This window comes from Aquarana catesbeiana, linkage group LG11 (genome assembly GCF_042186555.1).
Source record: "Aquarana catesbeiana isolate 2022-GZ linkage group LG11, ASM4218655v1, whole genome shotgun sequence".
Taxonomy (NCBI): domain Eukaryota; kingdom Metazoa; phylum Chordata; class Amphibia; order Anura; family Ranidae; genus Aquarana; species Aquarana catesbeiana.
In genome coordinates, this window is record NC_133334.1 from 135,569,518 (window position 1) to 135,641,606 (window position 72,089).

Consider the following 72,089-nt stretch of genomic DNA (forward strand, 5'->3'; position numbering starts at 1 on the left):
CGTTTCTGCGCCCACCAAGAATGAGTGAGGACTTACAGTGTTGTGGCACTAGCACCACGACCACCAAAGGCCCAATTTTTCTGCCCCTGTTCAACAGGGGCATGTAATTACAATTCTTGATCTAATATTTCACAGCAGGGCCCTGTGAGGGCTTACAGTGTTGTGGCCACAACAACACCTAAGGCCCAAATTTCTGCTGAGTATATAGGGCAGGCCCCTACTTTCAAACATCCAACTTACAAACGACTCCTACTTGCAAACGGAAGGAGACAACAGGAAGTGAGATGAAATCTACCCCTAGAAAGGGAAATTCTCTCCTGTAAGAGTTAATATGGGAAAAACGTTTCTCCTTTCCACTGATGCTTTATCACCAATCCTTGTTTCACAAAAAAAAACAAATTTTCAAAAAACATTTGTCATTGGGACAAAAAATGAGGTGAAATCTTCTGAAGAGGAGCACAGACAGCAAAACAAATGTCACAGGGGTGATAACCCTTCCCTATGTTTTCCAAAAAGCTTAAAATAGATTTTTTGGCTGGAGCTAAACACGTTAAAAATGTACCAGTTCAAAATTACAAACAGATTCTACTTAACAACAAACCTACAGTCCCTGTCTTGTTGGCACCACCTGTATACTGCTGTTCAGAGTATATAGGGCCTGGTGGACCCACGCCTTTCCTTTTTTTAATTTAGGTGCGGGGTTCCCCTTAATATCCATACAAGACCCAAAGGGCCTGGTAATGGACTGGGGGGTACCCATGCTGTTTGTCTCACTGATTTTCATCCATATTGCCAGGACCCGACATTACATTAAAGCCGCAAGCAGTTTTAAATGACTTTTTTCCTTTAAAAAAATGGCATTTTGTGCAGGGAAACACACGCACTGGAAACACGCGCCACTTTACAGGCATACTATAGACACCCCCCCAGGTACGATATTTAAAGGAATATTTCACTTTTTTTTTTTACTTTAAGCATCATTAAAATCACTGCTCCCGAAAAAACAGCTGTTTTTAAAAGTTTTTTTTGCATTGGTACATGTCCCCTGGGGCAGGACCCGGGTCCCCAAACCCTTTTTAGGACAATACCATGCAAATTAGCCTTTAAAATGAGCACTTTTGATTTCGAACGTTTGAGTCCCATAGACGTCAATGGGGTTCTAACGTTCGTGCGAATTTTCGGTCCGTTTGCAGGTTCTGGTGCGAACCGAACCGGGGGGTGTTCGGCTCATCCCTAATGATAAGGATTTATCACAAGCTTTACCAGTAAATCCTCAGATCACCTATAGCGAAGGGAGTAGCATCAAGGATATGCTGGTCCACAGCCATTATGAGGAAAAAAGTCCCAGACCACAAGCTCCCTTGACTTGAGATCTAGATAAGAAACTGCTAAAAACAGAAGCCAAATGGATCTTTTGGTTAGGTTCACATGCCCCACAGGAAATAAATGAAGGTTTTAACGACCTACCTTTGGTGGTAGAATAGTTCTTAATAGCACCTGCAAACTATTTATATAGTGATTTGATAATAGATGTGTGTAAACCTTTAATGGTGTCTCATAGGAATAATTTCTACAATAGAGACATTTAGAAGGTGACATAAGTGGTACAAATAAAGAATGAGTAAGACTGAAAATGGTGAGAGTGAGGGTATGGTATTTTGGTTGGTGGGGAGGGATTTTTTTTCATGTTGTTCTCATGTCTCTTAGTTATCAGCGGCCAGCAGTCAGTATTCTATTGCAGTCAGGACACTTTTTAGTCCCGGAAGAATGGAAGTAATTGATTGAATTTAGGAGCATAGAGTAGGGTGATTTCTATCAGTTGATTAGAACCTGTATGCTTCCTTTTGCACATCCTTTAGTTATTTACTTCAGTATAGACAGAGCCACTAATGCCCTGTACACACAATAGGATTTTCCGACAACAAAATCCATGGGATTTTTTCCAACGGATGTTGGCTCAAACTTGTCTTGCATACACACGGTCACACAAAGTCGGTCAGAAATTGTAATTTAGGGTCAGATTTGTCCGCTGCAATGTCGCAGTCCCGCTAAAAATCACAGCTCATCGCCATTACCAGTAAAAACAATAAAAAATAAATAAAAGTCCTTAAATCTATCTCATAGTTTGTAGATGCAATAACATTTGCGCAAACCAATCAATATACGCCTATTGCATTTTTTTTTAACAAAAATATGTAGAAGACATATTGGCCTAAACTGATGAATAAATTTGTTTTTTTATATATATTTTTTGGATTTGTATTATAGCAGAAAGTAAAACAATATTTTTTTTAAAAAATTGTCACTCATTTTTGTTTTATAGCGCAAAAAGTAAAAACCGCAGAGATGATCAAATACCACCAAAAGATAGCTCTATTTGTGGGGAAAAAAAAGGACATCAATTTTGTTTGGGTACAACGTTGTACGACCGCATAATTTTTGGTTAAAGCGACACAGTGTCGTATCGCAAAAAATGGCCTGGTCATTAAGGGGGCAAATCCTTCCAGGGCTGAAGTGGTTAATAAAATCCTAAACATTTTTAGGCGTCGCCCCTAAGTTTCCTGGTGTGTGGGCAGACGCACCCTGTGAGAGTTGATTGATTAATACCAATAGGAGTGACTTTTTGTTATGTTATAAGAGGCCACTGTTGTTATTTACAAATGATATACAGTGGGGAGGAAAAGTATTCAGACCCCCTTAAATTTTTCACTCTTTGTTATATTGCAGCCATTTGCTAAAATCATTTAAGTTCATTTTTTTTCCTCATTAATGTACACACAGCACCCCATATTGACAGAAAAACACAGAATTGTTGACATTTTTGCAGATGTATTAAAAAAGAAAAACTGAAATATCATACGGTCCTAAGTATTCAGACCCTTTGCTCAGTATTTAGTAGAAGCACCCTTTTGATCTAATACAGCCATGAGTCTTTTTGGGAAAGATGAAACAAGTTGTTCACACCTGGATTTGGGGATCCTCTGCCATTCCTCCTTGCAGATCCTCTCCAGTTCTGTCAGGTTGGATGGTAAACGTTGGTGGACAGCCATTTTTAGGTCTCTCCAGAGATGCTCAATTGGGTTTAAGTCAGGGCTCTGGCTGGGCCTTTCAAGAACAGTCACAGAGTTGTTGTGAAGCCAATACTTCGTTATTTTAGCTGTGTGCTTAGGGTCATTGTCTTGTTGGAAGGTAAACCTTCGGCCCAGTCTGAGGTCCTGAGCACTCTGGAGAAGGTTTTCGTCCAGGACTCCCTTGTACTTGGCCGCATTCATCCTTCCCTCAATTGCAACCAGTCATCCTGTCCCTGCAGCTGAAAAACACCCCCACAGCATGATGCTGCCACCACCATGCTTCACTGTTGGGACTGTATTGGACAGGTGATGAACAGTGCCTGGTTTTCTCCACACATACCACTTAGAATTAAGGCCAAAAAGTTCTATCTTGGTCTCATCAGACTATAGAATCTTATTTCTCACCATCTTAGAGTCCTTCAGGTGTTTTTTTAGCAAACTCCATGCAGGCTTTCATGTGTCTTGGAATGAGGAGAGGGTTCCATCGGGCCACTCCACGGCCGGACTGGCCTACCGGGATACCGGGAGATTTCCCGGTAGGCCGCCTGAGTTGCGGCTGCAGTGCTCCCCTCTCTCCTGCGTGTCACGGAGCTGGCTGGATCTGTGTTCGGCGGCCGCGCTGTAACACGGTCCCGCCCCCCTAGACCGGCTTGTGTGATAGTGGATAGAATCAGTGTTCCGCCTATCACACAAGCCGGTCTAGGGGGGCGGGGCCATGTTACAGCGCGGCCGCCGAACACAGATCCAGCCAGCTCCGTGACACACAGGAGCAGGAGAGAGGGATCCAGTAGATGCCCGCCCGTACAGTCCGCCCTGTATAGGAGGATCGGCAGGGGGGCGCATATAGAGGAAATTAGCTTTCTGTATTCCTCCATGCAGCCGCTGAATACTTGCAGGAGGGAGAGGAGGAGAATCAAGTATTCAGCGGCTGCATGGAGGAATATAGAAAGCTAATTTCCTCTATATGCGCCCCCCCGCCGATCCTCCTATCCAACTTCTTTTACTGGCCCCCCCCCAGTTCTCCTTGTGCTCCCTGGCTCCCCCCCATGCTCTCCTCCCCTCACCACACTCTCCAGCCCCCCCCCCACAGTTCTCTCCACCCGTGTTTTTTCTGCCCCCCCCTGCTCTCCAGCTCTCCCCATCCTACTCTAGCCACCATCCCAGTGCTCTTCACTCCCCCAGTGCTCTCCACCCATGTTCTTTCTCCCCCCCAGTGCTCTTCAGCTCTCCCCATCACTCTCCAGCCCCCACCCCAGTGCTCTCCGCCCCCACAGTGCTCTCCAGCCCCCCATTCTCCGCACCCCTGTTTTCGGTCCCCCCTGGTGCTCTCAAGCTCCACCCATCGCTCTCCAGCCCCCCCCCCGTGCTCTTTGCCCCCCGTGCTCTCCACCCCTGTTTTTTTTTGGCTCCCCCTCCAGTGCTCTCAAGCTTCCCCCCCAGCACTCTCCTCTCCCCACCCCTGTACTCTCCAATCCCCCCTGCATTTTGCCCCCACCCATGTGCTCTCCAACCCCCGCCAGTGCTCTCCAGTCCCCCGTGCTTTCCACCCCTGTTCTTTCTGGCCCCCACTGGTGCTTTCAAGCTCCCCCCATTGCTCTCCACTCCCCCCTGCTCTTTGTACCCCCCAGTGCTCTCCACCCCTGTTTTTCTGCCCCTCCCCCACTGGTGCTTTCAAGCTCCCCCCATTGCTCTCCACTCCCCCCTGCTCTTTGTACCCCCCAGTGCTCTCCACCCCTGTTTTTCTGCCCCTCCCCCACTGGTGCTTTCAAGCTCCCCCCATTGCTCTCCACTCTCCCCTGCTCTTTGTATCCCCCAGTGCTCTCCACCCCTGTTTTTCTGCCCCTCCCCCAGTGCTCTTCGCCACCCCACACTCTTAGCCCCCACAGTGCTCTCCACCTCTGTTCTTTTTGGACCCCCAGTGCTCTCAAGTCCCCACCCCCCCCCAGCGCTCTCCGCTCCCCATCCCTGTGATCTCCACTCCCCCCTGCTCTTTGCCCCCACCCATGTGCTCTCCAACCCCGCCAGTACTCTCTGCTCCCCCTTCTTTCCAGCTCCCACCCAGTGCTCTCCACTTCCCCAGGACCAGAGGACAGGCTGACTGGGGCCAGAAAATGAGGATGGCTAAAGGTGCAGGTGGCCAGGGACCACTCCATCTCACAGCAAACAGATCCTCTGGAAGGAGCACTGTCCCCATCCAAAACGAGAACAGACCCTGCCTGCTGTTGGCCATCATGGATATCCTGCTGGCATGCAAGGTACCGTACCGAGCATCAACAACACACCTTCCCACAGACAGGGACTGCTGACTGGGCCATGGGGCACAGGAGGGGCTGCAATGATGGGCACAGTGAAGCTGCATTCCTGGGCACAGTGAGACTGCATTCACTGGCACAGTGAGACTGCATTTGATGGGCACAGTGAGGCTGCATTGATGGGCACAGTGAAGCTGCATTGATGGGCACAGTAAGGCTGCATTGATGGGCACAGTAAGGCTGCATTGATGGGCACAGTAAGGCTGCATTGATGGGCACAGTGAGGCTGCATTTGATTGGTACTGATGAGGCTGCATTTGATGGGCTCTGGTGAGGCTGCATTTGATGGGCACTGGTGAGGCTGCATTGAGCTCCTGTATCATGTCTGCAGTCTCTGACCATCTCCTGTATCATGTCTGCAGTCTCTGAGGGAGTCTGCAGAGGAGTCAAGAGTGGGAGCACCGCCGGGACGGTGCACCTGAGAGGAGGTCAGTGACAGCACCGCTAGGCCAGTCTGAAGGGGGGGGTCACTGATGTAAGGGGGGAGTGAATACGATAATGTAAGGGGGCACCGATATAAAGCACAGCCTTATATCAGTAACCCACCCCCCCCCTTACCTTAGTGTATTCTTTCTGCGGAAGGTGGTTCCCCCCCCCCCTCCCACGTTCTGAGTTCCTGGGGTCCCCCTTGATGATTGATCACTTACCACTTTTAACTGGAATTTGCTTTTATATATATATATATATATATATATATATATATATATAAAGCCCTATGTGATTTCATATCTGTCTTATCTATATATAATACACTCTTCAAATGTGCATTCTATGGTTTTCCCTTTCATGAACAAGAAATCAATGATGTTATGCTGTTGCGGTGGTATAATAATGCTGTGGGGCTGGTATGAAATTTTTTCCAGGGCTGGATGTTATTCCCAGTCCGGCCCTGGGCCACTCTGCCATAAAGTCCTGACTGGTGAAGGACTGCAGTGATGGTTGACTTTCTACAGCTTTCTCCCATCTCCCAACTGCATCTCTGGAGCTCAGCCACAATGATCTTTGGGTTCTTCTTTACCTCTCTCACCAAGGCTCTTCTCCCCCTATAGCTCAGTTTTGCCGGACGGCCAGCTCTAGGAAGGGTTCTGGTCGTCCCAAACATCTTCCAATTAAGGATTATGGAGGCCACTGTGCTCTTAGAAACCTTAAATGCAGCAGAAGTTTTTTTGTAACCTTGGCCAGCTCTGTGCCTTGCCACAATTCTGTCTCTGAGCTCTTCAGGCAGTTCCTTTGACCTCGTGATTCTCATTTGCTCTGACATGCACTGTGAGCTGTAAGGTCTTATATAGACAGGTGTGTGGCTTTCCTAATCAAGTCCAATCAGTATAATCAAACACAGCTTGACTCAAATGAAGGTGTAGAACCATCTCAAGGATGATCAGAAGAAATGGACAGCACCTGAGTTAAATATATGAGTGTCACAGCAAAGGGTCTGAATACTTAGGACCATGTGATATTTCAGTTTTTCTTTTTTAATAAATCTGCAAATAGTCAACAATTCTGTGTTTTCCTGTCAATATTGGGTGCTGTGTGTATATTAATGAGGAAAAAATTGAAGTTAAAGGATTTTAGCAAATGGCTGCAATATAACAAATTGAAAAATTTAAGGGGGTCAGGGGGTCTGAATACTTTCTGTCCCCACTGTGTGTGTGTGTGTGTGTGTGTGTGTGTGTGTATGTATGTATATATATATATATATATATATATATATATATATAATATATAAAATTGAATTCACTATAATCCTGCATGCTCTTACACTCTTGCTCAATGTTCCTTTGTTACTGGATCCATAGGCGTCAATTAGAAATCTCTGTACAAAGAAGCTGGAGGATCAAAGAAATATATGGACTATATGGGCCTTTGGAAAGGAAGAAGGGAAGATTAAGTTAAAAGGGCACAGAGTCATATTAAAAAGTTAAGCTTGTTACAATAATCCTTGATTTCCAGGAACAAAAATAAGATTTAGATCTGGGAAGTTCAGACTGATAATATGGCCAGAGAAGCAACGATTGTCTATTTTGATCTGCCGAGGGCTGTGCTGGCTTTGGGTGCTGCGCGCTTCTCCCAGTCTCTAGAAGTTTATAGAGTTTAGGGAGGGCCAAGCCAATCCCTGGGGAAGTGTGCCCAGTTGGTGGCTGGAAGAGCTGTTAAATAGTTTGGAGCCCTGAGAAAATTGTCTTTCTTCCTCGTGGGGTAATGGATTAGTGAGCTGAAAGGAGGAGGGGACTGCTTGCCCCTGGTGCCGGTTGCTGAGCTACTTACAAGAGACTGCACCTATGGACTGATCCTGTTCCAGCATTCTGTGAGTAGAGCTTCATATCTATTGCAAGCTACTTTATGGTCCCCATCCATTAACCTATAAACTGTTCCAGTCTAGCCTATCTCTTCTGCAAGCTACTCCATGGTCCCCAGCTGTGAATCGAAAGACAGTTTCAATCTTGCTGCATCTGATTTACAAAATATCTCATGGTCCCCAGTTGTGAGTGAAAAGAAACTGCTGCTGATGAGAATTGTCCTCTATAGAATTGTGTTCAAACATTTTGGAGTATTCCACACCACCCCATAGCCCCTCCCCAGTTTCTTTAAGCAATAAAATACAGACCCCTAGACTGATTAATGAGCCTGAGTGAATTGTTGCTGTGTGCCTGGCTGCTCCTGCACTGTACGGGGAATTAACCCGTTAGTCTGAGTGGCTTCTGTGGGGGGTACCTCTACAATAGAATAATATCTGAAACAGCTGTGATGTACTCACAGTAGAACCCCTGATCAACGAGTGAGCTACTACTGACTATATAAATCACACAACCTAATTACATTCTACTTGTATGGAAATATGCTTTTATAGGTCACATACTAGGTTATTCAAAATAGTACTAATGTTCCTTCACCTGGTATAGACTGTTCCAACCAGGACTGTGCACAGTAAGGAACCACCAATTGTATTTCTTTTGTTTTAATTATGCTGATTTGTTTTTGCATTGAGTCTGTTATTTTTTGCCATCAGTTCTTACCATGATGCAAGGCTGTTCTGCATGTTGTCTGAACAGAACTCATTATCACAGTTGACTTAATTTCACAATTAATTGGCTATCCAGTACTATGAAAAGTCCCATATTAACCCATTTTCTGGATCACTGTAGAGCACTGTGGTGACATATTAACCTTCCCCTCCTGTTTTGGCCATTATTCAAATACTTCACTGAGCCCACTTTATTTACCTTTTAAAGGTCTGTTCAGAAAAACATTTTTTGTGACTTTTACAACCAATTTCATATTTTCAGTCTCTGGAATAACCTTTCACTCATGGTTAAATCTTCATTATATATGAGTTGGCCAGTAGTTCACCCATCATTTGTTCAGTACTCATAGGTTATAGTTAGATACAGTACATCTTGAATGATGCTTACAGTATATAAGCCAAAATAGCAACCTGTCTAGGGCTAACAAAGGGGAAAAAACAAGTGTTTATCAGGCAGTGTTTGTTACATCTACAGTGTTTTTTCTTGATTTGCTGTCTCTGCCAGTTGAATGTGAGAACAAACTATACACTACTCACAAATATATGTCATGTACTACTCTGTACTAATGTTTACCCTAAAAAGAATGCTGTTGCCATTAGGGGTTTAAAGTATAACTTTTTTAGTTTTGAATAGAGTGGTAAAGGATGAGAAGATCTGTTTTATTGCTGTCTGTGGCCCCATTAGAGAGGTTCCTACCCTCTCTGTTTGCCTTGAAGGTAAAAGGGCAAATTTTGGGCTATCACCAGAACAAGAACAGAGAGTACTGTAAATCTTCCACACACCAGAAACTAGTTCAGGTGATCTTGGTGATAATAAGGGATTCTGTCATTTTGGAAGGATTTCCTCTCATGACAGGACAGGAAGTGAAGGGAAATTTCCCCAATGGGATACAGAGGGTAAAACAACTTTCTATTTTTTTTTTCTTATTGGTTAAACTAGATGAACTTGTGCCTTTTTTTTTAACTTGACTAACCATGTAACTCCATCCAAAAAGAAAAATAATAAATTTTGCCTTTACTTCAACTTTTAGTAAAAAATCATACAGGTCACATTGTTCCCTTAAGCCAAGTACACACTATCCATTTTTTTTTTTTGCTGGTTGAACAAAATAAAAACTGTCAGCCCCGGTCAGAGACGCTGTACTAACCATGAAAGGTTAGTTCAGTGATCTCCCCTGCTGAGCTGTTGTGTTCTGACAGGGGGACGCGACGCACCCCACCCCCGACAGAACACTCCGATCAGCACTCTCTGCCATTGGCTGAGGGTGCTGATCGGTAGTCGGTCGAATGCTGGTTTTGCAGCATCCACGTCCGACAGAAGCTGGCCGAACATCCGGCTTCTGTCAGACAGACCGACATACACACGGGCCGAACGGCGGCCGTTTTTTTTTTTTTAACCAGCCGTTGTCTCCCAACATTTGGCCCATGTGTACAGGGCTTAGGCCTGATTCACACCAATGCATTTTTAGTGCTTTTCTGCATTTTGCAGATTTGCACTACACAATGTGTTCCATGGGAAACCATGCTAAATGGACTGTTGTGCAAATCTGAAAAATGCAAAAAGCACTAAAAATGCATAGGTGTGAATCAGTCCTTAACCCTAGGTTCACATATCTGCATTTTTGCATACAGTGCATCTGTGGGGAAGCTCTGCTAGTTTCTATTATCCAATCATGTGCAAGCAAAAAAATGCCGATTTGTATTCTCCTTGCATGTTCCCATCAGAACTAGAGCAACTATACTTGTGGTGCACTTGTAGTGCACAGACTATTTACCTTTAGTAAATCAACCCCATTGTGTTATGACCAATAAATCTCACACACACAAATGCAACATTTAGATTACAGCATATTTTTTTTTCATTTTTTTTTTTTTTAAATCAAATGAAATGATTATATTATTCTATTAAATCAAAGGTTTCCATTCACAAAGGGACCTTTTAGCTTCATTACCCAGAGCAGCATTCAGAGAAGTAAAACCGGAAATACCCGAGTCCCACATTGAGGGAAAATTATTTTCACATTTTTTATGCCAGTTTTCTATGCCAGTGCACCTATATACCGTATGTGTAAATGTGCATGTCTAATGCCTAGAACAAATTTATTCCAAATTTCTAACACTGTACAGGTATAAACACATGTACTTTACGAGCCATTACACCTGTTTTTCTAGGCTTAATATTTCTGCCAGCTTCTGGCAGGAAGATCCAGTGTTTGGATGATTATTTCATAACGCCTGTATGCATGAACCTAGGGGTCCTTTCACACAGTACCAAGGTATGAACACCGGGTCTACCTGGCATAATGTTCCTGTGCAAAAAATGTGAGTATTTTCTACATAGACATGCAATCTTTTACATGTGTATATGCGAATTTAAGCGCGTACAAATTTTAGCTATAATATAGCAATCCACTGTTCAAGGGGAAGGTGTGATTCACATGCCTACTCATGTAAAAAAAAAAAAAAAAAAAAACTGACAGGTAACACAGATTTTTGTGATTTTTTTAGGGCTTATTTACACTTGCTTTGCTGTCTAAGAGCAATTTGCGTCTGCATCGCTCTTGTTAAGGACTACCATGCCACAACCATGCGCATTTTGTGTTGTTGCAGGGTAGTTGCAGCATGGCACTGTTCACTTGAAAAGGAGGTTATAATTCCTGGCACAGCCACAAACCAAAACATTGTGGGAATGGTATGTGCACAGCCCTGGCCACTGGCCTCTTCAGATAAAGTGGGAGCAGCTGAGGGGTGGTTAAACCCCTGGCTCAATCCCTGGGTTTTACTGCCCCCCAACTACAAGTGTAAATGAGCAACTGATCTAAACACGGTACTAGTTTTCTGTGTGTACAGGCTCATTGAAAGCAATGAATGTTGTTCAGGTCAGTAAAAATAAAAAAACTCCTTAACACAAAAACAAGTGTGCTATGCTAGATAACTAAAAAGGTAAGTAGCACTACTACTACTAGCAATTAAAGTGACACTAAAATGGTTTTAAAAAAAATTACATTCTATTCAAGTATGTATTCTTAACCCTTGCTCTCAGTCTCCTCTGAATCTCCAAATTCCTTTTCTTTTATTGCTGTGATCCAACTTGCTGTTAGAGGGTGGCTGCCTTAATTCTCCATGGTCCCATGGTAGGTGAGAGCATAGCCACCCTCTTTTTCTCACTCTTGAGATGAACTAGGCACTTTAGTCTATGGACTATGGGATATGTAGTGTGAATAAAGCAGTGCACATGACCGCAACTAACCCGTACTGCTCGTTTCAAACAAACGGAAGTGTGGGGGAAAGGTAGACTTTTGAGAACTTATGCTGCGTACACATGATCGGTTTTCTCGTCGGAAAAAGATATGACAGCTTTTCCGACAGGATTCCGCTCAAGTTTGCCTTGCATACACACGGTCACGCAAAAGTTCGCTGAAATTACGACCGTCAAGAACGCGGTGACGTACAACACTACAACGAGCCAAGAAAATGACGTTCAGTGCTTCCGAGCACGCGCCAAATTGTTTCAGAGCACGCATAGGGATTTTGCATGTCAGAATTGCCACAGATGAAATCATTTTCGGATAGGAACTTTTCCCAACCGAAAAATTGAATTCCGCCAGCAAAAGACCAATGGAGCATGGAAATATGAGGGGGTTTTGGGCCTTTAAATGAGGCACAATTAAGTGGCTCCATCCTGGTAATTGGTACAATTAAACAGGAAGTTGGGACTTTAAATGAAGCGCTTGGGTAGTGGAGGTAAAGTAAACCATAATTGGAGATGCATTATGAAATGTTTATTGATTATACACAATGGCAAGCAACAAAAAAGTATTCATTTCATATACAGTGAAAAATTCATAACATATATGTATAGGAGATGTACACATAGCATAAGCATGATATAAAATATATACACATATAGCAGTACATGATCTAGTATAAATAGAAAGAAGTAATGAAGCATAATTGCTGACAACAACATGCCTGGTGGCGACACGTGCACCCACATGGTAAATGTACATTTATTAAGTATGAGAACGATTAATATAATTGGAAGGAGTAAACGATATAAATAATTAAGGTTCCATATAAGATGTAGCTGGGGCATCAAAAAGTATTAAAGCTCAATGCGTTTCGTGGGTATTCCCCCACTCATCAGGAGCTGATGGAGTAAAATTTCCTATGAAATATATATAGAAAAAAGTATAATGAACCTTAGTGTCCATATAAAAAGTAACAATTGAACATTAAATCTATGTAGCTGTTGTTGCAAAACACACTCACCAGCTTAGGCAGCAAGTGCAGTGCGCGGAGGTGGGTGCAGGGTGGGCAAGGAGCATAGCCTCTCCACGGGAGCTGAGGCGGCATAAATATATATAGATGCAACATCGTGCAGGAAAAAGAAACAAGATGGAGCAGAATGTGTCCACAGATGGGAATGTATTGGTCGTGGGAACATATACAGTGGCTTGCGAAAGTACTCGGCCCCCTTGAACTTTTCAACCTTTTGCCACATTTCAGGCTTCAAACATAAAGATATAAAATTTTAATTTTTTGTGAAGAATCACCAACAAGTGGGACACAATTGTGAAGTGGAACAAAATCTATTGGATATTTTAAACTTTTTTAGCAATTAAAAAACTGAAAAGTGGTGCGTGCAAAATTATTCGGCCCCTTTACTTTCAGTGCAGCAAACTCACTCCAGAAGTTCAGCGAGGATCTCTGAATGATCCAATGTTGTCCTAAATGACTGATGGTGATAAATAGAATCCACCTGTGTGTAATCAAGTCTCTGTATAAATGCACCTGCTCTGTGATAGTCTCAGGGTTCTGTTGAAAGCGCAGAGAGCATCATGAAAACCAAGGAACACACCAGGCAGGCTCATAATACTGTTGTGGAGAAGTTTAAAGCCGGATTTGGATACAAAAAGATTTCCCAAGCTTTAAACATCCCAAGGAGCACTGTGCAAGCGATCATTTTGAAATAGAAGGAGTATCAGGCCACTGCAAATCTACCAAGACCTGGCTGTCCCTCTAAACTTTCAGCTCAGACAAGGAGAAGACTGATCAGAGATGCAGCCAAGAGGCCCATGATCACTCTGAAAGAACTGCAGAGAACTACAGCTGAGGTGAGAGAGTCTGTCCATAGGACAACAATCAGTCGTACACTGCACAAATCTGGCCTTTATGGAAGAGTGGCAAGAAGAAAGCCATTTCTCAAAGATATCCATAAAAAGTCTCGTCTAAAGTTTGCCACAAGCCACCTGGGAGACACACCAAACATTTGGAAGAAGGTGCTCTGGTCCGATGAAACCAAAATCGAACTTTTTGGCCACAATGCAAAACGATATGTTTGGCGTAAAAGCAACACAGCTCATCACACTCAACACACCATCCCCACTGTCAAACATGGTGGTGGCAGCATCATGGTTTGGGCCTGCTTTTCTTCAGCAGGGACAGGGAAGATGGTTAAAATTGAGGGGAAGATGGATGCAGCCAAATACAGGACCATTCTGGATGAAAACCTGTTGGAGTCTGCAAAAGATCTGAAACTGGGACGGAGATTTATCTTCCAACAAGACAATGATCCCAAACATACAGCAAAATCTACAAAGGAATGGTTCACAAATAAACGTATCCAGGTGTTAGAATGGCCAAGTCAAATTCCAGACCTGAATCCAATCGAGAATCTGTGGAAAGAGCTGAAAACTGCTGTTCACAAACGCTCTCCATCCAACCTCACTGAGCTCGAGCTGTTTTGCAAGGAAGAATGGGCAAGAATTTCAGTCTCTTGATGTGCAAAACTGATAGAGATATACCCCAAGCGACTTGCAGCTGTAATCGCAGCAAAAGGTGGCTCTACAAAGTATTAACGCAAGGGGGCCGAATAATTTTGCATGCCCCACTTTTCATTTTTTTATTAAAAAAGTTTCAAAAATCCAAAAGATTTCGTTCCACTTCACAATTATGTCCCACTTGTTGGTGATTCTTCACAAAAAATAAAAATTTTATATCTTTATGTTTGAAGCCTGAAATGTGGCAAAAGGTTGAAAAGTTCAAGGGGGACGAATACTTTCGCAAGCCACTGTAGATCTGGGAACAGAATAGTATAATCCATTGAGTGTATGTATGGTTTATAGTAGTATTTTATAGATAATTAAGTGATAAATAATGAACCCAGTGAGTTCCAAGACAGGTAGTAATAAAAGTGGATAGAGGTATGTGTGTAAAGGGATCTTGCCTATGAGTAAATGACATAGAAATGAGTGTGAAGGTAACCAGAGTAGGTAGGAATGTGCTAACGAGTAATGCGTGAGGAATTAGAGGTGAGAAGTGACGAGTGGGTATAAAAGAGGGGCAGGATCACCAGGAGAGTAGACACAAAACCCAAGGGAAAAAGAGGAGCAATGTAGAGGGAGAAGGAGGAAAGAGGAGACAAAAAAAAAAAAAAAAACAACAAAAAAAACCTACCCAAATCTGGCATCAAAAGGCACCAACAGCCGAACGCCAAACGTAGGGCTGGTGTGCAGGGACCCCAGAGAGAGACTGGCCGTATGAACAGCCAGCTCTAAGTGGGGAATATAAGTATGCCGCCAACGCCACGTGGGTGACTGGGAGGAGGAGCCGCCGCACCTGAACCAAGTTGACACTTAGCCGTCGGAGCAAGCAGGCTCCCCCCTGGAGACACCAAGATGTACACACTAGACGTCGGTGCGGTGATGCCAGAACTGACGTCACGTGCACGGCGTAGGGTACGTGGCGCCGATGCACAGAGGGGCGTCCGCCCGATCCCCCAATCATAGATAGATGGGGAGAAGGGGAGGACCCACTGGCGCATCGCAGCTCCCGCAGAGAAGAGAGCCCAGCACCACCCAAACACCCAATCACCGCACACAGGGCACAAAGGCTGGCCAGGTGGGGAGTGTGTCTAAAACATCTGTAAACAAAGAACCATGTGGGGCATGGGATCGGTAACCAAGATGCTGTCTATAGAGGTTGATAAACAAATGAATTGGTAACATAAATAATATTATGTCAACAACTGAAAAATGTACACATGTATAAACAGAAAAACAATATCCTATACATAATGATACCCTGTAAATGAGGGAAAACCTCGCACAGGGAGGGTAGGGGAACACTACCAATCCCATATAACCAATTGCTTCCATCCCGGTAATATATGGAAATATGAGGGGGTTTTGGGACTTTAAATGAGGCACAATTAAGTGGCTCCATCCCGGTAATTGGTACAATTAAACAGGAAGTTGGGACTTTAAATGAAGCGCTTGGGTAGTGGAGGTAAAGTAAACCATAATTGGAGATGCATTATGAAATGTTTATTGATTATACACAATGGCAAGCAACAAAAAAGTATTCATTTCATATACAGTGAAAAATTCATAACATATATGTATAGGAGTACACATAGAGCATACACACGGTCGCATTTTCCGACGAAAAAATCTCATCGGTCTTTTGCGGGCCGAAATCCCGACCGTGTGTACGCGGCATAACAGAGGATGATACAAGGAGGCAGAAAAACACAGTATAAACAATTTCATGAATAATAGATTACAGGGTCATTAGGTAGTGGATGTGTATGGATTATTTTTTTTAAAATAAGCATTTCGTTTACTGTCACTTTAATAACACATGTCATTATGCTATATTTTTCCTAAGCAATATATTTTTATTGTTGATTGTATTATGCAGTGTTGGGTAATCACAGAACTTTTCAATGACATGTTAGTATGTGCCCAAAATATTTGTACTTTTTCCAGAATGAGGCATACATTATTTGCATATCATATAAATGTTTAAGTGACTTAAAAATGTATTAGGCCCAAGCATTAAAGGTACAGATACATTCAGCAGAATATACTGTAATGAGTAATGTGCACACTTTTCAGGATTTTTCTGGAAACTGTACTTTCAAGGGCATAGCAACCTGTATTTGGAGAGAAAACCTTATTTTGAATTTGCTTTATGAATGTTTGTGTTTCATTGATATAAGCATACCTTACAATAATATTGGTTTGTCCTGAGCTAAAATTCACACCGCTTTCTGCTGCAGTGGCACCCCCACCCCAGTCTTACCTCCTCATCAACCTAAGCACTCAACTATGACTGCTCAAGGAAACAATTTGTCCCATGCTGACACACAGTGGCCAAACAAGGACATTACGCCTTTCTCTGCCTGAATGATACAATTATGAGTGTGTTCTCTTTTATTTCCCTAATAATTAACAGAGCATTTATACCCGTGGCAAATCAACGTTAATGTTTATTGTTTGAGCAAGTATGATGAATGTTTTGTGGCTGCAAATTCAGATTAACATGCAACCATTATCAAGGGATACAGGAGTTGGTTCAATTACAGAGCAATCTCATTAATACCAAGCTTGTTACAGTAACAGGCAGAGACAAGCCTACAGGCTCAGATTATTAGATATGTATACATATGCTTGGAAAATAATTAGTCGCCAAATAGCTCCTGGAGCTGCAGTACAATGCTTGATTTAATAACTATATTTCCAGCTATTATTAATCCACACGTTGCTTTTGTACACACACTTTCCAGTAATCCAGTTCATTTTACAATTATTAATTTGATGTTTATTTAATTGCCTCTGAATCATCTAAAAATGCAAGGTAGTATATAAATAAATAGGAGGATGTGGTTTGCTTTTGAAGATGGTGAACAGTAAATGTGTTTTGGTAACTTTTTTCTTTTACACAGCCATTATATAGATAATATAAATATACTTATATATATTGAGTATTTTATTAATTTGTATTATTTATACAAATTTGTGTTCTTGACTGAAATGCTCTTTTAAAGGTACTGTTTTTTGTGCTCAAAGTGGCACTGTAGCACAGCTGAGCAGTTGAGCTCTTGCCATAATTTACAAGTATTCATAGTATATTTGCATATTATGACAGATATACGGCCCAGAGAGCTCTCTCCACTCTGTGCCCACTGCATTCACTACTTCTGCAATCTCCTCTGCCGCTTTTGGCTAGGCATGTTCCCTCTTTGGCCATCAGGCCATCACTGATAATAGAATTTCTGCTCATGCACCATAGGCAGTGTCCACCAAAAAAAATTGTTAGGAGAAAAGAAAAGGACTTTTTTGGCAAGCAAAGACTCTTTCCCCCCAATAAACGTTACTTCTCAGTAATGTTCTTTTTAGCATTTAGCTCCACTTTAAATGTGCAATTTCGGTGAATGGTTTGGAAAAACTAGCCCCTGTAGGGAAAGCATTAGTGAATGGAGTACACAGGATGTCAAGGATACCAGCTGTGGCTGAAAAGCTTATTATCTAAACCCACTGTTCTTCTAAAGACAACAAGTTTGATACCTCTGTTAACAGAATATGAGCCTATAAGTGTGAATCCATACCAAGGAAAAGTCCTTTTGCAGACTCCCACTAAAAGACTGCTGGTAATTTTATGACCATTTTCAAATCTTATACAGTAGCAGTAATGTAGGAACCCTGTCTTAGGCTGACCATAGATGAACCAGTTTTTTTGATCAGGCTGATGAAAAAAACCAAACGGATTCCCCCATCCACACAAGCGAGGCGGATGGAGGAACCTTTCCCACTGTGCTATTGTATTCTGACAGCAGGGACTCCTCCACTGTCAGAATACACTGATCAGTGCTGCAGCAAGTTGGCTTTGTCCGTTGATTAAATGAAAATTTCCAACATTCCTGTTCAGGAGAAGATCATTAGATCTTTTCCTGAGTGAGAACAGCCATAGATGGGTCCTTGCTGAACTGGCCATTTTTGGAACCATCTATGGTCAGCTTTAAACTGAAGTGCCCTTATCCAAATGCAATGCTTGTGACTCGTCTCTAGCCTGCCTGAGCTATGTTTGTTATCTGGACTTGTTAAGACTGGCCATACATTATTAAAACATTTTTTCAAGACTTCCCTAGCATCAAAATACAATGATCAGTGCTGCCAGCTACAGCCGGCAGGACTGATCCTTCAGGAAAAAAAACGACAGGCTGGTTGTACAGAAGTTGATTGGTAGAACAACTTCTGTATATCCACCCTGCCCAAATTTGAATCAAAAATTGTCCTGCCCCTGCTGAACTGAACAATTTTCAAACCATATATGGCCACCCTAAGTTTCCCCTATGCCCAAGGGCTTTGTTTGATTGCCCGCTGCTGTTAACTTTTCCCCAGTAGATGAGAATAAGAAGATACAATGTACTGGGTTATGAGTATTTATTCTGCCTCAGCCAATCAAAGAAGAGTTTATGCCAATGATGTGGCCTGGAGAAGAGGGTAAATAGTTGGAGAGATATTCTATTTCCTCACAGGCTTTGCATCAGGAGGATATAGTGATAGAATGTTCTTCCCTCCCAAGCTGTGGCCTGGAGATAATGTAGCTTCAGATTTTCCAGTTTTATGCCTTCCAGATTCCTTGCCTGGAGGATAAAGCTAGAGCCAAGAAAGGGTGTTTTATTTTCCTAGCTGCTCCTTTGTATCAAAAGTGTCCCAAACTGGCCTATCAAGAGTCCTGTGGCAGAGGCTGAAGAAATTGGAAGGTAGCTGTCTACACTGGCCTATAGAATTTACACTAGCCAGTGTTTGAGTTCTAAAGCTGACCTTTGGCAGAGGTCAAAAGATACTGAAACATATTATCCAGTCTAGGTCTGAACGTTCACTTAGATTTCTACTGGACAGAGGGAATTTTTGCTGCTGTTTTGGGTATCCTGTATTCCTAATCGTCTTTACCTAAGACCATTGAGGCAATAAAACTGCAAAATCAGGAAAGAAGTCTGTTTGTTGCTGTCTATGGGTTGGTGTGCATTTGGGTCCAGCCACAGGTCACTATTAGCAAGGCAGGAGAACCCAATAAAAATCAAGCAGCTCTTAAGGGGGTTTGCTACAGTATGATTTGAAAAAAAGGCTATCATAAATATTTGAGAAAGCCAATAGCTTGTGATCTCTAATAGAAAACACCTGAATCGCGCTAATAAATGATCCTAGAATTATTACGTGCTCAGTGATGGATCTAATATATCCCAAAAATAAATAAATTAAATAGAACCAATAAGTATATGACCTTATTAGTAATAAACATCAAATGCACAGGTAAATGACAAATAATAAAAAAGGGAGAGAAAAAAAAAAGAGTCTCTCAATAAGTGATAAATAGTCCACCCGTGCAAAACACAAATTGCAAAGATCCATCCATAAGGGAATCTTCAACGGATATGCAGCAAAAATTGTGATCCACCACCAGTATAGAAGGGGTTATTTCTTACCGGACATAAACGATCCCCCATTACAGAGGATCATAGCAGGCATATCAGCTGTATAGCTCCCGTGCTGGTCTGCTGCAGCTGTAACCTCGGATCGTCTTATGGGACCCGATCAGTGCAGTGGTAAATTTGGCATGTGACACAAAGTGGGAAACTCAAATCGTGTAAAACCTTTTAGCTTTATTTGTATAAAAAGGCAAAGACACACTTACATAAAACATCCGTAAACCAAGCCTAAAGTCCGTTGTGTTGGCCGAACACACACGGACAAACCCGTCCTGCTGGAAGAGAACACACAGTCTGAAGGTGACGTCAGCGCATCGTCCTACTCGTTTCGTGATAAATCACGTCATCCAGGGGCACGAAACGCGCAGGACGACGCGCTGACGTCACCTTCGGATGTTTTATGTAAGTGTGTCTTTGACTTTTTATACAAATAAAGCTAAAAGGTTTTACACGATTGGAGTTTCCCACTTTGTGTTACATGCCAAATTTACCACTGCACTGATCGGGTCCCATAAGACAATCTGAGGTTACAGCTGCAGCAGACCAGCACGGGAGCTATACAGCTGATATGCCTGCTATGATCCTCTGTAATGGGGGATCATTTATGTCCGGTAAGAAGTAACCCCTTCTATACTGGTAGTGGATCACAATTTTTGCTGCATATCAGTTGAAGATTCCCTTATGGATGGATCTTTGCAATTTGTGTTTTGCACGGGTGGACTATTTATCACTTATTGAGAGACTCTTTTTTTTTTTTTTTTCCTCCCTTTTTTATTATTTGTCATTTACCTGTGCATTTGATGTTTATTACTAATAAGGTCATATACTTGGTTCTATTTAATTTATTTATTTTTGGGATATATTAGATCCATCACTGAGCACGTAATAATTCAAGGATCGTTTATTAGCGCGATTCAGGTGTTTTCTATTTTTGATTGGGTGTATGTGTGTCATATATTTTGAATTGCTGCTCTCACGATTATTGATTCACGTTATATTGTGTTCACATTTTTAGCGCAGTTTTCTTTTTTCTTTTTCTTGACTTGTGATCTCTACACTGGTGCAGTTGAGGTTAGATGTACATTTTAAAAAGTCACCAATAAATTTGGCAGTGCTTTAGAGTTCCATTAATGCTAACTAAATAAATGTGAACATTTTCTATAGGACAAGTAAAACGCTAACTTTAAAGGCAGACATTGACTATCATCAATTTAACCACTCTCATCAGTGTGAACCTCAAGGGTATAGTAAAGAGAATACACAGCATGCAAGACTGGGAACTAACAAACAGAATGTTACTGACTGCAGTTTTTTTATTCCACGCAAATTGAGACTTATGTCAGCAACTGTGTAAGAATATAAGCAGCATTGATCTATTGTAATTTTTAGCTATTCATTTAATAATATTAATATTGCTGCAATTATGTTTTTCCTTATAATTTTTATGCATTAACCTCTTAAGATTTCTTTATGCAAATATATGTATTTTTCTATGTAGTGTTCTTTTCTTTTCTTTCTTTCCCTCATTCATCTCAGACTCAGAACCACACACCCTTTTAGCCACGCCCACTATTTAATTTGAGCCCCGTCATTTTTGTGTGTGGGGGGGGGGCCCATACAACATTTTGCTATGGGGCCCTGTGATTTCTAGTTACGCCCTTGTAAGCAGCTCTGCATAAATGTGAGATAATGGCATCTTATATTGCAAGCTTTAAAGCTGTGTGTGTGTGTGTGTGTTTTTTTTTTTAAACCTGCAAGGTAAAGCCATAATGTGCCAGTATGCATTGCATGCTGGTACATTATGTGAAACTCACCTAAAAACAAAGCCCTCCAGTGCCACGCTGTCACCGCTGAGAGGGCTTCTATCTTCACCCAGTCTTCCTTTCGGGTTCGCGGACTCCGGCTGTATGAGTGGCCGGAGCAGAAAGGACGTCACTCCCACGCATGTGCATGGTAGCCGCCGCTTACGGCACAGGACTCTGAAGGAACGGCCCGGGTGGCCGTTCCTTCAGAATGCATGTGCCGGTGACGTCACCGGCTGCATGTACAGTAAATATCTCTTAAACAGTGTATGTTTAGGAGATATTTACAGTACCTATAGGTAAGCCTTATTATAGGCTTACCTATCGGTAAAAGTCAGAGATGGGAGTTTACTCACACTTTAATGAGCAGGGCTCTCTGATTCCTCTTGTACCAAATTGTAGTGTAACTGTTGCACTGAGCATAAGTCCTGTATAATAATAATAATGGGGTTAATTTTATTTATTTATTTTTATTTATTGTTAAATGAACAGCACAGTGCCAAAGTAGTTAGCACTTCCACCTCGCAGCACTAGGGTCGTCGGTTCAAATCCCAACCACAGCACTAACTGAATAGAGTTTAGATGTTCTCCCTGTGCCTGTGTGGGTTTCCTCCCACAGTCCACACGCTGGTAGGTTAATTGGCTCCTATCTAAATTGGCCCTAGTATGTGTTTCCTGACAGACTCCATGGCAGCCTACATAAGGGTTAATCCCACCTCTCATACCTCATAGGACCCCACCCCCATAAATCTTTGCATCTAGACAGAGACTGTGTTCCTTTTTTGTCCTCCTCCTAGGACCAAGGTAGTCTTACCTTACAAAGTTTTTGGTCCAGTCCTGGTGGTTTGCTTGTGAAGATGGCGGTTCAGGCGGTGTCCTTCTTGGAGTCCATTTAGCTTAGCTATTAGCGGGGTGGACATGGGCAGTTAATGTGATGCCTTGAAGATCTTACTAGCCAGCCATTGGCAGGCAAGCGGCAACTTGGCCAATCGTCCCAGCTATTAGCGGGAGGCCCTTTTGTGAGATGCCCTGGTCGTATAGTATGAGCAACTTGGCTCCCAGTTCCAGGTCGGATCGAACGGTGCCGTGGTGGTAATGTATACAAAGTTAATTTTACTTACATGGCACCTGTGTTTGTTCTGTTGTTCGTTTTTGTCCCTCTAGCTCCGTTTTTTCTTTTCTGGCCATGGCGGCTGGGACGCATCTGCGTTCCAGCCTCACCGCCTTTCAGTCCGTCTGCGCGAGCCGCGATCGAGATCGAGGCTTGGTTGCGCATGCACGGTTCGGGAAAGATGGTGGCGGTTGCGCATGTGCACGACGTCCATGGGGTGGCGGCGGGCACAGCGCAGGTGCTCTGGTTGCGTGATAACATCATCCAGAGGCGGCAGATTTAAACTGTCAGATTCAGCTATTCTTTGGGATGCCTTGCAGGCTTTAGCAGCTGCCTCCCCAAGCACATTGCTTTGCTGATTAAGGTAAGGGGTTATGCTGCACTGCTTATCCATGATTTTAAATCACTGCCAATACTTTTGTTTTTTCTTATTTGCCTTGTTGATCACTTTCAGTGTCTTTCTGAGCTTTTTGCCATGGATGTGTCACCGCCCCCGGTGGCCAACCCTTACACTGCAGGTAGGATGGAATTAATTTTCCTCTTCCTGTTTGTTTTGGGTTTACTAGTCAGGTGCATGTTAACTCTTTCTTTCCCTCAGCCCTTCTAGGTCTTAACACCGGCCTTCAGCACGTGAAGTTTATGACGATTCTAGATCGCAAAGTCGTCATTCAACGTCAAGTTCTAGACGTCCTAGATCATCTTCCAGACAGTCCACGTCTAGTCATCATTCTCACCGCCATTCCAGCCGCTCTGAAAAGAAAGCATGCTGAGGATGTAAAGCTCAGGTCCCAGAGGGTAAATCTCTCTGTGAGTTATGCTATTTTCGAGCTGTAAAGGAAAGAGGAGCTGGAGACCAACAGGTGGAAGCTTTGGTCAGAAGAGTGGTTCAAGAATCTCTGAACAGAACGGATTACGTCCGTACAACCAGCCCTCCTGCTGCTCCAGCACCAGTTCCTGGCGTGGTCGACCCTGCGATTCCAGGTCCTTCTCGACGAAGTCTCTTTTTAAGTGGTTCCTCGGACAGCAAACCAGAGGTGGAAGAATCCAGTACAGGATTTGATTTTTCCTTGGTTCCACAGTTGGTTAAAGCGGTTAAAGACGCATTGAGATGGGAAGAGCCAGTAGAAGCACCCTCTAAACAGAGGAAGTACTTCAAGCAACTCAAAAAAGAACGCCCAAACTTCCCCTTCCTGGGGGAACTTGGAGAAATTATTTCAGATGAATGGAGTAAAGTTGAGAGGAAAAACTCGCTAATTCCCAAAATAGCAAAAATGTATCCATTTAAAGGTGGGGAGGTAAAGCATCTGGAATCGGCTCCCCTCATTGATGCGGCTTTAACCACTTCCCAACCGGCGCACGTCGATATACGTCGGCAGAATGGCACCGCTTACAGGTAAATGGACTTACAGGTATGTCCATTTGAATTCCCCACCATGCCATTGCGTGTGCGCCGCCGGCCAGGAGCTCCGAGAGTCGGGTCACGGGTCCCGCAGCGGAGAGGACGAACGGGGAGATGCTGATGTAAACAGCATCTCCCCGTTCTGCCTAGTGACAAGTGTCACTGATCACAGCTCCCTGTCATCGGGAGCAGTGATCAGCGTAGTGACACACACAGCTTATCCCCCTACAGTTAGAATCACTCCCCTAGGACATACTTAACCCCTCACCGCCCCCTAGTGATTGACCCCTTCACTGCCAGTGTCATTTACACAGTAATCAGTGCATTTTTAATCGCACTGATCGCTGTATAAATGACAATGGTCCCAAAAATGTGTCAAAAATGTCCAACATGTCCGCCATAACGTCGCAGTCACAATAAAAATCGCTGATCACCGCCATTACTAGTAAAAAAAAATTATTAATAAAACTGCCATAAAACTATCCCCTATTTTGTAAACGCTATAACTTTTGCGCAAACCAATCAATAAACGCTTATTGCTTTTTTTTTTACCAAAAATATGTAGAAGAATACGATCGGCCTAAACTAAGGAAAAAAAATGTTTTTTTTATATATTTTTCGGGGATATTTATTATAGCAAAATGTAAAAAATAATGCGTTTTTTTCAAAATTGTTGCTCTTATTTTGTTTATAGCGCAAAAAATAAAAATCGCAGAGGTGATCAAATACCACCAAAAGAAAGCTCTATTTGTGGGAAAAAAAGGACGTCAATTTTGTTTGAGAGCCACGTTGCACAACCGCGCAATTGTCAGTTAAAGCGACGCACTGCCAAAGGCAAAAAGTGCTCTGGTCAGGAAGGGGGTAAAATCTTCCGGAGCTGAAGCAGTTAATGAGGTTGGTGAAACATGTTACACTTTCTCTGGAAGACACCATTTCTTTCAAAGATGGTTTAGAGAGGAAGATCGACACTGACCTCAAGCGCATTTATATTACGGCAGGCATGGCTTGTAAACCAGCCCTGGCTCTTGCAGCTTTGTCTAAAGCTATGGAAGCATGGAGGGATGATATGGATGCAGTGTTAGGAAAGATCTCTGAGGAGTTGGTCAAGAACTAACCAGTACACGAGCTGAAGCTGGCGTCAGTCTTTTTGGGAGAAGCATCCCTTGATATTATACGCCTTGTGGCACGTGTCATGCTTTCTTCAGTCACAGCGAAGCGCGCCTTGTGGTTGCACCCATGGGTTGAGGATCCTGCCTCTAAACAGGCATGGTGTAAAATTCCCTTTGAGGGCTCCTCCCTCTTTGGGAATAAGCTTGACTTTACCCATGCTACAGGGGGTAAATCGGGGTTCTTACCCCATGACCGCCGTCTTTTGGGTCAGAGAAGAACTCAACCCAGACAAAATCAGGAGCATGCTAAGGATGCACGTCGCTACAGGCCTGGCCGCGATTTCAGAAAGAACTGGAAGAGAAATCAACCTTCAGGACAGAAATCCTCAAAGTCAGCCTCTTCTGGGGGACAAGAAGCTTCAAAGGCCTTTTGATATAGAGCCTGTCCAGACGGAGCAAGTCTGGGCTTGTTTACTCCGTTTCTAGCATTTCTGGGCAGCCTCGATTCGAGATTACTGGACTGTCAAAACGGTCCCCTCAGGTCATACTTGAGTGTTCAGCAGTCCACTCACACACCGGTTTGTTCCTACAGTCCTACCACACTTGGAAGAGAAGAAACAAGTTCTTCTGTTATATACAGATTCACTGATAGCCCAAGGGGCCGCCATTCAGGTACCAAAAGAAGAAAGATTTCTAGGGGTTTATTCCCCCCTTTTCATGGTCCTCAAAAAGAATGGCTCCTGGAGGCCAGTAATCGACTTGACACACCTGAACTCCTTCATCAAGAAGGAAAAATTCAAGATGGAAACTCTGCTAACAATACGTCAGACAATACAACCAGGCGATTGGCTTGTCTCCATAGACCTGAAAGACGCCTACTTTCATGTGCCGATTGCAAAGGAATTCCAGAAGTATCTCTGATTTGCAGTAGACCAGAGGCATCTCCAATTTACATGTCTCTCATTCTGGCTTACAACATCGCCTCGAGTGTTTTCGAAGCTCTTATTGGCTGTGGTGGCATTAATCAGAGTCAGAGGTATCCGGTTACACCATTATTTGGACGACCTACTCCTGCTTTCACAAGACAGGGAACAGCTGTTGTCACATCGAGATCAGGTCATCTCTACCCTGACAGAGTTCGGTTGGCTGTTGAACAGGGGCAAAAGTCATCTAGACCCGACACAGTCTCTAATATTCCTCAGAGCCCAATTCGACACAGTGAAGAGCACCAACTCCCTGCCTCTGGAGAAAATTACGGTGATACGGGAAAGAATTCATCTTGCAATGTCATCATCTCTTCTCAGAGTCTCACAATGTCTCAAGATAATCGGCACCATGGGAGCCACAGCTCCCATGGTGAAGTGGGCGCAATGGAAGATGCGGCCCTTTCAGAAGGGTTTTCTCCAACAGTGGGATCCAGGTCTCGAGACCATCTTGTACGGATAACCCCTTCCATGCGGGAGAGCCTCCCCTGGTGGCTGCAACGGAAAAATCTCCTTGTGACAGACTCACCCGGGCAAGAGGCTATTGGAGGGGACTGAACGCTAGCCTCTTGCCAACAGATTATGGGCGCTGGCATTTGGGGGAATGGTGCTCTCTGTAAGCTGTATGCCTGGGGACCCTGGGGTTGGTGTTACTTTGGATTCAGCTCCATGTCCCCCCAAAACACACAGACTCTGGGGACCCTCTATTTGCCATAGTAGCAATAGTGACTGAGTCATACTGTTGGGACTCATACTGTGAGAAGATGCTAATGTCATCAACTCCACTCACCTGTCTGATGTCAGCTATAATGTGTTTAATGTAAATGAGTTTAGTCTGGCTTACCACAGGTTCTAAGGGTATTCAACTCATTGTTGTTTGTTCTAATTAACCCTGTATAGATGTTTATGGTAATGTGTGTTGAATAGTCAATGAGCTAGGAGACATAGTCACTTAGTCTGGGTAAAAGGATTAGTTAATTAGCTCATGTTAATTAGGTTAGGTTTTAGTCATTCTGCTGTGTATATATTTGTGTGAGATCTCAAATAAAGAGTCAGTCCATGTTAGCAACAAGCAAGTGTCGCCTTGTTTTGTGCTCAGAGAGGTTGGAATATCTGATATCTGTATCCAGACTACAAGGAAGTGGTATACTGACGGAAGCACTCAAGCGGAATATGGGACGTTTCGTGACACTCCTCAATTGCCATTCCATAGCACCTGTCTCCTGGATCACTGTGACAACGGATGCCAGCAACAGAGGTTGGGGCACTCTCTGTCTGACGGAGGTAGCCCAAGGCAAATGGGATTTCCCATCCCAAGGGGTAGTCTCAAATGTTCTGGAGCTTCGAGCTGCCTTCCGTGCTCTTCAAGCTTTTCTCCACTTGACATCAGGGGCCTCAGTTCTCCTGAGGCTAGACAATACGACCGCAGTGTCATATATCAAGAGACAGGGGGGCACCCGCAGTCTCTCCTTACTGAAGGAAGTAAGTCCGATCATGTCCTGGGTCCAGGCGAACTTGACAAATCTGACGGTTGTTTATCTCCCCGGAATTCATAATGTCCAGGCAGACTTCCTTTCAAGGGTCACCCTGGACAACAATGAATGGTCTCTTCACACCGAAGTTTTCAACTGGGTCCTGTCTCTGGGAATGATGCCGGAGGTAGATCTGTTTGCATCCCCTTGCAACTTCAAACTGAAGAAATATTACACGAGAGGTCGTTGTCCCCATGCTCTGACGGACCAGTGGAGATCCCACAGGGCTTATGCCTTCCCCCTGGTTCCAGTCATTCTCCGATTTCTATCGAGGCTCAGGTGGGAAGTAGCCGAAGTAGTGGCAATTGTTCCATTTTGGCACAACAGGCCATGGTTTCCTCTCCTGGTTCAGCTCAGTTACCGGGATACAGTTCCACTCCCGTCCAGACCAGATCTCCTGTTGCAGGGAACGTCTCTTCACCCATGCCCATCTCATCTCCATCTGATGGCTTGGTGGTTGAGAGGGGAAGGCTGGAAGCGCTAGGATGTCCAAGTACAGCTATTGCTCCATTGTTCAATGCCAGAAGAGCAGCTACCAACAGAATTTACCAAAGAATTTGGTCGAAGTTTGCGGACTACGTTTTTTCCACTAATGGTTCCTGTAATGACCCAAAGATACAGGATATTCTGGGTTTTCTACAAATGGGTCTGGATCTGTCCTTATCGGTTAGTTCCTTACGAGTTCAAGTTTCTGGAATCCCTGCCTTCACAGGCATATCATGGGCCAGACACCCTCTTACTAGGCAGTTCTTCAGGTGAGCAATAAGGCTTAGACTTCAAAGAAAACCGAGATTCTCTAAGTGGGATCTTCCTCTTGTCTTGGATCTTTTCTCAGGAAAAGAAATATGAGATATGGATCAATCATCTATTAAACAACTTTCTCTCAAGGTGGTCTTTCTAGTAGCCATAACATAGGTTAAGAGGGTTTCCGAAATTGGTTCCTTAGGATTCAAAGAACCATTCCTTAGTTTCTTTCCAAATCGAGTAGTCTTGATTCCTATGTTAGGTTCAAATCCCAAAGTAACAACTGTCTTCCATGAAAGTCAGGAGATTGTTCTTCCTACTTTCAGGTCTACTGAGGACTCTAATATTCATCCTCTAGATGTTGGTGAAGTTCTAAAACAATACTTAGAAGCCACAGCTTCTTTTCGCCAGTCTGATCACCTGTTTGTTCTCTTCCATGGTAAAAACAAGGGATTGCGTGCTTCCTCTAGAACCATCGCAGCATGGATTGTTCAGGCCATTCAGTGGGCTTATAAGTCTAAGGGTTTGGCTCCTCCGGAGGCAGTGGCCGCTCATTCTACCAGGAGCGTTTCTACATCATGGGCAGCATCCCGTCATGTATCTCCGGAAGTAATCTGTAAAGCGGCCTCATGGTCATCGATTAACACTTTTATGACGCACTATTGCCTAGAACCGGCTTTGTTGTCCTCGGTTAATTTTGGTTTGCACGTATTATCTGTTGATGGTGCCAATTAAACCTTTTTTTCTTTAACCAGCAATTGCCCGCCCAGGTGTGTATGGCTAGTTATTTCCCATACGTAGGCTGCCATGGAGTCTGTCAGGAAAACGGAAAATTTATATCAAATACTTACCGTAATTTTCCTTTCCTGATGGACTCCATGGCAGCAGGAGTTCCCTCCCATTTGCTGGAGTAGGCTAAGTTATGGAACACGGTCTCTGTCTAGATGCAAAGATTTATGGGAGTGGGGTCCTATGAGGTATGAGAGGTGGGATTAACCCATACGTAGGCTGTCATGGAGTCCATCAGGAAAGGAAAATTACGGTAAGTATTTGATATAAATTTTCTGTTATGTATGAATGTAAGTTAGGGACCTTAGATTGTAAGCTGATGTGAATGTATAATATATATGTAAAGTGCTGTGTAAATTGACGGCGCTGTACAAGTACCTGAAATAAATAAACTGATGTTGTATGCTTTTTATGCTAGACCCTGTAAAGAAAAGGTATTTTTCAGCAAAATGGGTAAAACCAGCATAGTAAATGTGAAAAAGAGGATGCAGCGCTATGATTATATAAAAAAATGAAATTAGTGGTGGTGAAAAAAACTCTCACAAGAGAAAACTAAGGCAGTTACCAAACCAAAAAGACATAAAATAAATTATATCTTTTACATAAATAAAATTATTTATGTAAAAGATATAATTTATTTTATGTCTTTTCGTTTTGGTAACTGCCTTAGTTTTCTCTTGTGAGAGTTTTTTTCACCACCACTAATTTCATTTTTTTTATATAATCATAGCCCTGCATCCTCTATTTATCACATGCACTGGAGTTCTTGTATCTGACTCTTTGATGCTGGCTGCTCTGTTGATTTTGAATTTTCACTTTTTCAAATTTTTTTTATATATAAAAATTAGTTTTCTAGCGCAGCGTTAAGCCTCTGGGGTTTTTTATATATTACAAATGTGAAAAAGAGCCTAGAACTCCATCTGCTAGGTGAAAATATAACTATAATATTTTCAATTTACCAAATTACTGAAATTGAAACCATAGATTGTATTTTTTTACCCCAAAATATAAGAAAGTATATACAAAATATACATTTTCTTTAAAAAAAAAATCATCTTCGATGTATATTGGAATTCACTGAGGAATAGCTTAAAGCAGTTCTTTGCCCTGTTTGTAAAAAAAATAAAAGTCAGCAGCTACAAATAAAAGGTCGCTTAGTTGTCCAGAGGTACAGTGCCATCCTCATCTGAACTATTTCCTTACTGGTCTTCGGGCCCCCAGCAGTGGCATGTTTACTGTGGGCAGCCGGGTCTATTTTCTTGGGGCTTCACAGCCAGCTGCCCCCTGTGCAGGCACAGGCCGCACTGCGCTTTGTGAATGGTCCAGGGAGGGGGAAGAGAATTTTTGGTGAATCTGCTGTGGCAATTCAACGGAAAATGGGAAACTGGTACCTGTCAAAATCAGGTACCCGCCTCCCTCCAAAAAAATATAAAAAATAGAAGTGTGGGGAGGGCATAAAGTGGAACTCTTTTCTACTCTGCAACTGACCACCTCTATTACAAAATCTCCCCCTGTCCTGCCATGACCTGGCCACTTCTGTCTACAACAGTTCACTTTCATCCACACTGGACTCACTTGCTCCTCTTACTACACAAAGTATCAGGCCCAACCATTACAACCTTGACAGACTGAGCTTATAAAATTACCTCCTGCCCGTGCCCACTCCCCTGACTTTTCCATCAAGATCAATAATACAACCATCAGCCCCTCCCTTCATGCCAGGGTAATAGGTGTAATCCTTTTTGACCTATCCTTTCAGCCCTAAACCTAATCACTGTCCAAATCTTGTAGACATCACCTCTGTAAATAAGTCTCTTTTAACCATTGAAACCATCTCTCGCCTTGACTATTGTAACTCCCTCCTTATTGGCCTACCTCTTCACAGACTATCCCTTCTTCAGTCTTGCACGAATGCTGCTGTCAGACTCATCCACCTTACTAACTGTTCAGTGTCCGCCACCCCTCTCTGCCAATCCCTCCACTGGCTTCCCATTGCCCAACGAATAAAATTCAAAACATGAACAATGACATTCAAAGCTGTTTACAACTCTGCCCCAAGCTATATCACCAATATTGTCTCCAAATATCACCCAAAACGTCCTCACCACTCCTTCCAAGATCTCCTGCTCGCTAACTCCCTTGTCTCCTCCTCCCAGGCTCATTTCCAGGACTTCTCCAGAGCCTCTCCCCTCGGCTATCTCCTATTCTGTCCACTTTTAGGCGATCCCTGAAAACAAATCTCTTCAGGGAAGCCAATCCTGCCTTTAGCTAATAACCAATTTAGTTTTAACTGGATTTACATTTAGTTGACTTTGTCACCTGTATTAAAGTGCAATTCCAGCCAAAACTTTAATTTTGTTTTGGATAGAACATAAAAAAGCATTAGAGCTTCCATAAGGTATTAATGCCCTCTGTATCCCTATTGGGAAGATGGACAGGAAGTGATGGAAATCCCTCCAACAGGGATACATAAGAAAACAAAAACACATTTTTAGCACTGTGGGGAAGGGTTGGAACTTCTGACCGTGTTTTCATTGCTGTTTGGCTGTCTGTTACAATTCCATGCACCAATGGACTTTTAAATCTTCTCCACTCTAAATACTGTATATATAAATAAAAGGTATGTTGGCAACAGTTAGGCTTTAGGTGTATGAATACGTAACTGCATACTCTTCTTCAGAATAGTTTTGGTGTTCCTGGGGAGCCTCTGACCCCATGTGTATTGTCCACATACAATATCTTAAGATACCTTTGACTATTTGCTAGTCCTTGCCCCCTGCCAAAGTCAGAGCTAGGGGCTGTTCCTGCCATCCTTTTATTCAACAATTTATAACCAGAGACTTTAATGGACAACAAAGCTATTAGATTGAAAGGTGGATGATGAAGATCGGCATTTGGTAGGAGCAAGGCTCTACAAATATTTAAAGAAACCAAGACCTAAAAAATTTGAACACGACATAGAATTGGCGCCTAAGTAAATTTAAAATTACTTTGCTACCAATTTTGGTGCATCACATCAGCTGCATTGTGTTTTTATATGCTTAATACAAGCAATAGTTTATTTTAAGATCTACAAGGGGACACCACCATAGACAAGGACAGGGGTTTCTATCAGAATATACTAATTTATAGAAACATTAGAATCAATTGGTAGCAGCTGTAGTAAGAAAATCAGCAATATTCATATATCAGCATGCTGATATTATTTTTAAACATAAATAGCGCCTCTACCAAATTGAACACTAACTTGACTTTTCCCAAAAGTCATATACTCAGCAGCACCTTGCAACTTCAAAAGGGGAGCTTTTCATTTATAGGAGTCTAAGGCTAATTTTTATAGTATATATTCACTGTCCTTAAAGAGAAGTTAAATCATAACATTTAGTTTGCTAAAATTGCATTTTTTTATTTTGTTGCTATTTAATTGCCAATTTTTTTTAACCTTTGCATTTCATTGCTGTCGATCTCCCACGGCCTCTTTTCAGCCAATCACTGTCTACATGCATGCATTCTCATTGCGGTTCCCTGATGGTGACTCATGCCTACCTGTGTTCTCTATGGGGGGGGGGGGGGTGGCATTGTGACAGGGTGACAACACAACCCAGGGGCACAATAGTAAGAAAAGAACTGTCACTGTCATCATAAACCAGAAAGTGCTTGAACAAGGAACTTCATGTCATGATCACCAGATATTATTTTAACTAAAGCTGCAGATTTAGGCTTAATTACTTTTGACATTACATTAATGTAAATATGAAATTTTAGTGATTGGGTATACATTTGCTTTAATACGAGGATCTAAGAAAGCAATGTAATGATTTACCATGGTACACTCTTGGCAATCTCATGCCATTTTTGAAATGAAGGTTTCAGAAAAATAAAAATGTTTCTATATCTATAGATATAGAGATAAATCTATATCTATAGATATAGATATATATTTAAAATGTGTATGTGCCTATATTACTTTTTCTTTTTAAGGAGGTTGCTGACACAACACTTTTTACAAAAACATAAGCCCTTGTGTTTTACAATATCCATATGTACATTATGTGCTCAAACAAACATGCATGGCTTGTACCAAATGCTCTGTATGGATATTGTGATGTAAAATCCATATATCTTTCAGCTCTGGGAGTCACACAGCAGTGTAGGCATCACCTAATAAATACAATTTTTGTTGAACTATGCTGACTTGTGAACCTACAGCAGACAGTGTCTCCCACTGCCAATTTGAGTGCAGTACAGACATATAGTGGCTCTTGGGTGTCTCAGGGTTGGTGTTGACATTGGCTATAATCCTGTTGACCTCACAACATGACCCCAATCAGCTTTTATACAACTGTCATGTTCCCTACAGGGCCTCCAGCTGGAGAGAATAAAATAGTGTCAGCAAAATTTGCATGTGGAGGGACTAAGTTAGCAAAAATATGAGCTGCAGTCAGTTTGTATTAATGTCATGTATAATGAAATACCATCTCTTTTATCAATGTAAGAATGGTCATTGCTGATTTCCTATGATGAAACGAATCTTACAGGCACACATACTGGATTGTTATGAAAATAAAAACACTGATAATAGAATTAGAATTAAATTATATCTTTATAACAAATAATGTATATTGGAGCAGTAAACAATACAAACACCTGTATTTTTGTGATGCTGATTTGCCATTGCTTGTGTGACGGGACCAGGGCAGCATTAATGTACGTATGGCCAAATAGTGCTGCCACAGCACAAATAGTTTCCAGGCTGCTAATATTACAAAATAATGTATAAGTCTAATAATTGAAGTACTACATCTAGAGTCCAGAGAGGATTTTATTCCAGACATAAATAAAGTGCAGGAGCCAACACATTTCCATAGTCACACAACTCCCCCTTTTTCAGGGCTTTAACACAGGGCTGGTTGGAGCTACCAAGATAGTTACTGAGGCAGCAGCTCATTGTAGGATTGCCAAATGTTTTATGGCAGTTTAAACTGAGCCTGTGGCTTTCAGGATGGTGCCAGCTATGTAGTGGCAATCAGCTTCCTACAACTGATTTTGTATGAAAATTATGTGCATTTCAGGAAAAGGAGTGATAAGCATGTTAGCAAGTTGGTAAACACCCGTTACTAGTACATTACACTGTTATTCAATAGAAAAATCTGAATCCAAAAAACCTGAATCCAAAAGATCCTTCATAGAAGGCGAGATAGAAGCAGTGTTATTTTTGACATTTTCACGTACCTGGTCCTAAAGCCAAAATGCTGAAGGGCTCTCCTTGCGGTTGAGTGTTCTGTGTCCCTGATGGTGGAAACAGGGAGCACGAAGCCCAGAGAAGAAGGGATTGCTGGCTGTGCCACAGATAAGAGATGCAGGTGTAGAGATCTTTCTGTAGGTGGATACCAGATGAGGTGATCAGTAGGACCCAGTGGAGCTGATGATGGTGTAGACTGCACAGAGAAGGAAACAGGTTGCAGTAGAAAGTACAGCAAGCTGGATACAGCAAGTAGATATCGCAGACTGGAATAGCTGGTAGGTACTGCAGGTAAGTACAGCATGCTGGATACTACAGGTAGGCACAAGGGTATAAGCAGGAAGCATAGTCAGGGACAGATGCCAAGGTCAGTAAGCCAGTGGTCAGCAGACAGAAGAACATTGACGGGGTCAGGCAAGCTGAAGTCATACCCGGGACAGGAGACAAGAGCAGATCCATGGGCAATCTGAGGTCAGAGCTGGGAGAGAGACAAGAGGTATCCAAGGGCAGGCCAGGTCGGAAACAGAAGATCAGAAGCATAAGCACACACACACAAGAACAGGAAGCAGGAAGCTGAAGAACAGTCATCAATGTCCATGTGCTGCAGTCAGTCTTTTAAAGGCTAGAGGGTGTCAGGATCTGACAAGCATGCACACATCTTCGACATGGCGAATGTGCGTTCACAATACATGTGTGCGCATTCATGCGGGCGTGGCCATATTGGAAACTGTGGGCCCTCTAATCCAGCTAGTCTCCTGACAGACGTCTAATTTCGATGTAGTTTTAGTCATAGTCTTTTGACTAAAATGCCATTTTAGTTTTGGTCATATTTTAGTCATCTGTATTGTTTTAGTCATATTTTAGTCAACTAAAATCTCCAATACATTTTAGTAGGCTGAAATCATTTTAGTCTACTTAAAGTAGAACTATAAGCAAAACTTTTTTTTTTTTTTGGACAGAGCAAGGGAGGGTTATAACCCATGTCAGATTTTTTTTCACCATCTGTGTCCCATTGCAGAGATTTCCCTTCACTTCCTGTCCCAACGCTAAACAGGAAGTGAGCAGAAATCCCTGCAAATAAAGGGCATTTCTTGGGGACCCCTAGGTCACCAGATCTAGTGTCCCTATTGGAAGATTTCCCCTCTATTACTTTTCTGGAGATAACCCAAAATTTGGGATTTTCTTTTACTTTTATTTTCAATAGTAAACAGGACAAATATGGAGGGTGAATCTCCTGAATAGGGGCAAAGAGAGCAATAAAAACTGACAAGCATAATTGCTCTTCACTCTATCCAGAAAGAAAAAAAAAATCCCTTTAGTTATACATTAAATCTGAAGCCCCATACACACTATCCGATTTTCTGCTTTTTTTTTTTTTTTGTCTTCAGATTTACCAAAACCATGTAGTGCAAGGGCCTGCCTGATTGCATACAAATTGAAACGCCTAAGGTTTGACCTCATATTATATGGTTTTGGTAAATCTGAAGGAAAAAATCAGCAGAAAATCTGATAGTGTGTATGGGGCTTAAGGGGTTTAGTTAAATTGTTATTCATTATTTAAGCATTCCTCTAGAATGTTATTTATGGTATTAAGGATTGAACATGCAGTACAGACACAGATTTAGCCATTATGATATATAACTAGCGTAACTTTTGATGTCAAATTTCTATTTAGTTTTGGTCATAGTCTTTTGTCTAAAATGCCATTTTAATGTTAGTCGCATTTTAGTCATATGAATTGTTTTTGTTTTAGTCGTATTTTAGTTGACTAAAATAGTGTTAATTTTGTCGTCGAAAATATTTTAGTTGACAAAATTAACACTGGATAGATGACCGTTTATGCACATGCGTGGTGCCACTGCTCTGATCTTTGATGCCCTTTCTGCTTTCCTATGCAGTGATAACAATTTTTTTTTTGCTAAATGTGCATTATTATTATTATTATTATTATTATACAGGATTTATATAGCGCCAACAGTTTACGCAGCGCTTTACAACATTAGGGAGGACAGTACAAGTACAATACAATTCAATACAGGAGGAATCAGAGGGCCCTGCTCGTTAGAGCTTACAATTTAGGAGGGAGGGTCAAGTTATACAAAAGGGTAATAGCTGTGGGGGATGAGCTAATGGAGAAAATAGTGCAGTTGTTAGATGGAGGCAGGATAGGCTTCTCTGAAGAGGAAAGTTTTCAGGGATTGCCTAAATGTGGATAAATTTGGAGACAGTCTGACAGATTGGGGTAGGGAATTCCAGAGGATGGGCGAGGCTCGGGAGAAGACCTGGAGGCGAATATGGGAGGAGGTGATGAGGGAGCTAGAGAGTAGGAGGTCCTGGGAGGAACGGAGAGGGCGATTAGGTTGGTATTTTGAGACTAGGCTAGTGATATAGCTGGGGGCAGAGTTGTGGATGGCTTTGTAACTTATTGTTAGTATTTTGAATTTAATTTGTTGGGCGAGTGGCAGCCAATGGAGGGATTGGCAGAGGGGGGTACCAAATCTACCATTTACAAATAAAGGTAGCATTATAAAATATGAATGCAAATGTAAAACCCTCTTTTTACCTATAAATATTCCCTAATTATTTTAGCTTCTTGCCCCTGCCCTCCCTACTCAAAATGTAAGTTTTAGTACTCTTATGCCATGTACACATGATTGGAATTTTGGTCGGAAAAAGCTCTGATGGTTTTTTTGATGGAATTCCAACGGGATTTCGCTCAAGCTGTCTTGCATACACACGGTCACACCAAATTCCGACCATCAAGAACGCTGTGACGTACAACACGTACAACGGGACTAGAAAAAGGAAGTTCAATACCCAGTGCGCCACCCTTTGGGCTCCTTCTGCTAATCTCGTGTTTATCTTGTGTTAGTAGAAGTTTGGTGAGAGACAATTCGTGCTTTTCAGACTCATGCTTTTTCAGATCGTTCAGTTTGTGCTTGTGGGTTTGTATCTGGTTTTCAGTGAGTGTAATCAGTTCGTATCTGTTTTTCAGTGCGCTCTTGTCCGCTCGTTACTTATTTTCAGCTCGCTCTTCACAGGCCTCGCTGTTCTTCAGTGCGTTCTGTTTAGTTCGTTCTGACCAGCCGACCGTTTTGAAGCCATGTTGCGGGTACATGCTAGTCGTAGAGTTCGTGCTGTGTGGGGGCTTGGTGTTGGGCTTTTAGTTTTGACCCAAGCCCAGTCCATGAACAGGGGACGAGAAGGAGTTCATGGACCAAGAATTGGTTGCTCCAGCGTGACCAATTCTCTCATATGCCTTTGTTGCGGGAGATCCAGATGAATAACCCTGATGATTTCAGGAATTTTCTCCGGATGACGGACCCCATTTTTCACTGTTTGTTGGCTTTGCTGTCCCCTTATATCAGCAGGCAGGACACTTGCATGCGGCAAGCCATCACTCCCGAACAAAGGCTAGTCGCCACGTTGCGGTACTTGGCGACTGGGAGAAGCCTGCAGGACCTCAAGTTCTCGGCAGGCATCTCCCCCCAGGCTCTGGGGATCATTATCCCAGAGACCTGTTCTGCCATCATTCAGGTCCTGCAGAAGGACTTTATTAAGGTAAGATTTCTCCTTTAACATCACATTCTATGTATTTAATGTTTGCTAATGTATTGTATTTCTTTCATCATTCCCTAATTACCATGATTGTAATATGCTGTGAATGTCCCCTTTGTCCTCATGCATGCTGGAATTTTTAAAATTTTGTTTTTTGTACTTCATGCATATTTGCCTTCACTAACCTCCCCAGCATGCTATCCTGGGCCCATATCCACCTAGCCTAGTCACTTAAATTGTATTTTGTCAGCTCCATTGTAGTGCTTTACCCTAAACACCCCCTAAAATGTGTCCAAATGTTATTTGTGTCCTTAAATGCAGGCATAGTGCCAGAGGCTTTTTTGGGGGGCCCAAAATCATTTGGAACCCTCCCTCCCCCACAACCGCTAAATCAACCCATACAAATCCTCTATCTGCTGACTTTGCCAAACCCATACACACTATACCTACCTCTTTTGTGTTCATATTTATGGATGAATTCACCAAAGCATGTAGTGAAATGTCCTGCCTGAATACTTTCAAATGGTACTGTTTAAAGTTTTGTTCTCTTATTATTATCTTGATAGGTAATTTCAGAATGTAAAAATGTGCTTCCATTTGTACAGTGTGTATTTATATATTTGTATTATGACACTTCTTACCTGTCCAGTGGGCTGCCAATAGTGTAAGTAAGGAGGGGCATGCCAAAGTAAAACACATTATGTATGCACTCAGCTCTCAAAGAAGTTGAGAGGGTTACCTGTGCAAAACATCCCCCCCCCCTAAAATTTTTACAAGGGGCCATGTCACGTACCTGATGACGGAGCCCAGAATGCAGGAAGTAGCCCTTTTCGTGTGCCTCTGGCTTGAGAACCCCTGAGAGAGGAAATAGGGATTCAAGAGCACAGGGGGCCACAAGTGCTTGGCAAGTGGCAGATGTAGAGCTGATCCGGACCTCCGGTGCAGCAGAAGTGGGGCAAGCAGGAACACTGGAACAGCTGACTGTGCAGAGAAGTACCGTAGCTGGCAGGAACTCAGGAACAGCAGGCAGCAGTGAGGTGTTCTGTAGTTCCATTGGAGCACTGAAACAGCTGACTGTAGTGAGATGCACTGGAACTCTGGCAGGAACACTGGAACAGCTGACTGTGCAGAGAAGTATCGTAGCTGGCAGGAACTCAGGAACAGCAGGCAGCTGGAAGGTGTTCTATAGTTCAACTGGAGCACTAGCGAGGTCAGACAGGCCGGGTCAGAACTAGCGGGCAGAGCAGGTACCAAACAGAGGCGGAAGAGTAGTCAGGGCACGGAGCAGGCTGAGTAACAGGAATCAGGTAGACAGGAATACTGGTAGCTTAGGGTCACAGGGAATGCTGTAGACTGGACAGCAAGAAAGCATGCTGACAGGCTCCTTTTAAATAAGTCCACTGGTGCCAAACACTGTCACACTGCATGTCTGCGCGCACCCGCGCGCCCCCGCTCGCGCCCGAGTACCGATCGTACGTGCCCGCTCGCACCATCGCGCACCCGCACACACTCACGCATGCATCCGTTTGTGCTAGTGCACACCCGCACGCGTCCACCGGCTCTAACAACAGGAGTTCTGTGAACTGATCCTCCACCCACAACTGTGTTAACAGGACGTCTTTCATGACATTGCCCCCCCCCAAGGGGCAGCCTCCGGATGCCCAACTGTGCCATCTTACTTGGATGGGACCTCTTAAAGGCAAGGATCAACCTTTTCGCATGAATGTTAGACTCCGGCTCCCAAGAGTTCTCCTCGGGCCCGTATCCCGTAAGGCCACATGAAAGACCAGGTGGATCCGGAATGACTCTGGTAACTTTAGTTCGTAGGCCACATTATTAATTTTCCTTAGGACTGGGAAGGGACCCACGAACTTAGGGCCCAATTTCTTGGAAGGACAGGCCAGTCTTAAATTCAACGTGGACAGCCAGACCTGATCTCCGGGCTTAAGGTCAAGCTCCCCCCTTCTCTTCTTGTCGAACACCTCTTTGTTGTAGTTCTGGGTCCTTGCTATAGTCTCCTGCAGGAGTTTGTTATTTGACTCAAAGAAATTTAGGTTCTCTTGGACAGCTGGTACTGGGCACTCCGGGATATTGTTAGACAGGAACAGAGGATGGAAACCATAATTTGCAAAGAATGGAGATTGCTTCGTGGCGGAATGAACAGAATTGTTGTAAGCAAATTCGGCAAGGGGTAGAAGCGGAGCCCAATCGTCCTGGGAAAAAGAAGAAAAGCAGCGCAGATACTGCTCCAGCGTCTGATTTGTTCTTTCCGTCTGGCCATTTGTTTGAGGGTGATAAGCAGAGGAGAAGGAGAGGTCAATTTTCAGAGACCCACAAAGAGCTCTCCAAAACTTGGAAGTAAATTGCACCCCCCGATCTGAAGTGATATTTGCAGGGATGCCATGAAGCCTCACCACTTCCTTGATAAATGTCTTAGCAGTTTCAGCAGCAGTAGGTGTGCCCTTCATTGGTAAGAAATGAGCCATCTTGGACAATCTATCCACTATTACAAAGATTGTAGTGTAACCTTCAGAGGATGGCAGCTCGACAATAAAATCCATGGAGATTATCCTCCATGGCTTCTCCGGAAAAGGTAGTGGTTTCAACAGACCCCAAGCTTTAGACTTGCTGCCCTTGTTTCGAATGCAGGTGGCACATGCTTCCACATAGTCCTTGCAGTCTTTTCTTAACTGAGGCAACCAGAATGTGCACTGAAGAAGTTCAGATGTCTTATGCACGCTGAAATGGCCGGCCAGCGTGTGATCATGACAGGAACTAAGAACCACTGCTCGCATCTCTTGAGGTACAAAGATTCTATCCTTAAACCACAGAAGGTCATCTCTGGCTTGTAGAGTTGTATCAGGTGGAGCAGAAATGTCCCTGGAGTCTTGCTTGTTTGTGACAGTAGATCTCCTTGAAGCAACAGAAAGTTTCCTGAGGACAAGATGGTGTTTGGAGGAGAAGATGCTTCAGATCCGCTGTACATTCGTGACAACACGTCGGGCTTGGTGTTTTTTGACCCGGGACGATAAGTTATATAGAATGAGAATCTGGTAAAGAAAAGTGCCCATCTGGCCTGTCGTGGTTTCAACCTCTTGGCAGTCTTCAAATACTCCAGATTCTTGTGATCTGTATAAACAAGAATTGGATGAGCTGCTCCCTCTAAAAGATATCGCCATTCCTCAAGCGCGGCCTTAATCGCTAACAACTCTCGGTCGCCCACATCATAGTTCCTCTCCGCTTCAGATAGTTTGCGAGAAAAAAAAGCGACTGGGTGCAGAAGAGCCCTAGGCCCCTGTCTCTGGGAAAGCACCACACCAACCGCTATTTCTGAGTCGTCCACCTCCAAAATGTATGGCAAAGTGGAATCAGGTTGTTTCAAAACTGTGGCCGAGACAAACAGATCTTTCAGCGTAGTGAAGGCCGCCTGTGCTTCAGTAGACCAGTGGAATTTAAGGCCCTGCTTGGTTAGCCTTGTAATGGGAGAAATGATGGTGGAGAATCCTTTGATGAATTTTCTGTAGAAATTTGCAAATCCTACAAAACGTTGGATTCCCTTCTTGTCAGAAGGAGCGGGCCAGTCCAGGATGACGGAGACCTTCTGAGGGTCCATTTTAAAGCCCTCTATGGAGATAATTAAACCAAGGAACTGGATACTTTCTTGTTCAAAGACACATTTCTCAGGTTTGGCGTAAAGGCCGTGCAGGCGAAGTCGGGTCAAAACATTTCTGACATGTCCACGATGTTCAGCTAAGGAAGAAGAAAAAATTAGGATGTCATCTAAATAAATAATCACAAACAGATCAAGATAGTCTCTGAAAATGTCCTTCACAAAATGCTGAAATGTAGCAGGAGCATTACAAAGTCCGAAAGGCATGACTACATATTCAACGTGCCCAAACCGGGTACGGAAGGCAGTCTTCCATTCGTCTCCCCTACGAATGCGGACAAGATTGTAGGCACCACGAAGATCTAATTTAGAAAACACTACTGCAGACCCCAGTCTTTGAAAAAGTTCTGGCACTAATGACAAAGGATTACGATTTTTAATCGTGATCTTAAGTGCCCGATAATCCACACAAGGGCGTAGAGAATGGTCTTTCTTCTCCATGAAGAAGATTCCTGCTCCTGCCGGGGATGTGGAGGGTCGGATGAATCCTTTTTCAAGTTTGTCATCAATGTAGGTCTTTAATACTCCTAGTTCTAGTTCTGACAAAGGGAAAATCCTCCCAAAAGGAACCTCTGCCCCTGGAAGGAGCTCGATTGGGCAATCGTATGGCCGATGGGGAGGAAGAGTTTCAATGCCCTTTTGACTGAAAACATCCAAAAAGCTGTGGTAAACTTCAGGTACAATTTGACAGATCTCAGTGTCAGTTCCCGTGCATAGTAGGGAAGAAGGGGTTTTGTTGACTTCTGGTAGACAGTGTTGATGGCAGTAAGAAGATGGAAACTCAATCCTCCCTGAGGTCCAATCGATTTGCGGATTATGGGCCTTAAGCCACGGCATGCCTAATATGATGGGAAATAGAGGAGACTCAATGGCATCCAGACAAAGTAGCTCTTGATGAATGCCGGCAATGGTGGGGTGCAGAGGTACAGTCTCCTGGGTTACTGGCCCTGATCTGAGGGTAGAGCCATCAGCCAAATATACTGAAAGTCCTTTCGCTCTGGGCCGAAGGGGAATGTGATGTCTGGAGGCGAAGGACAAGTCTATGAAGCCGCTGCAAGCCCCGGAATCAATGATAGCGCTGGTTGGTATATTCCCTCCTGGGAGCTGTAAGAGAATTGGAACAGCCAGATGAGAAACATTATTCAGTACAGCAGGGGTAAGAGCAGGGGAAACAGAAAAGCACTTACGAAGCTTTGCCGGGCATGTTCGTACAAAATGTCCAGGTTCCCCGCAATACAGGCACAGGTTACCAGCCCAACGGCGTTGACGCTCTTCAGGAGTGTGTGAAGGGCGTAAGAGGCCCAGCTGCATCGGTTCCTGAGTATCTGAGGCAATGGTGGTTGAAGCTGGAGGAGCAGAGTGGGGAGAACTAGGCACCCGGGGCAGCATCCAAACAGGACGAGAGGGACCAGAGGATCGCTCCGTACGCCGTTCTCTCAGACATCTGTCTATTTGAATAGAAAGGTCTATGAGGCCTTCAAAAGTCTCTGGAATACCCACACTGGCTAGTTCGTCCTTTAAAGATTCCAAAAGGCCCATACGGAACTGATGCCGTAGGGCAGCATTGTTCAAATTCATGTCAGAACTCCAACATCTGAATTCCGACACGTAGTCCTCCACAGATCTGCGGCCTTGCTGTAGGGCGTGCAAAGCTGCCTCTGCAGTAGCGGTTAGCTGTGGGTCCTCATATAATGATGACATGGCCTGAAAGAAGGTGTTCAGGGTATCAAGTGCGGTATCCTTCTTCTCTAGAAGGCGGTGGGCCCAGGACTGGGGTTCGCCTGACAGCAGCGAGATCACGAACCCCACTTTGGTGGCCTCCAGAGAGAAAGTCCTTGGTTGAAGGGAAAAAAAGAGTTCACAGGTGTTACGGAAAGACCTGAATTTACTTCGGTTACTTTCAGGCGTGGGGACCCTGGGTTCAGGCGGTAACATCACCACTGAGGGTGCAGCAGAAGTCCCGGATGCTGGGGGTGTGGATGCTGCTAGAGCTTGGATTCGGCCTTCCAGCTGGGTATAGCCCTCTTGTAGGCTCTTTACTGCCTGGGTAAGTCCAGCAAGATGGCGGCAGAGCTCGTCCATGGGAGAGGCTCCCTGCGTGGGCTCGGATATGGCTGTCCGGTACTGTCACATACCTGATGACGGAGCCCAGAATGCAGGAAGTAGCCTCTCGTGTGCCTCTGGCTCGAGAACCCCTGATAGAGGAAAGAGGGACTCAAGAGCACAGGGGGCCACAAGTGCTTGGCAAGTGGCAGATGTAGAGCTGATCCGGACCTCTGGTGCAGCAGAAGTGGGGCAAGCAGGAACACTGGAACAGCTGACTGTGCAGAGAAGTACCATAGCTGGCAGGAACTCAGGAACAGCAGGCAGCAGGGAGGTAGTCTGTAGTTCCACTCGATCACTGGAACAGCTGACTGTAGTGAGATGCACTGGAACTCTGGCAGGAACTCTGGAACAGCTGACTGTGCAGAGAAGTATCGTAGCTGGCAGGAACTCAGGAACAGCAGGCAGCTGGAAGGTGTTCTGTAGTTCAACTGGAGCACTAGCGAGGTCAGACAGACCGGGTCAGAACTAGCGGGCAGAGCAGGTACCAAACAGAGGCGGAAGAGAAGTCAGGGCACGGACCGGGTTGGTAACAGACAGTCAGCAAACAACCGTAGGAGAAGGCAGGAGAATAGTCAAACTAGCCGGGGTCAGGAACTGGCAGCAAACAGGAGTAGTCAGGAGCAGTAACAGGAATCAGGTAGACAGGAATACTGGTAGCTTAGGGTCAGAGGGAACACTGTAGACCGGACAGCAAGAAAGCATGCTGACAGGCTCCTTTTAAATAAGTCCACTGGCGCCAAACACTGTCACACTGCATGTCTGCGTGCACCTGCGCGCCCGAGTACCGATCGTACGTGCCCGCTCGCACCATCGCGCACCCGCACACAGTTGTTCGTGCTAGCGCGCACCCGCATGCGTCCGTTCGTGCTAGCGCGCACCCGCGCGCGTCCACTGGCTCTAACAACAGGAGTTCTGTGCACTGATCCTCCGCCCAGAACTATGTTAACAGGACATCTTTCAAGACAGGCCATCAGAGGGGGTGAGGAATATGATAAGTGGACCTTATATTTTTGCCTTTAAATACTCCTTAAAATAGACCGGACAGCAAGAAAGCATGCTGACAGGCTCCTTTTAAATAAGTTCACTGGCGCCAAACACTGCCACACTGCACATCTGCGTGCACCTGCGCGCCCAAGTACCGATCGTACGTGCCCGCTCGAACCATCGCGCACCCGCACACAGTCGTTCATGCTAGCGCGCACCCGCATGCGTCCGTTTGTGCTAGCGCGCACCCGCGCGCGTCCACCGCCCCTAACAACAGGAGTTCTGTGCACTGATCCTCCGCCCAGAACTATGTTAACAGGACGTCTTTCAAGACAGGCCATCAGAAGGGGTGAGGAATATGATAAGTGGACCTTATATTTTTGCCTTTAAATACTCCTTAAAATAAATGTTATACTGATGTTGGCCAAGAATGTTTGTGTCTAATCTGCTTGCAATGTTTATGTGCAAAATTACTCATTTTTTTTTCTTGTTTGACTCCACAGTTTCCTTCAACGCTACAGGAATGGCAGACTGTGGCTTCCCAATTTGCCTAGCGGTGGGACTTTCCTAACTGCAGAGGGGCAATTGATGGGAAGCACATCCACATCATCCCACCACCCCATTTGGGGTCATACTGTTATAATTACAAGGGGTTTAACAGTATTGTGTTGATGGCGGTGGTGTCGGCAACATATGTGTTTCTGTATGTGAACGTGAGGAGGAATGGCCGGATGTTGGATGGTGGAGTATTTGCAAGGACCGAGTTCTATCGATGTCTCGAGAGTGGTGGCTTGAGATTGCCACCTCCAGAGGAGAACGTGGAAGGACTGCCATTTGTCTTCGTCGCAGATGAGGCATTCGGTCTGGATGACCACGTGATGAGGCCATTCCCCCAGAGGACTCTCACCTGGGAGAAGAGGGTTTTTAATTACCGGCTGGCCAGAGCCAGAAGAGTTATGGAGAATGCCTTTGGGATACTGGCCAGCCAGTTCCGCCTATTTCAAACAGCCATAAATATGGCGGAGTACAAACTAAATCACATAATTTTATGTTGCTGCATCCTGCATAACTTTTGTGCGAGAAAAATATGTAGCATATTTTACGGGTAGGGGGGCCATTGCTATGCCAGCACATTTTGAACAAATTTTCTCTTTTGTCAGATAAAATCTTGATTTTCATTTACTGCTTGGGTTTATTTTTGCTGTCTTCTAGGTTCTCCTAGTGCACTTGTAGTGCCAAGTGTTTTTTCCATTATTAAATAACACCCCTTGGCACTGTAAACACCAACTTAAAACAAAAACTGGTATTGATCATTGAAAGAAGAAGCCACACATTGTTGAGTATAAAACCTTTTACTCCATGCACAATCACATGTGCGTTTTATAAAACATTTGGCGGTAAAAAAAAACACATCTTTTTTTTTCAAAGTTTTACCTTGAATTTTTTTTTAAAAATACAGAAACAGGCATGTTTCCAAATGTAACATACACAGCTCTGGAACTTACGAAGTTCAACATTACAAAAAAGAAGGCAATATCAGACATTTTATAGTGTGAAAAAGGTCTTGATCTTGTCTTCATCAGATGGGATGAAGTCACCCCTGTAAAAGCCAAATTTAGAAGATGCACACAAATTGTGAGTCAAAATGTGGATTTCCTTTCTGATCCCATACCTAATGTCAACATGTGCTATCTCCCATCATGGGGGATCAATGGACGTGTTTTGGGGGTGCAACCACATCCTCTCACCTACTAGAGTTGGGAGGAAGGGGTTGCACTCACAAAACGCGTACATTGAAATCCCCTGATGGCAGATAGCACATGTTGACACACTGTGTGCATCTTCCAAATTTGGCTTTTAAACTGTATTAAAACTTTACAGAAAATTTTTTGGAAAAAAAAAAAAATCCAGGAATCTTTTTAGGATTTAGATTCTCCCTAGTACATCAATCATGATTTTCAGTCTTTGTTCAATCTCCTTTGTTTTTTCCTTGATAAGGGCCAAATCACGACCGCAAAACATGATTTCCTGAATAAGCAGTTGTGCACTGTCACTGGTGCAAAGACTCGATTTTGGTACCACAACCTCAACATCACCTAAAATAAAAATACACACCATGTATTAAAAATATGCAGGCATACATCTATTACCTGAATCTGTGGTGTTCGACACTGACCTGTTGTGGTGCCAAATTCGAGCACTTCTTCCACCTCTCCTTCCTCCACATCCTGAGGTACCACAATACTCCACAATTCTCCCCTTCTTCCTGAGGTGTGGTGTTGCTGGTGTCCTCCGATGGAGGGAGTCTTTTCTCCCCTATGAGAATGAAACAAAAGGTATACTTAGCACACAGATATTTGTGGACAGAAATATGAATGTGAAACATTGCTTGGAAGTGGTGTACAATTGTCTGTTTGGGCAGAGTTCCAAGCTGAAGACCTGATTAATTCCCTTACCCAAGCTGGAATACTTACCTTTTTTGGACATGTTTCACACATGGAGACACCCCAAGTATCCACTGGAGCACCTGTGTGGGTCACCCTAAAAAATGTGCTCTGGTGCACATTACACTAGTGCTCCAGAGTCCAGATGTGTAAACAGCTGCTGAGTGTCCTCTCCTTACATTCCACTGAATCAAGTTTGCAATTCAATCTTTTTTTAAGGACATCTAGACAACAATGTCCTAAACTTCTTTTTATACAAATTATCATGACCAAATGTAGTTAATCCTGGCAAAAACATTGTATATAGTTGGCAAATGAACGATGTTTACTACGACCGATTACTGTGCCCACGAACATGAAAGTAGCCATTTTAAACGGTACAACAGTAAAGAAAAGCACATGGCGCAGCATGCAAGTAATAATCATAATAGGAACACACGACAAGTACTTACTTTTTAGAAGCACTTTCTTGATCCTTTTGTACTGATCCTGCTCCCTTAATTTGAGGTCCAGCGTTTCCTCAATTGCTCCTTGGATTGTCTTACCCCAAAATTCATGTGCAGACTCTTCACAACTTTATTCATTATCTTGGCCTTTCTCACATTTGGGTTTAGGTACGGTCCATACTTCCCATCATAGTCGGCCCTCTTCAATATGTCCACCATCTCCACCATGTCTTCAAAGGACATATTTGAGGCCTTAAATCTCCTCGGGATCGGGATGTTTCTGGCTTCAGGCTTTCCTCCTCGTTACTGCTATTAAGCACCTGCTGTGTCTCCGCCATGTTCCTCTCCCACTGCGATGAAAGAGACGGGGCAGGGAATATTCTAGAAAGAACGTCAGGGGCGGGCGATGCGGGTGGAGTTTCATGCATGCGCAGTGTACATAAAGCATAACACGCGTGCATCGTACGTACAATCTGTGAGCGGAGGAAGGTGTAGCTGAAGCGCAGTTCGTTATAACGAAGGCACAATTTTAAGTTGGGGCATCAGTGGCCTATACTGCTTATAGATTGAGGCCTATATTGGGTCAAGGTTAGGACAGTTTAGCCTGACATTAGGGTTTGTCTTTTGTGTTGTGTCTTGCAGACAAAATGGATCTATTCAATGACGAGGACTTTATGCTCATATTCATTGATATGTACAGGGAGCTGCCCTGTCTGTGGCAGGTAAACCACCCCTTTTATAACAATAAACCAAAGAGGAAGGCAGCGCTGGATCAAATGGTGGAATTTGTGAAGCCAGTGATCCCCACGGCAGACATCCCCTATTTGAAGTCCCTAATTGGTGACATGAAGAGCACTTTTAATAGGGAGCTCAAGAAGGTCCAGGATTCCCTGAGATCAGGTGCTGCAGCAGATGACTTTTTTGTACCCAGGCTGTGGTACTATGACAGACTGCATTTTTTGGCAGGCCAGAATGAACCCAGGCCAGCACTCATCAATCTTCCTTCTACACTTCCTTCCCCCCCAGCTGAGGCTTCTGACGTCCAACCTAGGCCTTCCAGGCAGCAACATGTGGAGGTGCCCAGCTTGAGCCAGGTATAGCATTCTTCAAAATATTTCTGGTTGTCAAATTAATGATGTTAAATATATGCTCATTTTGATCACTAATTTTCTGATCTCACAAAGTGTTTTACATATCAATAGACAGTAGTGGCCACAAATGATTGAGACAAGAATGAAAAATGCTGGGGTCAGAATGTTAGTCTTTTCTATTTATTAACATTAAATTTGCAACAGTCATGAGATGAAAATTGTGTGTGATTGATGAACCAAAAACTAAAATGATGTCCCTTTTTCATACACAGGAAAGCCTCCGCCAGACTGTAGAAAGTGGCAGCCAGGAGGGGGCCGGGCCCAGTAGCCTGCCAGAATCGCAGGTCCCTCCCCTCCGCCTTTCACCAAAAAGTGTCAGGAAGAGGAGTAATGTGAAGGAGGCAGCAATTGGCCTATTTCTGAAGGCTACTGCAGCCCTCAGAACCCCCCCACAGTGTTCAAGAGGACTTTGCGTACATTACAGCCTGCAAAATGCTGGAAATGGAGGAGGGCCAACGCCTCTTATGTGAGGATGTAATGTTACAAGCCCTAAATAAGGGGTTGAGGGGCCAACTCAAAAGTCAAAGCCACATTTGTGAGTTGAACCATGGTCCTCCTCCTCCTCCACCTCCTGCCACATCTCCAACACCACAACCACAGCCTGGAATGAAGCGTCTAAGGAAGACCAGAGAGTGATGGCCTGGGTGCAGTCTTGTCTGACAAAAGATGCAGGCTGTGGTATGACCACAGCCTGGGGACAGATATGTCATCTGCTGCTGTTCCTGATCTCTTGTAGTCCTGGACCTGATTGTGCTCACTATTATAAGGACTCCTCAGGCCACCAATTTTGACTGTAAAATTATTGATGTCTACCCTGGGGTACAAAGGTTTGGAAAATTTCACCAGTTTCTCCAGCGTTGCTTTCCTCTTTATTTTATTATGATCCAGAATAAATTGATATTTTGTTTTCAGAAATACTTGCCTATGTGTTTTACTTCAAAAAGGACAGTTTGTTTGTGAGCAGGCAGGTGCATTTCAAAAATACAATGTCAAATTAACAAGGGACCACAGGTTTACAAATACAAGATAATAATGGTGTTGTGGAAACGTGACATACAAAAAAAAAATAAATATGGAGATGACTATAAAATAAAAAAATACAACAGGAGATCTTGATTAAAAAAAAATTACTATACAAAAAACATTAAAAACAATATTATGGAGATCTGGCTTTAATGAGATCACAAGAGATCACAAGAAAAAATAAAGAAATATGTTTGTGAGAACTCTGTGTGAATATGAGCGGCAAAACAACTTCACTCTTCTAGCATTATAAAGAAGAAGAGAATGCGCTGCATTGAAAGATTTAAAAATTTGCAGTGTGATGAATGTGCCATCTCCATTACGAATGGTCATTTTACCAGAATGAGCAGCTCCGTCTCGTACTTGATTCTGAGCATGCGTGTTTTTTTGCCGGTCAGAATTGCATACACACAAATGGAATTTCCGATAGAAACTTTTTCCGTCAGAAAAATTGAAAACATGCTCTCAAACTTTTGCTGGCGGAAATTCGGCCAGCAAAAGTCCGATGGAGCATACACACAGTCGCATTTTCCGACCAAAAGCTCTTATCGGTCTTTTGCTGGCCGAATTTCCGATCATGTGTATGCGGCATAAGATGTTCCCACATTTGTACAATGACAATATATCATTTCTACCACGTGATAGCCTTACGAGCCCTTCAGTACCTGAAACATTGGTACCTGGACAGCAGCCAGAACAACCATGGTGTTTGTTATTTAACCACTTCCGGACCGGCTCACAACGATATACGTCGGTACTTTGAAGAGGAATACCGTTGTTATGGCAGCAGCTAGCTGCCATAACCCCGGTATCCTCTTCTTCAGCGGGCGGTCGGCTTTCAGATAAAAGTGACCTCTGTGGCGGATTCGCCGCAAGATCACTTTAATTGGCAGCGGGAGAGGGCACCCCTCCTGCCGCGCTCCAGTGGCCTCCGCCGCTTACCGGAACCGTCGGTAGCACCGGAGGCGATCGGGTTCTTCTCTCTGTTTGGTATGGAGACGAGTGAGGGAAGATGGCCCTCACCCATCTCCATACCATTGCAGGGCTGAAGCGACGTCAAAACGTCACTTCCGCCCATAGCTCTTAAAGAGACATTTTTTTTTTATTTTTATTTTTTCAAATGACATTACATTTTTATTGCATTTTTGTTTAAATATGAGATCTGAGGTCTTTTTGACCCCAGATCTCATATTTAAAAGATCCTGTTATGCTTTTTTTTCTATTATGAGGGATGTTTACATAGGAATAAAAGCGACAATTTTTTTTAAAAAAAAAACAGTATAAAAATAAAAATAAAAGGTAATATAAATAAGAAAAAAAAAATTTTTAAACGCGCCCTCTCCCGCCGAGCTCGCATGAAGAAGCGAACGCAAACGTGAGTAGCTCCCGCATATGAAAACGGTGTTCAAATCACACATGTGAGGTACTGCCGTGATTGTTATGCCCCGTACACACGGTCGGATTTTCCGATGGAAAATGTCCGATCGGAGCGTGTTGTCGGAAATTCCGACCGTGTGTGGGCTCCATCGGACATTTTCCTTCGGATTTTCCGACACACAAAGTTGGAGAGCAGGAGATAAAATTTTCCGACAACAAAATCCATTGTCGGAAATTCCGATCGTGTGTACACAAATCCGACGAACAAAGTGCCACGCATGCTCAGAATAAATAAAGAGATGAAAGCTATTGGCCACTGCCCCATTTATAGTCCCGACGTACGTGTTTTACGTCACCGCGTTCAGAATGATCGGATTTTCCGACAACTTTGTGTGACCGTGTGTATGCAAGACAAGTTTGAGCCAACATCCCTCGGAAAAAATCCTAGGATTTTGTTGTCGGAATGTCCGAACAAAGTCCGACCGTGTGTACGGGGCATTAGAGTGATAGCAATAATTCTGGACCTAGACCTCCTCTGTAACTCTGTCCTGCCTCCCTGTCCTGCCGAGCTCGCATGCAGAAGCGAACGCAAAAGTGAGTAGCTCCTGCATATGAAAACGGTGTTCAAACCACACATGTGAGGTATTTCCACGATAGTTAGAGTGATAGGAATAATTCTGGACCAAGACCTCCTCTGTAACTCAAAACATGCAACTTGTAGAATTTTTTTAAACGTCGCCTATGTGTTTTTTTAAGGTTAAAATTTTGTCGCCATTCCAAGAGCGGACGCAACTTTGAAGCATGACATGTTGGGTATCAATTATCTTTAATTCTTAATTATCTTTAATTCTAATTCTTAAATCTTATTATCTAGACATTATCTTTCACAATATAAAAAAAACTGCGCTAACTTTACTGTTGTCTTATTTTTTAATTTAAAAAAGTGTATTTTTTTTTTTTAAATTGTGCTTGTAAGACCGTTGCGCAAATGACTGCCATTTTATTCTCTAGGGTGTTAGAAAAAAATAATGATATAATGTTTGGGGGTTCTAAGTAATTTTCTAGCAAAAAAAATGTTTTTAACTTGTAAACACCAAATCTCAGAAAGAGGCTTGGTCCTTAAGTGGTTAAAACAGCAAATTTGTATAGAACCGTTCTAAAATGTACTCTGTATGAGGAGAGCAGAAAGTTTTTGGGTGGTAGCGCCTTAAAATTACACACAAAATTGGGACCATGATACAACTTTACTTGTTCTACCATTTTCCTAATAAAAAGTCTTTTGAGTTGTATTAAAACAAAACACATCACTTGCACCTGTTTGTCTAAAGCAGGGTATACACTTTGAGGTTTCCAACCAGTGCTTGTGTTGATGCAGGGATCTTTCCCACTGAGTTATTGTATTCTGACAGGGGGACCTATCCTTCTGCCAGAATACACAGATCAGCGCTGCAGCCATTGGCTTCAAGCTCTGATCAAATGTTGGTTTTTCCAGCAGGAAGCCGGTCGTTACTGCTGAACCAGATGACTTTCGGTACGCCTATACCCGGTTTAAAACTGCACACCAAAAAAAAGCTAAAAAAGGGTTAACCAATAAGTAAATAATGATAATAACAGTCTTATTTCCTGAATGAATCCACATTCCAAAGGTTACAGAATGGAACAGATGAAGACCATGCAGCACCACAAACAGCATTGGAATTTCTATTCTGAACTGTAACATTTAGATACACAAAAGAATGCATCAACATTCTTTTCAATCTCTTCCATTTATCTATAGCAATATAAAATGTATAATGTACTTTCAATGACATGCAGAGTATTGTCTTAAAATTATCCAGTAGGGTTGCCCTGACCAAGGCAATCAACCTCGACAAAACCAAAATTATGGCCACCTCTGCCATCAGAATGTCACAGTAATCTTACACATTTCATTGGGGCTCTGCTCCTTCCTCATGGTGATGATATCCTAGCACAAGTGAAACTAAAACACCCCCACCCCACCTGCGACTGTGTGGGCGGAGCCAATCGGCCTGCACATGGGGGGTACCTTTCACTGTGCATGTACTCATCAATGCCCGGGACTAGGTGGGATCTGTGGTCATATGAAAGGCTAAAATTAAGGTAGTTCCCCAACTCAAGATGAGCCATTTCCTGTGTGCAGTAATAAAAGTTCAGAGTTCGCCTGAAAAGTGCTGTCCTATGTTACTACACACAATTGCCTGATGTATGTTTCATTTAGGAGGGACACTGCTGAACCCTTGCGCTCTCCACCAGTCCAACTGTTGCCTAACTCTCAGTGACAGAATAGGGTCCCACTGCGCACATTGCGCAGACCTTGTGTTGTTAACTCCTTGCTTCCATATCATGTGGCCAGGTTGAGGATCTCCATAACACAGGTTCAACTCCGATTGCTTTGGGAGACTGACCGCTGTGGAGGGAGCCAGATCATCGACCCCCTCGCTACCAGGGGACCCCTCTCCACACCAGGTACCACGATTCATGACCAGCTGCAATGTAACTTGCGCTAGTTCCTGGTTACCCATAGCAACTGCATTATGCTTTCTGTTTGTTCTGCCAAGTAGACCTTTGTAGTAGTTATTCTTCATACCCCACGTGTGCTTTACTGACCCAAGTTCTTTTGATATGACAGAGCCAACATGCACCCCTTTAAATAACTTCAGACCAGGCTCAGAACAGTTGATGCAACTTTAAAGTCCAATGTGAATATAATTATCAAAAGGTTCCTATCAATTCTTAGCTGGCTGTCCAGACATACCTGCCAAAGGTAGTAGTCCATCACTGCCATTCTCCAGGTCCTCACTGATCTTTGAATTGCAGGTGCCTCGGGCGGACTGCAAGGCGCAGCAGTCCCCCACCACATTAATCACAGCATGTCCTGCTTACTGCAGCCCGAAAAACCCTGAACCCAGCTTTCCCTCTATTTATATCACTGGTAGTTAGGCTGGATCCAAAAAGTCCAGAACAGCAGCACACACATTAACTCTTTTCCCCCTGCCGGGGCATCACATTGCATACTGTACAACAGGGTTTCCTTTAGCCACTGTGTCTTCATCCAAACAGGTACTCTGCAAGTTCTAGTGCCATAGTCAGCAATCTGGGACAGAGTTTAGCATTGGCAGTGGATCCATCTTTTCTTTCTTAGCCTGCTAACACTCTTCCCTTTGGCTTTCTCTGATTCACTTGCTAAGGCTTCCCTGCTGGGTACTACAACACTTCAGATCTTCATTCACTTTAATCAGCACTTCACTTACAGGCCTCAGGCATTCTGTCCATCTGCAGGGACGTGACCCAGCATACTTCTTCAATATGGTGTCAGACTGCATGGTAATTAGAATAACACAAGTTGTCCACCACAGTGTTTCTTTGCCTTTGGGGGCTCCTCCTACTGCGTTTAAGACTGACTGTAGTTGCTGACCTTACTTGACTCCACCTGTTCTCACTACTGCTGTGTTTTCTTACATGTACATGTTTGCTCTTGTTTTGTTTGCTCAAATTTCTCTTGGCAATGACCTCTGAATACACTTACTAACTTTGCTTTGTCTCCTGATCTGCCCCTAATCATGCACCTGCTTAAAAACAGGTTCCCTTCCTTTCTAGTTGCTTGTTGCCACTAGTAATACCATAGGTATTACACTTTGGTTCTAACATTACTACTAAGACCCCTAATGAGGGGTTGCAATTTCCTGAGCATACACCTTGTTGAGAACCTATTTCAAACCTGCTGAATGCTTAGATCATCCAGATTCTAGTTAGTTTGCACAGATCATGTCTTTATTTATAAATTCTTGGTGGGTACATTAGTTCCATAGGGGGTACATTTTTAATGGAGTACTGAAGTATAGTACATGTGGGATGGTTTAGCTTGGGTTTACATGATTTGGGTTCATGATTATTTCCAGAGCATCTCATTGCAATCACCCAAAGGCTTGCTGTCATTTCCCCTCTTGTATCCATATTGGCCACATTCCTCTTTTTCCACCAATTTTGCACCACTATTAACCAGACCTGCCATTCTCACCTTCCTGGGTTTCCTATTGAGCATTAAATTGATAGTTGGTTTGATGGGCCAATAACGAAGTGAGGGAAGTGGAAGGAATAGACCAGAGTATAACCAGATAAGGTCTGCTCCTGGGTGCATAATAAATAAAAATAAAGTGAAAGCGTGTTTTTACACATGAAGTGTATGGCCAAATTATTGCTTTTAAGAAGAATTTTATAAAATAAGTTCAACTTAGGGATACTGAAAAATCACTACAAAAAGCAAAAATCCCTCTCCACATCCCCAAACAAATCTCCCCCCCTCCACTCCCCAGTAAGATCATAGTACTTACTTATCCCCAAGCAGGCACCTCCTGTGCTGTGTAAGAAAAGATGAGCTGCTGTTCTTGCCCACTAACTGCAGGAGACCGCATCTAAGTCAGATCCCTGACCCCTGGGAATATTGATATTTATGCTGTCTGTGTCAGTTCACTGGTAGGTGCTTCTCAATGCCTATCCCAAGTCTTCTAATGTGTTGCAAATTGTGTGCATGCAGTTGATTTATACAGAATTTGCACAATGAAAGTGCACCAATGAAAGCACACATTCATTATTTTTGTGAGCATGGGGCAACAACCAAATATAAACAGACGATATCCTATGCTTTTTGAATGTAAGTCATTGATTTTAAACAGAAAATACCACATTTGGCCACTTGGTGGAATAATGTGCCCCCCCACCTTTCCTCCCAGGTATCACTGATCACCGTTGGTCTGGTTTGTACACCATGCACAGATACTGAGTACATTTTCAAACAAAAAGTAAGCAATCTTATGGAAAATGTGGCTGTGACAGCGAAGCATCCTCTCTTCTTTTATTATATAGTTTTAGACAGTGGGTAATAGTTAAAACCCCTGTAAGTTCATTAAAAAAATTAATTACTTAAATATTTTAATATGTTTCAAATATTTTAGATATTTTATAATAACTGTTTGTGTTCTAATGAAGGGATTTCCCTTCACTTCCTGTCCTGGAGATGCAACGAGAAGTGAGAGGAATCTATATAAAGGTAGGAGAATTCATGTTTTAGGACTTCTTAGGAATACATGCTTTGAGCTGTGTTTTATTTTTTGTTTGGTTTTTAAGCACACCACCACAACATATGGTGTGAACAGAACAAGCACATAGAAAACAATCATTTCCAGAGTCACCAGAGCAAATGTCCCCAATGGAATATTTACTCTCACCTCTTGTTCTGGAAACAATGCCAACATTGTGTTTCTGATCATTTGCTGTTGATGACAATGGTCACTAGGACATTTAGAGCGGGTGAATCTAGCAGGGGCACAGGCAGTGAAAACAAACATTTACAGGGGTTCTAATCTATTCTTACTCTATCCAAAACTGAAAAAGCAATTTTGGCTTTGTCTGTAGTTTAAGCATGAAGCCACTAGTGCTTCTGAAGAAGAATCAGTTGTGCTAGTAAGGGAGAGTTTTTCCCCTCAAATCCAGTGCTGGTGATACAGTAGGAAATAAGGGGACATGTACCCAGCAGAGGCAATCTGAAATAATATAAAAATTCTAAATCTTTCCTATTATATCGAAAAACCTTGGAACACATTTCAAATAACTAACTAGGAATCTGAGCCACAGGTAGCCTTCTCTTTTTACATATTTACAAGTATATTACAGTCCGTGCATTGAGAGATAACACAGGTGTCATTTACGCGACATCACAGAAATTCTGTTCCAGACTCTGCCAGTGGAGACTCTATATTGATCTGACTGAATTAGGAGCTGCTAGCATTAGCGCAATGGCATTAGAGAAGGATTTATATTGATCGACAGTGGATTTTCTTGTCATATTTGGAACAAAAATAATACATTTTTAACTCAGCAAGTTCCCAGTGGAAAATGTCAGAGCTGTTTAGTAGAGTTTCTAATGGGAGCTGATAGAAACATTCTGGCCTACCTTGTAAGTTCAAGAATATGAAAAAAAAATCTATTTACTTTGATGTTTACAAGCTCTATATTGTTAATGCTTTTCACAAATTTCTTTTTGTTCTGGTGCCAAGGTTGGTAGTAAGAACTGTAAATGCTTTAAGGCCATGTTTTATTCAAGGGAGTGTGAAACTCTTCAAATTTCAATAAACCATCTCATGAATCCAATCATCAAGCTGCAAAGGTCAACAAATTGCCACCTTCATATACTGAATATATATATACTATGGGGGACAAGCTTAACTGGTTACAGAGGTAAACCATGAGACAGGGACATTCAAGAGCAGAGTAAGCAGGTTTGTCCTGCAATTTTATTCAGCAAGGCAGCAAACAAACACTGTTTCAATAAAGGAGGACTTTATACAGCAAGTCCATATTATAAAACATCACATCTACTCATCTGAGCAACAATCTAAACTTAGGTCAGTTCCTAGCAGGGGCCTCAGAATGGGTTCCCCAACACAAACAGGCATCACTTTTACTTTTTTATTTGTGTTCTGTCAGCACATAGCCTTTTCATCCAGCAGCAGGCTCCCACAGCACAGAGAGCTAGAGAGATAGAGAGAGACCTAAGCATCAGTCAGCTCACATATATAAAAGCCTGCGTTTAGCTAAGAATAATAAAGAGGTCTGTCTATCAGGTAAAAGGAGGACTTAGAAAAGGTCTACAAAGCCTCCAGCTCCAGGACCCAGAACAGAACGCATTAAGATTCTGATAAATATTTATTTATTTATAAATAGCCTGTGTTGGGGCGGAGTCCTTCTCTTGGGATCATGGCCTTCATCTGGTAGCAGTGACCTGCACAGTTGGGGAGAGCGCGGTCGTGCTGCAGGCTAGGCATTAAGGAGGAGCCTCCAGGATCAAGTGTGGGTACATCCATTGTCGGCAGTATCCGGTTGTCGGGTGGCAGTTGGGAGGTCATCCTCATCACTTGCATCACAGATCCAGTTGAACTGCGGCACTGGGATCAAGTGCTGTCCTTTGAGCCCAGTATCTGCAGGGGCCTGTTGCAGGATCCTCATATCATCCCTCCTGAGTTTGGTATCGCCTGGATTAATGATCAGGATTTCTACATCAAAGGACTACTGTATTACCCCCCCCCCCCACAAGGGACAGGAGCATTGGGCGTCTAACCGGCCCCATATCACCAATAAACTCTCTTTTATTTAGGGACCAAGCTCATAGACTCTAGATACAACTTGTTAAGCTGTGTTAAGTGCTTGTGTTGAAGGGGGCTGTCTTGTCAGGAAGTTAAAGGGAGTAGTCTGACTCCAGACTGACTCCAGACTGGTCATATTCTCCTACCCTTTTCTGGCCTGCAGCCCTTGATTGGTTAAACTTGCTGATTTATTGCTTCCCAGAGGACTTCAGTTGGCCCTTCATTTGCTTATTCATATAAAGAGTATAACAACAACCTTATTTCTCTTATCTGATCCATTTTCTGTTGATTCTATTTACTGCAAAACCTTAAGTAAAACTCATCTGGTTTACTGTGAACTATTCTGTGTCTGCATCCATATTCCTTTGCTGAAATGTCTGAACCCAGCCCAGGGTGTTTGTTAGGTCAGGGCAAACATTGGGGTACAATATCTTTACGTGACCCTCACAGGGGTAGCACTACATTTGGGGACTTATCCTGGATACCCCTTATGGGTTGCCCAAGCAAGTCAGGTGACGAGTCAAGAGCCAAAGAGAGGATGGACTCAGCTGAAGCCACTGCCTGGGGCCAGGAGCAAGGCAGTCGATTATATATACCAGACAACTTTCAGAAGGATGTTGTGAGCTTGGCTGAAGGGCTGGAGGCCCAAGTGATATTGTTACTGTCAGAGGAGACTTGGATGAAGATCACTCACAGTTCGGGTCAGCAAGCTGCTCATCAGGGGATGCTGAAGTCCCAGCTTCCGGGATGCCTCCTGTCTTTTTCTATGCTGACATGAACAAGCTAGTCAAGAGCCTCTTAAAGAATAGCACTATTTCAGCCCATCAAGGGTACAGGAAGCTTCAGTTCTTCACAGGGGGCATCCCCATCCCTGGAGGGGAGGAAGGGTTTGAAAGCTTGATGGATCAAACCATACAAGCAGTGGAAAAGTTGAGTATCCCTGAAGTGGTGAAGAGACAGAGAATATTGTTAGTCTCCAAAGTCCCGTGACGGATGTTATACGGAGCCTAAGAATGGGAAAACCAGATTGTGTGGCAATGGATTACATCGAAGCTCTATGTGCCGTTTATGGTAGAGCAGAGAAACTTCCTGATTTAATGTACATGTTTGAGCACACTCGCGAACACAAGGGAGAAAAACTGTCTGAATATGTCATCATGGTGGATCAGATCTAACACCAGATCATTCTGAAGAAGGGGATCGCTGACAACGTTCAGTTGGAATGAATCCTGCAGGGTGTTAGGCCCAACCACCCAATTGTGTTCAGACTGCTACTTAAAGGAACGCAAGTGGTCCCTACTTATCCCGAATTGGTGACAGATATGAAAGAAGAGGAGGCCCTGCTAGATTAAAAGAATCAGGGAGCCAAAGAGCTGTCAAAGCTTAATCTCAAGGCGGAAAAGAGTGTTCTTGAGGAGGATAGCAATGAGGAGACTGAGGGGGATGAATATTCAAACACTCCCACTATTAAGTCCATCAGTGAGACAGCCCTAGCAAAGTTACTAACTCAAGTTGTTCAGTTTCAAGACAAGATGCAGCAGACCCTACTGTGAGCAATGGAGGCTCAGGCAAAAATGCAAATGACTATACTAACCCAAGTCGTTCAGGACAAAATGCCACAGACCCTACTGCGAGTAGTGGAGGATCAGGCAAACATGCAAAGGACCAAGCCCAGTGACCTCGGAAGAAGCCTGAACCAGATCTTATAGCCGAGGTACTGAAAGTCTTACAGAAACTCTTCCTTGTTTAGAAGGCGACAAACTTTGAGGGGGTCTCAGTGAAGGAGCCAGCTGAGAACCAACAGACGCCAGCAGGATCATTCCCGCTGTAGTGCGCCGATCAGTGAACACCTGATGTCACACAGGCACCTTACCAGACCCCAGGAAACCAGCTCAGTGCCAGGGGGAATCCACTTCCTGGATGCTCAGGAAGATGCCTGACGACAACAAGTGACATCACTTCCGGGGTGGGAGCAGTACAACGGTGTCCCCATAGACATGAATGGGCAAAGATAGATGGAAGGGAAAAAAAAAAGGTTACACTTAACACGTAAAGGTTTTCTCATACCCATTTCAAACCATCAGCAGGTAATTCATACCTTCATGCCTGCAGCAATCACCACCCCAAATGGATCAAAAACGTACCTCTTGGTCAGTTTTGCTGGCTCCAAAGGACCTGCTCTCGTCTAAAAGCTTATGATGAACAGAGCAGTGTACTGAGTAAAAAGGAAAAGGAAAAGGGCTATGATCCGGCCACCATTGAAGATGCACACACCAAATATAGGCTGAAATACCCTGAGTTCGCTGGGAAGGTGAATTTCCAGCATGAAGTGGGGCATACCAAATATGATGGGAATGGCTCGGTCAAGGAAAATACTGATACTTGCAGCCATTCTGATCTGACTTTTAACATTCGGTACACAAACAAGGCCTTCCCTTTTAAGCGGATCATAGAAAAATATTGGAGTATTCCCCACCGAGATCCTTGTTTGACCAATGTTATTCCAGAACGCCCAAATGTAATTTTCCGTAGATCCAAGAACTTAAGGGGACATATTACTCTAAGCAGAGTATGTAAACCCAAATCTGTGGCCAACCAATGTTGGAGCAGTTTATTTGGCCAAAAGGGTAGCTTTAAGTGTGGTGTCCCCAACTGTGGAGCATGCCAAGACATGTGGCATAGGAAGAAGCAGGTTACAGGTAGTGATGCCCAAACCCATGCCATTCGGTTATTCATAAATTGTGGTTCACAATTTGTAGTATATTGTCTGATATGCCCCTGTGGCCTTCTTTACGTAGGCCGCACCATCCGGGCTTTACGCACGAGGTTTGGGGAGCATAAAAGGAATATACTCAAAAGTGTCGACAACCATTCACTACCATTACATTTTTTGCATCAACATAATCATAATCCATCTGGTCTTAGGCTACTTGGCTTGGAAGTTATGGGTGAGGATGCCAATACTGGCAGGTGCTTTCGGAGACTTTGTAGAAGAGAAACCTTTTGGATACATCGCTTAGGGGCCTGAATGTGGGGTTGGATGTTCAGACTCTTATGTGACCCCCTGGTCCTCTTCCCCCTTCTGTTTTTACTCTGTTTTTGCCTTCATGTGGGTGTCCTTCAGGGAGCTCATTATACCAACATTTCCTGTTTCTTTGGTTTCTTATTTCTTCTTTTTCATCCACGTATTTGTGTACATTTTTATCTTTATTTTAATTTTTCTTTATTTTCATATTCATATTTATATATTATTATTATTACAATTTTTACCCTAATCTACCAAGGTTCTTAACGACTAGCTGCTATTGATTACCAATTATTATAGCAACAAACTTTTTATAGATTTTTTTTGTAGGGTTGGCTTTCACGTACTTCAGGGCTTAGTGCTTTTCATTAATTGTTACACATTGAGGAATCATTATTATCGTTGTGCAAAATTCATTGCAATAAAAAATTTTTTTTAAATGAATTAATTTATTTATTTGTATATTTTTGTATTATTATTTATTTATTTTTTTTTTTTAACTTTTTATTAATTTACTATTTCCTAGTGGTCCAGTTTTGTCAGAGAATTTTTTGTTATTTTTTTGAATTTTTTTAATTACATTTTTTAAAAAAATTACTTTTAAAAAAGTTTTTTTTTTTTTTTTCTTCCATCTAGCTTTGCCCATTTGTGTCCATGGGGACACCATTGTACTGCTCCCGCCCCGCAAGTTATGTCACTTGTGAGTTTCCAGGAAGTGGATTCCCCCTGGCAATGAGCTGATTCCCTGGGGCCTGGTAAGGTGCCTGCGTGACATCGGGTGTTGATCGGCGCACTACAGCGGGGATGAGTACACCCCTAAGGGAAAATGTCCAAATTGGGCCAAATTAGCCATTTTCCCTCCCCAGTGTCATGTAACTCATTAGTGTTACAAGGTCTCAGGTGTGAATGGGGATCAGGTGTGTTAAATTTGGTGTTAGCGCTCTCACTCTCCCATACTGGTCACTGGAAGTTAAACATGGCAACTTATGGCAAAGAACTCTCTGAGAATCTAAAAAAAAAATTGTTGCTTGTAACGAGCCCCTTGCTCGCTCGGTTCCACTCTCCCGACACTCCTGTGCTGCTATAGAATCAGATTGCGGATCGCAACATCTGATTGTTCGGTCATCCGATGCTCCGGGATTAGAACTACAGCGATGTGCCATTCTAACCCAGTTGTGATAGCTCAGAACAAACACCAGGCAGGGTGTATGTAAGTTCAACCAGGAATCTCTCTTTATTGAAAAATACAGTCTCTTTTATACAATAAAAGAGGAGGTGCGTACCTCCGGCTCATATTACTCTGAACATACACCTGTGACCAGAAACCTAATTAACATGGCTAATTAACTAATCCCTTTAGACAGCCTAGATGACTCAGACATGACCTTTAGGCCAGACTGGCCGTCTTGTAGCTCAGAAAACCCAATCAACATTATCACAATAGCAGAGTTAATTAACACAAACAACAATGGGGATCTAATGACTCTTAGATCCCTTACTGGAGACTTATTTACAATACACATTCTAGCAGGCAACAGACAGACAGGTGCTGGAATTTACATTAGCATCTCCTAACAGTATTTGTCCCAGCATTATGAATCAGCCACTATTTCTAATATAGCAAATCCAGGGTCCCCAGAGTCTGTGTGTCCTTGGGGACCAGGACCCGAATCCACAGTAATACCACCTCAAGGGTCCCCAGGCATACAGCTCATAAAGAGCACCCTTCCCCCAAATGCCAGGGCCCACGATCGATCGGCAAGAGACTAGCATTCAGTACCCTCCAAAAGTCTCTCACCCGACTAGGTCTGTCACATTGCTCTACATAAAGATGGCCTAGGCTATAAGAATATTGCCAAGACCCTGAAACTGAGCTTCAGCATGGTGGCCAAGACCATACAGAGGTTTAACAGGACAGATTCCACTCAGAACAGGCCTCGCCATGGTCGACCAAAGAAGTTGAGTGCGCGTGCTCAGCGTCATATCCAGAGGTTTTCTTTGGGAAATAGACGCATGAGTGCTGCCAGCATTGCTGCAGAGATTGAAGGGGTGGGGGGGTCAGCCTGTCAGTGCTCAGACCATACGCCACACACTGCATAAAATTTGTCTACATGGCTGTCATCCCAGAATGATGCCTCTTCTAAAGATGATGCACAAGAAAGCCTGCAAACAGTTTGCTGAAGACAAGCAGACTATGGGCATGGGTTACTGGAACTATGTCCTGTGGTCTGATGAGACCAAGATAAACTTATTTGGTTCAGATGGTGTCAAGCGTGTGTGGCGGAAACCAGGGGAGGAGTACAAAGACAAGTGTGTCTTGCCTACAGTCAAGCATGGTGGTGGGAGAGTCATAGTCTGGGGCTGCATGAGTGCTGTCAGCACTGGGGAGCTACAGTTAATTGAGGGAACCATGAATGCCAACATGTACTGTGACATACTGAAGCAGAGCATTATCCCCTCCCTTCGGAGACTGGGCTGCAGGGCAGTATTCCAACGTGATAACGACCCCAAACAAACCTCCCAGACGACCAATGCCTTGCTAAAGGAGCTGAGGGTAAAGGTGATGGACTGGCCAGGTATGTCTCCAGACCTAAACCCTATTGAGCATCTGTGGGGCATCCTCAAATGGAAGGTGGAGGAGCGCAAGGTCTCTAACATCCATCAGCTCTGTGATGTCGTCATGGAGGAGTGGAAGAGGATTCCAGTGGCAACCTGTGAAGCTCTGGTGAACTCCATGCCCAAGTGGGTTAAGGCAGTGCTGAAACATAATGGTGGCTACACAAAATATTGAAACTTTGGGCCCAATTTGGACATTTTCACTTAGGGGTGTACTCACTATTGTTGCCCGCGGTTTAGACATTAATGGCTGTGTGAGTTATTTTGAGGGGACAGCAAATTTACACTATTATACAAGCTGTACATTCACTAATTTACATTGTAGCAAAGTGTTATTTCTTCAGTGTTGTCACATGAAAAGATACAATAAAATATTTACAAAAATATGAGGGATGTACTCACTTTTTTGAGATACTGTGTGTGTGTGTGTGTGTATATATATATATATATATATATATATATATATATATATATATATATATATATATATATATACATACACCACTGCTGAGCAACCTTTTAGGCCTCATTCACAAGAGCAATCAGAGCGCCAATGCAGAGAGGCATGTTTACCCACCCAGAGAGCACAGGTGGTCCATGCAGCCTTGTGCAGCCAGCCTATTCAAATTAAATACAGGCAGACATTTGCACAAATCTTCAAGTGCATCCCTTCAATATACATCCATGTGGTACTGATGCATGACGCAGAATGCAAACAGACTGCATTCTGAGCCGTGCGTCAGTTCCACATGGATCTGTACTCAGGCATGTGCCCGAAGACCTATGTAACCCTTCGCCTATCATTGATTAAACAGGCTGCCTGCCAAGGCCATTTCTACCACTAGGCAAACTAGGCAGCCGCCTAGGGCACGCTACCACCTAGAACACAGCCATGGCCTCTTTCCCGGTGAAGCCACAGGCATGGGTGAGCTTGGCTCTCCTCTCCTGGTCACTATGAGCCCCATTCAGTCCAGGGAACACATCCGCCAATCCCCTGATGTGTCCCACTGAGCTCCCCACTGTCACATCTCCTCACAGTAATACCTGAACAGTGCCGGCCCCAGGACTCCTTTGCTCCAGCCTGTCCCTCTGGAGTGGCCTGTGTGTGAGTACAGCAGAGGGGGCAGGGTGGGGCGTGGCCCGGTGGAGGTGGGAGCATTGGGAGAGGTGCAGCAGCTGTTAGCTGACCTCCCGGCCAGCGGGGGAAACCAAGGAGCGAATGGATGGCGCTGGCGGGGACTCCTAAACAATACTGCCCACCCACTGCTGCGGAGAGCCCTGATGAGATGGACGATGAAGCCATCGAGAGGCAAGGAGGATGATAAATCCTCCAATCTACATCGTACTGTGTGTGGGGGGGATGGGGGGAGGAAGGGAGTGTGAGTAGTGCAGGAAGTAGGAGTCAGGTAGGTCAGTGTAGTGGTCAGGTAAGTGTCAGTGTATGTGTCAGGTAAGTCACTGTAGTGGTCAGGTAGGTCAGTGTAGGGGTGAGGTAGGTCAGTGCAGAGGTCAGGTAGGTTAGTTTGGGGGTCCGGTAGGGCAGTGTAGGGGTCAGGTAGGTCAGTCTATTGGTCAGGTAGGTCAGTGTAGGGGTAAGTGTAGTGGTCAGGTATGTCAGTGTATGTGTCAGGTAGGTCAGTGTGGTGGTTAGGTAAGCCAGTTTAGGGGTCAGGTAGGTCAGTGTAGAGGTTAGGTAGGTCAGTGTAATGGTCAGAGTAGTGGTCAGGTTGGTCAGTGTAATGGTCAAGTAGGTTAATGTAGGGGCCAGGTAGGTAAGTGTAGGGAGCAGGCAGGTCAGTGTAATGGTCAAGTAGGTTAATGTAGAGGTCAGTGTAGGAAGCAGGTAGGTCAGTATAGGGGTCAGGTAGGTGAGTCTATTGGTCAGTGTAGGGGTCAGTGTAGTGGTCAGGTAGGTCAGTATAGTGGTCAGGTAGGCCAGTGTAGGAGTCAGGTAGGTCAGTGTAATGGTCAGGTTGGTGTAATGTAAGGGTCAGTGTAGGGAGCAGGCAGGTCAGGTAGGTCAGTGTAATGGTCAGGTAGGTCAGTGTAAGGGGCAGGTAGGTCAGTGTAAGGGTCAAGTAGGTCACATGTGTTACATAGGCGAGGGGGTGGAGTCAGGGGCAGAGCCATGGGGGCAGCAAAATAAGGTTTCACCTAGGGTGTAAGAAATCTTTGCACCAGCCCTGCTGCCTGCTCACAGCTGCATAGACCACCTGTGCCTCCCAGGTTGTTGAACACAGGTGTACTGATCAGTATATTTATTGCAATTTACAAAGCTTTGAGTTCAAACATATATTCAAATGCCACGCTCCCAAATGCTAATGTACTAGTATCCCTTTAAATCTGTTTGCATAGTAATGTTCAAACTCAGCATATCATATTAAACCATATATACCATTAACAAAACAAACAATGCATCAGTCCATAAAGTGTTCTTTGGTATGAATTTTCTTGCATATCCTCAATCTTTCATAAAAAACAGGCTTATGTTCACATATCCAAACGACAGCTTCCTTAACCACTTGCTTACTGGGCACTTAAACCCCCTTCCTGCTCAGGCCAATTTTCAGCTTTCAGCACGGTCATACAACACTATACACAAATGAAATTTTTATAATTTTTTCACACAAATACAGCTTTCTTTTGGTGGTATTTAATCACTACTGTTTTTTTTTTTTTTTGCTAAAAAAACAAAAAAAGACCCAATTAGACTGTGGGCGATACACAGAGGAGAAAGCAAGCTGAATTCCCAACTGTGCACAAAAGGCTCGCCAGAATCGGGACACAAACTGACTATGCCTGTCCAAGACCATCACCTTGGGTAGCCCATGTAAGCAAAAGATCTCCAGAGCAAAAATGGAAGCCAGTTCCTTAGAAGTGGGCAACTTCTTAAGTGGAATACAATAGGACATTTTCGAGAAACGGTCAACCACCTTAAGGATAACTGTGTTGCCCTGGGAGTTGGGTAACTCCACAATGAAATCCATAGGGGGTCCAGGGCCTCTCTCCATTGGGTATGGGTCATGGAATCTTACTCTGAGCACACATGGAACAGGCAGCTACGAAGACTATTACATCAGCACGTAGACTAGGCAACCAAAATTGTTGGAAAATGGCCCAAAAGAGTTGATTCTTCCCAGGGTGGCCAGCACCCTTGGGAGAATGGTAAGTCTGGAGCATGGCAGTACGGAGATTCTCTGGGACAAAACAGCGGTCACAAGGTTTCTCAGGAGAACTATGGACCTGAGCAGTAAGAATTTTTTCACCCAAAGGAGAAGTGAGACTGGTGCGAACCGTAGACAGAATACGATCAGGAGAAATCACAGGAACTGGAACCGACTCCATCTTGGAAGTGGAGGAAAATTGTCCTGACAAAGCCTCAGCCCTTACATTCTTAGTACCGGGTAAGAATGAGACAATGTAATTGAAACTAGACAAGAAACGAGCCCATTGCGCCGTTCTGAGAGAGAGGCGTTTAGCCTCCGACAAGAATGTGAGATTCTTATGGTCAGTAAGAATGAGAACAGGCACAGTGGTACCTTCGAGGAGATGTCTCCATTCTTTCAGGGCTAAAATGATCGATAACCGCTCTCTGTCACCAATCTCGTAATTGCACTCTGCAAGTGACAATTTCTTGGAAAAGTAGCCACAAGGATGCATAGCGCTCTCAGTGGTAGGACGTTGAAACAGAAGGGCAACAACTCCAGTCTCAGAAGCATCAACCTCAAGGATAAAAGGTAACACAGAATCAGGATGTGCCAACACAGGAGCAGAAACAAAGGCAGCCTTGACACTCTCAAAGACCTTAATGGACTCCGGAGACCAACTCTGTGGGTTACCGTCCTTTCTGGTCATATCAGTCTGGGGCTTGATCAGAGACGAATAGTTAGGAATAAACTTGCGATAATAGTTGGCAAAGCCAAGAAAACGCTGCAAAGGACATAAAACCACGGGTCGGGGCCACTGTAGGACTGCTGAAAGTTTATCTGGGTCCATCAAAAAAAACAGAAGTGGAAATGATATAACCCAGGAATTTAACCTGTTCACGATGGAATTTGTACTTCTCCAATTTACAATATAGATTGTTCTCTCTTAGTTTCTGAAGCACACGGCAGACATCTGTGTGGTGGCTCTCTGAGGACATGGAAAATATGAGGATATTGTCTAGATAAACCCCCACCCATAACTGCAACAAATCTCGGAGGACATCGTTAATAAATTCCTGGAAAACTGCTGGGGCGTTACAAAGGCCAAAGGGCATGACGGGGTACTCATATTTGCCTGTTCTGGTATTATCGCCCTCCTTAATCCTCATAAGATTTATGCCCCTCTCAAATTAGGCTTTGTGAAAACCGTTACTCCCTTGAAGCGGTCAAATAACTCCGTAATCAACGGAATTGGATTGGCATTCTTAATCGTGAAACGAATGAGATCCCTATAATCAATACAAGGTCTCAGTTCACCGCTCCTCTTCTTCACAAAGAAGAAACCAGCACCAGCAGGAGACAAGGATTTGCGGATATAACCTCAAGAAAGTGCTTCTGCAACATACTCCTCCATGGTCTTATCCTCCAAGAAGGACAAAGGTTAAACCCGGCCATGAGGGGGTATGGCACCAGTTTGAAGATCAATTGCGCAATCATACAATCAGTGTGGAGGCAAACTACGGGCTTGACCTTTGTCAAAGACATCGCTAAAATCGCGGTACTCCTCCGGCAGGGAGGAGAGTGAAGTGGTACACAGGACCTTGGCTACCTTCTGGAAGCATGTCTCATTGCATTGTGGTGACCAGGAGAGAACCTCAGCATGGAGCCAATCAAAAGAGGGGTTGTGCCTCTGTAGCCAATGATAACCAATAACCAGCGGAAACTTAGGTGAGGAAATAACTTGGAATTGGATTATCTCATGGTGAAAACCCCCTACGGCCATGGACAACGGAACATGGGCAGGCTGTAGAGGCCTCCTATCAAGAGCCTCAATGGCAAGTGGAGTGTCACGCAGCTGCAGCGGAATCGAGTGCTTCAATACAAAGGCAGCATCAATGAACAGGCCTGCACCCCCAGAGTCAATTTAGAGCCTGTATCTCGACGAACGACTCAGCCCAAGAAAGGGTAACCGAAACCAGGAGCTTATCCTTCAGTATAACTGGGGACGAAACAATGCCAGCTAAGGTCTGTCTGTGACAGGACCTCATGGATCGGGAGTTCCCTGGATGGGTAGGACAAGACTTCAAAAAGTGACCTGCCTTGCCACAATAAAGGCACAATCTCCCCCTCCTCCTAGGGGTTCTCTCATCCACAGAGAGACGCATGAAGCCCAATGCATGGGTTCATCTTCACAGACCGACTTTGTACCAGGAGGCATGGGAGGTGAGGGGGGCAAGGGTGGGACTGCAAAGTTCGGAGACAAATGTACAGGAAGCTAGAGTCTTTCTCTGAGTCTGGAGTCAATGAGGATGGCAAACATGATTAACTTCTCCAGCTCAGTAGATATGTTTTGGGCTGCTATCTCTTTCTTGATGGTATCCAAGAGACCATGAGAAAAAGCAGCCACGAGGGCCCCAATGTTCCAAGCAACCTCTGCTGCCAGAGTACGGAATTCAATGGCATATTTGTCAACAGTTCTCGTACTCTGATGGACATGAGGCACTTGGCAGCAGAAGTGGAGCGTGCTGGAACGTCAAATACCCTTTTAAAAGAAGCAACAAACTCAGGGTAACTCAAGACAACAGGTTTTTGCGTTTCCCATAGAGGGTTTGCCCAGGCCAAGGCTCTCTCAGAAAGCAAAGATATCACAAAATCTACTTTGCTTCTGTCCGTGGGAAACACCTGGGGCAGCATCTCAAAGTATATCTCAACCTGTTTGAGAAACCCTCTGCATTGGACTGGATCGCTCCCAAATCGCTGGGGAAGCAAGGTAGAGGTAATACTGGAGCAGCAGCAGGGACGGCCTGCAACACAGGTTGTATCGGAGCAGCCACAGTGGGAGATTCCAGGTAAGCCATGCGACTCAGGAGCATTTGTAACGTCATGGCAAACTGATCCATGTTGTGATCCTGCTCATCCAATCTTGAAAAAATATTACCAAAAAGTCGATTGACTGCATCTTCTGAATTCATGGCCTTCACCTACTGTCAGAAACCATGAATCAGACTGAGACAGAAGTACAGTTAAATCACACTTATTTAATAATAATAAAAAAAGTAAACAGCGTAAACATAGTCAAAACATAGCCAGAGTTCAGGAACCGGGACTGATAGTCAGAGAAGCCAAAAGGTCAGGGAGCCAGAGATGAGCATAGTAGAACAGCAAGCAAGATCTGGAGCCAGAAGGAATGTCATCCAAGCCAGTCTTTAACAGGAACACAGGAGAGTGTCTCTAGAGATGTGGCGAAGGAAGAGATCATCTGGGCTGGACGGCTTAAGTAGGCAGGACTGACGAGCAGGATATCATCAACAGGTGAGTCACTGTGGAGAGATAGGAGCTGGCAATTAGCCGACAACTGAGCGGCCAGCTTTGAGAAGGAAGGGCTGAGCCCAGCCCTGACACCAGGCCATTTTTTACGATACGGCACTGCGTTGCTTTAACTGATAATTGCATGTTCATGCGACACTGTACCCAAACAAAATTGATGTCCTTTTTTTCCCACAAATGGAGCTTTCTTTTGGTGTTATGTGATCACCTCTGCGGTTTTTATTTTTTGAGCTATCAACAAAAAAAGACAATTTAGAAAAAAAAAATATATATTTCTTGTTCATACATCACGGGATAAAGAGACTTTGATAATTACTTAGTGGGTTAGATAGTCCCCATCAGGTGATTGGACACTGGCAACCCTAATTACAAGGCGAGTTCCTCCCCTATATAACCCCTCCCATATGGAGTGCACCTCAGTATTTTCGCCAGTGTCTAAGGTGGTTGGCCACGTTAAAGATGTGCTAAGAAGAAAGCTCTGTTTGACGGTTTCTGCGGGGGCCTAGGAGTTATAAAACCAGATCCATGCCTCGGCCAATAAATACGCCTAAGATGGATGGTACCCAGGCCTCGTGAAAGAAGAAACAAGGTTTTGCCTGTAATGTCTCTCTTTGAGGACTGGGCTCTGGGATCCAGCACTTTGGTGCACAAATTTAAGTTGCACAAAATGTTTCTGGCAGAGTCTTCTACAAGTCCAGGGAAGAGGATACCGTGAGTAGGAACCCAGAACCCTGAAGGTTGGTACAACGCTACCCGCAGTGATGGGTGAAGGTTGGATCTGTCTGTTCTCAGCAGTTCCTACGGTGGGTATAAGGTAAGTGAAGACAGTCCTAAAGTATACACATTATGGATTATCTTCTTTTGAGTAGTTTGCATGTCTTACCTGGTTTTCGCCACTAGAGGGAGTAAGAGACATACCTGGTGTATACTTACACGCCATCCAAGATACATGCTCAGTGAAGCTGGTCTGAGAAGCCGCTCACCTCCTCCGCTGCAGGCTCTGCCACATAAACTGAAAGGGGGGATCCCACGCAGTCCAGGGGTCCCGCGCATCCTCAGGTGGTCTACTTTCTCCCCCCTCGCCTCCGGCCGCCACCATGATGATCCTACGCATGCACACAAGGGGGTGAGCTTTTACGGTGGTTTCAGTGGGAAAGGAGGGGGCATGGTTGTGGCGCCATGCGCGTGCAGCGCGCACGGCGCACCGGTGCGCAGGCACAAAGCGGCTATGTTTAAAGCCCAGTACACCAGAGCTCCTGTAAGTGGTGGGACACAGAGCTGTTGGAAGTAAGCATCTCAGTGGATTCGGATCCAGGCATACCTAAGATACCTACTCGGCATCAGGTTGTGCAGACTAAGCTAATGTTAATATTGTAAGACTAAGGCACAACAGTGATTGCATTTGTACTAGTACATCTGCTTTGCAGCTTAGCACTATGTCTCCCCACAAGAGTGTACAGTGTAGTTGAGCATCATGAGAAATGTAATTCCAAAACATCTGGGGTGCCAAGGTTCGCCATCACTGATCTAGGGGTTCTGAACATGCCTGCAGGATACCACCCCCCCATCCCCAAGAGACTGGAGGCAGCCTCACAGGATGAGTCTGTGCCCCTGTCAGGCTTTGCAGCCTCTCCCAATGTTACAGTCCCTGTATATGTCAGG